General features: G+C 43.3%; 1 protein-coding gene across 1 annotated transcript; it reads left to right on the top strand.

The window, feature by feature from the left end:
- The first annotated feature begins 22,281 nt into the window (after positions 1-22,281).
- LOC137373207 (putative nuclease HARBI1) lies at positions 22,282-34,144 on the top strand. The gene is made up of 2 exons (XM_068038064.1): positions 22,282-22,385; positions 33,340-34,144. Exons 1-2 carry the CDS (start codon positions 22,282-22,284, stop codon positions 34,142-34,144), a joined length of 909 nt encoding a protein of 302 aa, XP_067894165.1.
- Positions 34,145-60,948: the final 26,804 nt, after the last annotated feature.

Genomic DNA, 60,948 nt, shown 5'->3' with positions numbered 1-60,948 from the left:
TACTCTCTATTGACTCTGTCTCAGCCAGTTATGATTTTGAACACTTCTATCAAATCTCCTTTTAACCTTCTCTTCTCTAAGAAGAACAACCCCAGCTTCTCCAATCTATCCACGTAACTGAAGTCCCTCAACCCCAGAACCATTCTCATAAATCTTTTCTGCACCCTCTCTAAAGCCTTCACATCCTTCCCAACGTGCAGTGCCCAGAATCGGACAAAATACTCCAGTTCAGGCTGAACCTGTATTTTATAAAATTTCATCATAATTGCCTTACTTTTGTACCAAAGAACAAAGAACAAAGAAAATTACAGCACGGGAACAGGCCCTTCGGCCCTCCAAGCCTACGCCGATCCAAATCCTCTATCTAAACCTGTCGCCTATTTTCTGTATCTCTTTACTTCCTGCCCATTCATGTATCTGTCTAGATACATCTTAAAAGACGCTATCGTTCCCGCGTCTACCACCTCCGCTGGTAATGCGTTCCATGCACCCACCACCCTCTGCGTAAAGAACTTTCCACGCATATCCCCCCTAAACTTTTCCCCTTTCACTTTGAACTCGTGTCCCCTTGTAATTGAATCCCCCACTCTGGGAAAAAGCTTCTTGCTATCCACCCTGTCTATGCCTCTCATGATTTTGTACACCTCAATCAGATCCCCCCTCAACCTCCGTCTTTCTAATGAAAATAATCCTAATCTGCTCAACCTCTCTTCATAGCTAGCGCCCTCCATACCAGGCAACATCCTGGTGAACCTCCTCTGCACCCTCTCCAAAGCATCCACATCCTTTTGGTAATGTGGCGACCAGAACTGCACGCAGTATTCCAAATGTGGCCGAACCAAAGTCTTATACAACTGTAACATGACCTGCCAACTCTTGTACTCAATACCCCGTCCGATGAAGGAAAGCATGCCGTATGCCTTCTTGACCACTCTATTGACCTGCGTTGCCACCTTCAGGGAACAATGGACCTGAACACCCAAATCTCTCTGGACATCAATTTTCCCCAGGACTTTTCCATTTACTGTATAATTCACTCTTGAATTGGATCTTCCAAAATGCATCACCTCGCATTTGCCCTGATTGAACTCCATCTGCCATTTCTCTGCCCAACTCTCCAGTCTATCTATATTCTGCTGTATTCTCTGACAGTCCCCTTCACTATCTGCTACTCCACCAATCTTAGTGTCGTCTGCAAACTTGCTAATCAGACCACCTAACTTTCCTCCAAATCATTTATGTATATCACAAACAACAGTGGTCCCAGCACGGATCCCTGTGGAACACCACTGGTCACACGTCTCCATTTTGAGAAACTCTCTTCCACTGCTACTCTCTGTCTCCTGTTGCCCAGCCAGTTCTTTATCCATCTAGCTAGTACACCTTGGACCCCATGCGCCTTCACTTTCTCCATCAGCCTACCATGGGGAACCTTATCAAACGCCTTACTGAAGTCCATGTATATGACATCTACAGCCCTTTCCTCATCAATCAACTTTGTCACTTCCTCAAAGAATTCTATTAAGTTGGTAAGACATGACCTTCCCTGCACAAAACCATGTTGCCTATCACTGATAAGCCCATTTTCTTCCAGATGGGAATAGATCCTATCCCTCAGTATCTTCTCCAGCAGCTTCCCTACCACTGACGTCAGGCTCACCGGTCTATAATTACCTGGATTTTCCCTGCTACCCTTCTTAAGCAAGGGGACAACATTAGCAATTCTCCAGTCCTCCGGGACCTCACCCGTGTTTAAGGATGTTGCAAAGATATCTGTTAAGGCCCCCACTATTTCCTCTCTCGCTTCCCACAGTAACCTGGGATAGATCCCATCCGGACCTGGGGACTTGTCCACCTTAATGCCTTTTAGAATACCCAACACTTCCTCCCTCCTTATGCCGACTTGACCTAGAGTAATCAAACATCTGTTCCTAACCTCAACATCTGTCATGTCCCTCTCCTCGGTGAATACCGATGCAAAGTACTCGTTTAGAATCTCACCCATTTTCTCTGACTCCACGCATAACTTTCCTCCTTTGTCCTTGAGTGGGCCAATACTTTCTCTAGTTACCCTCTTGCTCCTTATATATGAATAAAAGGCTTTGGGATTTTCCTTAACCCTGTTTGCTAAAGATATTTCATGACCCCTTTTAGCCCTCTTAATTCCTCGTTTCAGATTGCGCCTACAATCCCGATATTCTTTCAAAGCTTCGTCTTTCTTCAGCCGCCTAGACCTTATGTGTGCTTCCTTTTTCCTCTTAGCTAGTCTCACAATTTCGCCTGTCATCCATGGTTCCCTAATCTTGCCATTTCTACCCCTCATTTTCACAGGAACATGTCTCTCCTACACGCTAATCAACCTCTCTTTAAAAGCCTCCCACATATCAAAAGTGGATTTACCTTCAAACAGCTGCTCCCAATCTACATTCCCCAGCTCCTGCCGAATTTTGGTATAGTTGGCCTTCCCCCAATTTAGCACTCTTCCTTTAGGACCACTCTCGTCTTTGTCCATGAGTATTCTAAAACTTACGGAATTGTGATCACTATTCCCAAAGTAGTCCCCTACTGAAACGTCAACCATCTGGCCCGGCTCATTTCCCAACACCAGGTCCAGTATGGCCCCTTCCCGAGTTGGACTATTTACATACTGCTCTAGAAAACCCTCCTGGATGCTCCTTACAAATTCTGCTCCATCTAGACCTCTAACATTAAGTGTTTTCACTTAATTAAGTGTTTTCACTTAACATTACCCTACCCCTCAATTTATAAAGCCCAGGATCCCGTCTATCACCCCTGTGCTCATGGACCTACTTTCTCAACCTGCTCTGCCACATTCATTGATTTGTGCATAGATATCCCCAGGCCCCTCTGTTCCTGCACTCCCTTTAGAATTGTATCCTTTGTTTTATGTTGCCTCTCCACATTCTACCTGCCAAAATGCACCACTTCACACTTCTCTGCATTAAATTTCATCTGCCATGTGTCCACCAGCTTTTCTATGTCCTCTTGAAGTCTATCACTATCCTCCTTACAGTTCACAAGTTTGGTGTTCAGTTTTTACATGTATGCCGACAACACTCAGCTTTGCCTCACCACCACTTCTCTTGAGTCCTTCACTGTTGCTAAATTATCAGACTGCTTATCCGACATCCAGTACTGGATGAGCAGAAATTTCCTCCAATTAAATATTGGGAAGACTGAAGCCATCGTTTTCGGTCCCTACTCCAAATTCCATTCCCTAGCTACCAACTCCATTCCTCTCCCTGGCAACAGACTGAGATTAAGCCAGTCTGTTCGCAAACTTAGTGTCACATTCCGACCTCATATTCATGCCATCACTAAGACCGCCTATTTCCACCTCCGTAACATCGTCCAACTTCGCCCCATCTCAGTTCATCTGCTGCTGAAACATTGATCCATGTCTTTGTTACCTCTGGACTTGACTATTGCAACGCACTGCTGGCTGGTCTCCCACATTCTACTCTCCATAAACTTGAGGTCATCCAAAACTCTGCTGCCTGTGTCTTAACTTGCACCAAGTCCTGTTCCCCTATCACCCCTGTGCTCACTGACCTACATTGGCTCTGGTGAAGCAACGTCTTGATTTTAAAATTCTCATCATTATTTTCAAATCCCTGCAAGTCCTTACCCCTCCCTATCTCTGTAATCTCCTCCAGTCCCACAACTCTCCAACATATCCGCATTCCTCTAATTCTGGCCACTCGTGCATCCCTGATTTTACTTGCTCCACCATTGGTGGCTGCGCCTTCAGTTGCCTAGGCCCAAAGCTCTGGGATACCCTCCCTACACCTCTCTGCCTCTCCACCTCACTTTCTGCCTTTAATACACTTCTTAAAACCTACCTCTTTTATCAAGCTTTTAGTCATCCGACCTAATATTTCCTTTTGTAGCTCGATGTCATACTTTGTTTTATAATGCTCCAGTAAAGCATGTTGGGATGTTTTATTACGTTAAAGGTGCCAGATAAATATAGTTTGTTGTTGTCATCTGCAAATTTTCAAATTATGCCCTGTACACCCAAGTCTATGTCTTTAATATATATCAAGAAAAACTGTGGTCCTAGTACTGACCACTCAGGAATACCACTGTATAACTTGCTCCAAACCGAAAATCAATCATTCACCACCACTCTCTTTTCTGTCACTCAGTCAACTCTGTAGCCATGCCTCCACTGTCGCATTTATTCCCTGGGGTTCAACTTTGCTGGCAAACCTGTTGTGTGGCACTTTATCAAATGCCTTTTGGAAGTTTATGTACGCCACATCAATGTCATTAACCTCTCTCCTACCTCATCCAAAAATTCAATCAAGTTGGTTAACCATGATTTGCCTTTAACGGATCCATGCTGGCTTTCCTTAATTAATCCATACTTGTCCGAGCAACTCTTAATTTTGTCCCAGGTTATCATTTCTAAAAGCTTTCCCACCAACAGGGTTAAACTGATTAGCCTGTTGTTGCTGGGTTTGTCCTTACACCCTTTTTTGAACAAAGGTGTTACATTTGCAATTCTCCAGTTCTTTGGCACCACCCTGTATCCAAGGAGGATTCGAAGATTATGGCCAGCGCCTCCGCAATTTCCTCTCTTACTTCCCTCAATATCCAGGAATGTATCCCATTTGGTCCTGGTGACTTATTAACTTTAAGTACAGCCAGCCATTCTAATAGCTCCTCCTCATCAATTTTTAACCCATCCAGTATCTCTTTCACTATGACATCGGCAGCATCTTCTTCCTCATTAAAGACAGATGTAAATTACTCATTTAGTACCTCAGCCATGCTCTTTGTCTCTATGTGAAGATCTTCTTTTTGGTTCCTACTTTTCTCCACCCCATCTTTTACTACCTTTTTACTCTTTATATGACTATAGAAGATATTTGGATTCCCTTTTACCTTAGCCGCCAGTCTCTTCTCACTCCACTGAAATTGGCTCTCCTCCAATTAAGTATTTTTATTCTAGATTGCTCCTTGTCCTTTTCCGTAGCTAACCTAAACCGTATGATATTATGCTCACTAAATATTCCTCTACTGACATTTGATCCACTTGACCCACCTCATTCCCCAAAACCATACACAGCAATGTCATTGGGCCGCAAACATACTGATCAAGAAAATTCTCCTGAACACACTTCAAAACCTCTTCCCACTCTTTAGCCCTTTATACTATTACTATTCCAGTTTATAATAGGATAATTGAAGTCTCCTTGTCCTTTTCCGTAGCTAACCTAAACCGTATGATATTATGCTCACTAAATATTCCTCTACTGACATTTGATCCACTTGACCCACCTCATTCCCCAAAACCATACACAGCAATGTCATTGGGCCGCAAACATACTGATCAAGAAAATTCTCCTGAACACACTTCAAAACCTCTTCCCACTCTTTAGCCCTTTATACTATTACTATTCCAGTTTATAATAGGATAATTGAAGTCCCCCATTATCACTATTCCATAGTTTTTGCACTTCTCTGTAATTTCTCTGCAAATTTGTTCCTCTAATCTGTCCCACCAGTTGGTGGTCTATAGAATATGCCCAGTAGTGTAATGATACCGCTATTGTTTCTTAACTCCAACCAAATAGATTCTGTCCTTGACCCTTCTGAGACATCCTCTCTCTCCCACACATATTCTCCTTAATCAATACTGCCATCCCTTCTTCTTTATTCCTTTCCTATTGTTCCTGAACACCTGTATTCAGGGATATTTAGTACACAGTACTGCTGTTTTTTGAGCCAGGTCTCCGTTATCACCACAACATCTGATTCCCAAGTGGTTATCTGTGCCTGCAGCTCACCAACCTTTATCATACTTTGTGCATTCACATACTTGCACTGTAAACCTAATTTAGACCTTATTGCATTCCCTCTTACTCTGACACCACCTAATACCTTACTATTTCTTACTCTAGTGCTATCTGTCTATCCCAATCCTTTGTGCACCTTGTTTGTCCTTTCTGATGCTACATCTTGGTTCCCATCCCCCTGCCAGGTTAGTTTAAACCCTCCCAACAGCAATAGCAAACCATCCCATGAGGACATTTGTCCTTGTTCTATTTAGGTTCGGCTTGTAGGTCCCACCTCCCCCAAAACCAGACCCGATGTCCCAGGAATCTCAAGCCCTCCATCCTACACCATCTGTCCAGCCACACATTCATCTGCTCTATCCTCCTATTTCAATACTCAATAACACGTGGCACTGGGAATAATCTGGAGATTACTACCTTTGAGGTCCTGCTTGCTAGACTCTTTCCTGATTCCATAAAATCTGCCTGCAGGACCTCATCCCTCTGTCTACCCATGTCATTGGTACCGATACAGACCAAGACCTCTGGCTGTTCACCCTCCCCCTTCAAAGTGCTCTGCAGCTACTCAGTGATATCCTTGACCCTGACACCAGGGAGGCAACATACTATCCTGAAGTCAGGTCTGCGGCTGAAGAAACGCCTATCTGTTCGCCTAACTGTAGAATCCCCTATTACTATTGCTTTCCCAATCTTCCTCCTGCCGCCCCTGTACAGCTGAGCCACTCGTGGTGCTGTGGACTTGGCTAATGAATGGTAGAGAGAATTTAATATAGATGGATGTAAAGTTATCCATATTAAGACAGTAAACATAAATTATGAACATGATGAAGGGATGTTCAACTACAAAGATAGAATAGTAAAAGGATTTTGACATGATTATTGACCATTAGTTGAATGAAGCTGGTCAATATGAAGCTGTTATCAACGAGGCTAATTGAGCACTGGGATGGAGCTCAAGGGCATTTGATTATAAGTCACAACAAATTATTCTAACCTGATATTGGTCATTGATGTAATAACATTTGGAATATTACATGTAGTTTTGGACACCTTTCTTATTGATGTGTTGGAGAGGATTTGTGGAAGGGAGGCAAATAGAACGCTAAGTTATGAAAAGTGGTGCCTCTCAGAAATGAGCTTGTTTTCATTAGTGAAGAACAGCTTGAGAGGTTATTTGGACACTGAGAAACACTGATGATATCGGCACAAGCTCCATACACTGTGATTACAGAGCTAGAGGAAATGAATACAAAATTAACAAGCCTCAAACAACTCTAAAGATTAGAAAATGCATTTATTTTTTTCTCCACAAAGGACTGAGTCTATGGAAAAAGGACTTCGCACTGTACCAATTAACTTCTATATATAAAAGAAAGTACGATCAGTGTCTGGTTAAAAATGAAATTGAAAGGCACTCCTTAGTATGCAGAAGCTGCTGGCTTGTTGAGGCAATTGGTCTTTTATCACTTACTGTGTAAATGCAATACCTCATGCAGTACTGAGATTCATAGATCAGTAAGATCCCAGTTTAACACTTGGTCTGTACTGAGTTAACTGACCTCAACTGAGGTCACTACAACTGGTCTTGTATTTTGGGCTAGAGATTGGGAAGGAAATCAACCAGAATTCCCATTCTTGACTGCTATCCAATGACCCCTGCTGGAAAATATGCAGGTGACAATGTTAGATGAAGACAGCATTGGGCGCCCTGCGATGCCTGCCAGGTTGAATAGCCTTATGACACTTACATGCCTAGGCTCAGATATGAAGAATATGATGTACCAGCAGTTGGCGTAGACCTGCGGAACCATATGTCAATGCAAGCAACACTTTTAACGGTGTGGGGTTAGTGGTGGTGAGGGATTGGAGGAAATTAAAGAAAAGTAGAGATGAGAAGCTCCTTCTGTTCATCTGTGACCTTTTTTCAAGTGATTTTAAGAACAGTAACTTTCTCTTCGTGTTTGTTTCATCAAACAAAAAGAAAAGTCAACCTAACATGTGTAATTGTTCACTGAACAGTGCATGTGGTATAAATGGTTATTAATGATTTTAAAATATTTCACCCTTGGCAGGACATCACTTCTGTTGCCCTTTTCTCGGAAATACTATAGAGAAATTTGTTACTTTGGCCAGAAATTCCCCCAATGGAGGGTGAAAATCTGCACAAGGCCACAATGTGGAAAATTCATTGGCAGCATTAAAGACAGCATAAAGAAAACAGTGAAAATGGCAGATCCGTAGCACATGTTGCCACTGAGTGTTGCTTAAATTTTCAGCCAGTTACATTCACCATTTAACACCCATGTTAAGAGTGACCTCCAGTAATGTCAGAGGCAACCCTTCAGCGTGAAGGATGCACTAGTGGAAGGCTGGCCGTTCATTACATTTTTCTCTCCAATCTGTTTAAATTTCTTGGTAACACTTCATTTGAGCAATGCTAAACAGATCTAGTTAACAAAGTATGTGCAGCTGGCATCTTGAAAACAGGTTTTGTAAGCAAGGTTTTAGACTTTTAGCACAATACATTATGGCTTTGTGTGGTATGTGATAACATAAGAGATAGGTTGATGAAAAAACTCATTCCTATAAGTTGAAGTTAGATAAAGTGCAGATTAGGTCATTATTTTTAGATAAATCTTACAATAATTTATATATATTTTACAATTGCTAAACTGCCCATTCTAGCATAAAAGGCAATAGTTGAGTTAATGATTTATTCTTATTTTGAACAAATGATTATATTTGCTGCAACAACAAGGAGACAAGATTCATGCCACATTAGTTTCAAATAATGACCTTCCCAAACAAGAGAAGACAAAACCAACTTTGTTGACCTTTAGCAGCAGAACCATTGTCAAGTTCGTCCAATATCAACTACTTAGGGGTCACCATTAAAGCCTGGCTACCCAACCCGAACCCAACCAAACCCGGCTACATGTGTCAGGTTTGGGTCGGGTCGGGTCTGTATTGGGCGTCCAGCATTTGGGCTGGGGTCGGGTCGGGCTGGACTGTACTGTTTTGTTTTGTATTGTTTTTATTTTGTATTGTTTTTGTTTTAGTCTATGAGCTTTTTCTGTTTAAAAAATATGTTTGTTATTTTTGGGTCGGGTCGGGCATTTAAAAAAATTAAAGGACTCGGGCCTGGGTCGGGTTTCGGGTTGGCTGTTGTCGGGTCAGGCTTGGGTCGGGTTTTAGTTTTATACCCTGATCCAGGCTTTAGTCACCATTGACCAGACGTCGAACTGAACTAGCCATATTAACACCATGGCAAGGTTGAGACTGTGTACTCCATGATGAATGACACACCTCCTGATCCCTAAAAGTCTCTTCACCATCTACAAGGCTCCACCCAGAAGTGTGATGAAAGTTACTACTGGCCTGGATGTTGCAGCTGCAATCACAATCAGGATGCTTGGCATCATTTGGGACGGAACAGTTTGCATGATCAGTATTCTGTTACTGGATTCAACATCCACCTGTTAACAAGCAGAGCACTATAGCTGGGGTATGTACAAACTACAGGATGCACTGCAGCAACTGACCAAGGTTACTTCAACAGCACCTCTCTTTCCCAGCAACCTTTACCATGGAATTGGATAACTGCAGCAATGTAGTATGCCATCACCTTCAAGTCCACACCATCCTGATTTGGACATGCATTATTGTTCCTTCTTTTTGACTGGACCAGGATCTGGAATTCCCTATCTAATGTAATTTTTATTTTATTTTATTTAGAGATACAGCACTGAAACAGGCCCTTCGGCCTACCAAGTCTGCGCCGACCAAGAACCACCCATTTATACTAACCCTACAGTAATCCCATATTCCCTACCACCTACCTACACTAGGGGCAATTTACAATGGCCAATTTACCTATCACCTGCAAGTCTTTGGCGGTGGGAGGAAACCGGAGCACCCGGCGAAAACCCACGTGGTCACAGGGAGAACTTGCAAACTCCACACAGGCAGTACCCAGAATCGAACCCGGGTCCCTGGAGCTGTGAGGCTGCGGTGCTAGCCACTGCGCCACTGTGCCGCCCAATTGTGGGAATGCCAAGGACTGCAGCAGTTTAAGTAGAAGGCCACGGCCACATTTTCAGGACAGCTAGGGATGGGCAATGAGAACGGCCTCGCCTTGTCATCCACATCCCGAGAACAAAAAAAAAGAGTTGATTTCATTTTGTACATTCTTTTTATTCTTCTTCTTTAGTCTGTTCTTATCCCTTCCTTCACCTTCATCATGCTTTTTGCTCTTATCACTACTTCTAGAGCAGGTGGAGGACCCAGGCTGTTGTACAAGTTTGTTGAGGATCATATGTCTGGACTCACATTTCTGGTGGCTTGGCGACATGCATTGTTGGGTCCCCAATGAGTCCTGCATTTCTGACTGTGCTTCTGGTTTTACAGTGATTATTTTGGGAGGTTGTATTGCTGAGACCTTCCTGATTTCACAGGTTCCACGCAACTTGTTTCTGCCATGAAAATAACATGAACTCAATACACAGTAAACCTCCCTCTTGATTGCTCTTTGAACCATTGATTAAGATACTCGACAGCTTCCAGTGCCATAGATCACAGCTTCAGGAGGGATAGAGCAAGTGAACAAAATTAGCACATAATATATTTGCTGTTAAATTTACTGAAATAAGCTGCATGCTGCAATGGTCACAAGGCTGATCACCTTACATTGATGGTTGCCTACAGTCCGTAGCTCCCTACAGCTTGGCTATGTTAATAATACACTCACCTCTGAATTAGAAGGCTGTGGATTCAAGCTTCACTATGACTTTGTACACAATCTAGGTTTACACTCCAGTGAGGTGCTGCAGGAGTACTGTGTTATCAAACATGTTGTATTTTGGATGAGATATTAAACTAAGATTCCACCTGCCTACTGAGGTAGATGTTAAAAATAAGCATGGCATTATCTGAAGGTGAGGGTGATGTTCTTTGAAGTAGAATACTGCCAACGTTCTGGGAAACATTCAATCCTCAAAACTACACAAAGCAGATGATCTGATCATTCGTTCATTTTCCGCTTTTGGAAACTTGCTATGCACAAATTAGTTGCTGCCTTTACCTACATAGCAACAGCACTTTAAAAGTAATTAGTTCTAAAGTTTGAGATGTCCTGAGGATGTAAAAATGTAGGTTCTTCTGCAAAAAATCTTACTTAACCATGTCTCCCATTATCCTGTTTCCCCTAATGGCACTCAACTCACACTGGGATGAGGATACATTGGTGCTGTTAGCCCACTAGCAACTTCCCCAAGTAATGACTCATAATGTGCAGGTCTAGGCAGTGAATGCCAGAATATTATTTGACCACTGGAGCATCACTGCTGAGCCTGTTACTGTTTCAACGAATGTCCACAAATGCACATTGTCCTGCTGCAGTGACAGGATATAGAACATAAAGAACAATTTCTCTCCCTCTTCACTCAAGAGATACCAAGACCAATTGTATCACTCCCACTGCTGCCTTGGCTAAAATCCACTAAAACAGCTTACACTGGAAATGACACCCTGCTGCTGTATAAGGCTTGGTTCCACATTCTGCATCCTCTCTTTGGGTGTTTTGCAAACAGCAGATCTGCCTATTATTTATGTGGTACTGATAAGTAGGAATTGTTTGAGTGATAGCACATCTGTTGCTGTAGGATTGTTCCTCACATGATTAAAATTTGAACCATTTGCCATATTGAACTATTTGCCTGGATCAGCTTTGTCAATACTTTTTCATGTTCTGGGCTTGAAGTCACCGAAGTTCCAGAGAAAATAGACCCAAGTTTCTTTGGCTTTCCTCATAACATAAATCTGTGAAATCCAGAGTCAGCTGTGGACCATCTCAAGTGTAGTAGTTCCCTCTCGATAAACTGAGCCACACAGTTCAGAATAGTTCCAATTTCAATCCCTGGTTTGTGTTCAACTTTCAAACTCTAACTGCTTAGACTTTGGCCCTCCATTCACCACAATATCTCTGCAGTCATTGATTTGTTCAACCACTCTCACCTCCACCTTTGATGCTCTTGTGCATGACGAAATCTTCATTGTCCCCCATTCTGGTCATTATCCAGTAAATCCCCCACCCTCCTTTTAGCTCTTTCGTGTTCAAGGGGTGCAACCTTGAGCATACCTGGTGGACAAATGGCTTACTCATCCATCACCAGATCTGAATTGATCACATTAAGCTCTAAGGGTCCCTCAATCCTTTGCCAAAATGACCCACTACTTATCCTGGAGAGTAAAGATAGCCCCAGGCTCCTTACCTTTACTCCTGTCCCCTCTACCCTTATGTCTGACAGTGTACAAGGAGCTCATGGATTTGTCACCAAGTTAGAGACCATCTGTTCAGCTTTCTCTTCTCCTTTTCCCTTGTGCATTAAGCCAAACCTTCTTCCAACCCTCCTAGCTCTGAAACCCTGCCTGAACTATTTTTCCTCACACCTCTGCAGAGCACCTTGGGACCATTTTCCTCATTGAAGGTGCTATATAAGTGCACTTTGTTGTTGGATTAGCTGATTGCAGACAGGGAAGCAGTTTGGGCATTACAATTAGCCTCAGTGCCACTGAGCTATGGAGGGTTAAACTCAGCCAGGATTCCCGTTCTGTGATTCGAGGTCATCCCCATATTAGTTTAGTTTAGTTTAGAGATACAGCACTGAAACAGGCCTTTCGGCCCATCGAGTCTGTGCCGACCATCGACCACACATTTATACTAATCCTACACTAATCCCATATCCCTACCACATCCCCACCCTGTCCCTATATTTCCCTACCACCTACCTATACTAGGGGCAATTTATAATGGCCAATTAACCTATCAACCTGCAAGTCTTTGGCATATGGGAGGAAACCGGAGCACCCGGAGGAAACCCACGCAGACACAGGGAGAACTTGCAAACTCCACACAGGCAGTACCCAGAATTGAACCCAGGTCGCTGGAGCTGTGGGGCTGCGGTGCTATAACTGCGCCACTGTGCAGATCAGCTGACTCAAACATTGTTGGAGGACCAAACTTTCTGGTATTGGCCAGTCACACCCAGTGAGACAATTGCTCCCTGAGACACAGGAATCTTGAAAATGAATTTTTAAAAAAACACTACTGGCTCTAAAAGCATTTGCTGAAGCATGGAAATGATGGTATGTGTTACTGACATGATTACTTTTGAAGATTGCTAAAAAGTTGATCCTGTGAAAGGCTATGTTTTTATTGAATCATTTCAGTTACTAACAGAGTTATTAGTTCTTAAACTATTGCTAGTTTCCAGTAGTAATGCTGGAATATTGAAAACCTCCACTTTTTACAAATCATTTAGCACTGTTTATTATTTCCTGCACTGACTCTCTTGTTCCCTTTTTCCCTCATCTCCACGCTTCACATTTTCTCCTTTTTTAAGGACTGAGAGGAATCTTATGATGCAGTTACTGTTGCCAGGCGACAGGCACTCTGTGTGAAGGCATGCAGGTCCATACGTCTTATACCTCAGGCTGTCATGGCCCATGGTGCCTTGCTTCCCTAGTGCTTGCTGTCGGCAATGCAGACCTTTTGCGTTGAGCATTTATCAAAGCACAGCATAGTAATGACCACTCACCAGAGGGGAAATTGAGATGACCCACAGGCCAAAGCTGTTAGGGAGACTGGTGGGAAGGGTAAAGGGGTCATGGCACCCCTGTCCCACCCACTTAGTGGCCAGTTAGCATCAGAACAGCAGTGCTCTGTTCTCCATTGTCTCTTAAGGCTTGATATCAAACAACAAACATTTACTTGACAACTACAGTAGAACAAAGAAAAGGATAGAACAAAACTTTAACTAACTCTATGGAGACTTTAGAATTCTTTTTGTAATTATTGCTCTTTATTAATTGCAAGGAATATTTCAGTCTCCTATATGCTGTTTGTTGGAAAGAAAGGAAACACGTAGCTCTCTGGAGAAGCTGCCATGTATCTTCCTATGTAAGTTGTCTTCCATCGTGCCTCTTTGCTTCTGGCACCAGATTATTTAGTGTGATTTATGAGGCAGTGGGAAGCAGAGACACAGGTCTTTTAATTCTCAGTTGCCCCTCTACAACAAAGTCTTTGATAACAGTGAGAATGTTTGGGAGTGTCTAACCTGGTCAATTGGTGACATAACCTCATTTCTTAAAGAAAACGGCACAGAGTGATAAACAAACACTTCGATGTAAACCTTTCTTTTATTCATTTGTAATCTTTACAATTGTTTTGTTCTATACTTGAATCATTCAGGTGCTTACTTCCCCAGCCCCCCAAAAAGTGAAAGTCTATCAAAGAAAAAGTAGCAATAAACTCATTTGTTTCGGTTAAGGCGATTCCCTTGAAATATTTCAAATAAAATCTGAACTTTAAACTTGATCAAGATTCACCATGCTGACATGATGTCGTGACAGAGAGCTCTATGGGGAGACATTATTTTGACTTTGGCAGTTCTTTAACATTAGAGCAAAAATTAGGACAGTAATTCAGAATGCACCATCCCAGTCAGATTCTCAGCTCCTTCAGTTTTCAGTTATACTATTTACAGACTAACCTGAAACCTGTACATCAGAGCATTTCATTTAGCAATGTTCCACCAAGATCAGATTAAGAACATAAGAATATAGTAGACCATTCAGCCCCTCAAGAATGTTTTGCCATTCAGTATGATCCTGGCTGACCATCTTGCTCAACTTCACTTTCCTACCTGCTCCCCATATCCCTTAATTCCCAGAGAGATCAAAAATTTATCAATCTCAGTCTTGAATATACTCAACAATGAAGCATCCACAACTCACTGAGTGAAGAAATTGCTCCTCATCTCAGTCCTAAATGATCGATCCCTTATCCTGAGGCTGTGCCTCCGTGTTCTAGAATCCCGAGCCAGGGGAAACAACCTCTCAGTGTCTACCCATATTTTAATACAAATATAACTTTAATTTGCTGTAAAACATATTTGCTTGAGAACTGAGATACCACTTGAAGAACAAGTAAGGGCTAATTGAGCTAAGATATCCAAGGTAATCCTGCAACTCGTCCTACCCAGAAAAAAAAATTACATAGTATTACACATGAATTGCAGCATGGAAACAGGCCGTTTGGTCAAACTGGTGTTTGCTTATGCTCCACAAGTGCCTTCTCCCTCCTACTTCCTCTAACCCCACAAGCATAACATTCTATTCCTTTCTCCCTCATGTACTATAGCTTCCCCTTAAGCATCTATGCTATTTATCTCAACTATTGCAGTGGTAACGAGTTCCACATTCTAACCATTCTCTGAGTAAAGACGTTTCTCCTGAATTCCTTATTGGATTTATTCGCAACTATCTTACATTTATGACCACAAGTTTAGAAGCCAGTTAATTGCTTTAATTAGGTTCAGCTAACCTAAGGTGAACTGTACGAAGTGGAATTGGGCAGGTGAGCTGTTACTCCAGCATTAACCATTGGACCCAGTCACTAGATGGTGGTGGAGGTGGTGGGCATTAAGCCCAGTGGCTGGGGCTCCAATCAAGCAGACTGCTCTGTCCCAAATGGTGTCCATCTTCTTGAGTATTGTTGCAACTAGACCCATCCAGCGTACGGTAACCTGAACCATACAACCTTCCTTATCTTATTCCATCCCACTGAAAAGATGGAGAAAAACAGAGAAGGAAAAATCATCCAGCCTCAACTATATCTTGTTCATGATCCCATTCTTGTTTCCACTTGAGAGTTGAACCTATGTTCCTAATTGCTTCATTTAGGAGAAGACTGAAAATGACATTAGGACAGCAAAGTTGGATGCTCTGCTTGGATCTAAGAAGAAATACGACAGTGTGTAATTACCACAGCTGAGAGCTTCTGCACCATTAAAGGTTCATCCAATAAAAGAGAGGGCAAGACCTTTGGAGTTCAAAAAGTAGTTAAGTCCATTCAGTTCAGTCAATATCCTTCCCTCTATCCATTTTGAGAGGTAGCACACCTGTGACAGTGCCAAGATCCTGTGCCAAGTGAGCTAGGTTAATAAACCTTACAGTATTATCCAAAAGAAACCTATTAGCAATAAAAGCCACCTGATCAGGATGTCCTTAGAAACAACAATCATAGAATGGTTGCAGCACTGAAGGAGGCCATTTGTCTTTCGAGCCCATACTGGTTCTCTGCAAGAGCAGTATAGCTAGTCCCACTCCTCTGCCCTTTCCCCGTAGCCTTGCAAATTTTTTCCAGTCAGGTGCTTATCCAATTCCCTATTGAAAGCCACGATTGAATCGGCCTTCTCCACCCTTTCAGACAATGCATTCCAGATCATAACCACTTCCTGCATGAAAAAGGTTTTCCTCATGTTGCCTTAGGTTCTTTTGCTAATCACTTTAAATCTGTGGTTTTTGACCCTTGTGCTATCTACTCTGTCTAGACATCTCAGTTGGAATTTTGTGTTGCCCCCTGAGGTGGGGTTGGAGACGGGGGCCATGGATTATTGCAACGGGGGGTGGGGGGTGCTGGGAGGAAAGGAAGGGTGCTGTTGTCTCCCCGTCATCAAGCGATGTTCCCGGGGGCCAGAGAGGACGATGCAGCGTTCCTGCCCAGAGGCCAATTGAGGCCCTTAAGTGGCTTATTGGCAGCCAATTAAGAGATTAAGGGTCTCTTCCTGCTGCTGCTGGGATCTTACCAGTGGAGGGAAGGGGTCGGGGTGGGGGGGTGGGGGGATGGCCTCCACCATGCTGGGAGGTTGCCTTGTAAAATGCGTTTTGTGTTATCTACAAATTTTGAAATTGTACCCTGTACACCCAGGTCCAAGTCATTAATATATATCAGGAAAAATAGTGGTTCCTAGTACTGACCCCTGGGGAAACCCACTACATACCTTCCTCCAGTCTGAAAAACAGTCACCACTATGCTCTGTTTCCTGTCACTTAGCCAGTTTCATATCTATGCTGCTACTGTCTCTTTTATTCCATGGGCCTCAACTTTGCTGGCAAGACTACTATGTGGCACTTTCTCAATCCTTGATCATTCTTGCTGTGAAGATCTTTGCAAAATCCCTAGCAGCCATGTTTAGATGCTTAATCTTCTTGTCGGTGGCACACTGCACAGGACCCCCATCCATCTTTTGCGTAATGGCTGTCCAAGTGACTTCCCTTTTTACTGTTGAGAGTTCAAGGTGAAGGGCCAAGGCTTATAGTACAGGCACCACCAAACTTAAGAATAATATAAGAGGATAAGATGAATCAGGCAGTATCATTAAATGATGTAACCTTGAGTTTTGAAAGACTATAAACTGTAGAATAAAGGGAATACTGCAGGAGGTATGGAGTTCTACAAATTCTTGAGGTCCTGTTGAAGTATAAATTTGTGGCAGGAGATTGTGCACTGATTAAAAATTGGGAAAGAAGAGTGTGTAGGATAATATATTTGGGGCTTCGGGGAAACAAGTCAGAAAAGTTTAGAGGAGACCATAGTAGAATGAAGTGAGATAAAAAAGGTTGTGATGGTTTAGATCACCAGTTGCTGAAGATCAACTGTTGTGCTGGTATCTTACCGTAACCGAGGGAAAGAGTAACCTGAAATGGTTTCATTACTCAAGAAGCTGTCCAAAGCCTGGATCAATTTTATACAAGATGTTTTGATTTTGGTAATGTCCAACTGTATATAAATCTCACTTGACAGCAGGCATTTCTGTGTCGTCTGCAGCAGAAAAGACATGACCATTTCACAGGAGACATTCTGAGATTCTGCCTCTTACTGGCCACTTAACTTGCATATTTTCCATAGACAAGAAGCCATTTTGGCTTAACATTAACACATAATGTGTGTGAATTCACCCAACTAATGACACTTTATATTTTGGCAAGCATCACATTGGCAGTCCGACAATACTTTGGCTTCTCACACCAGCAGCAGTATAGTTGCAATTGGTCAAAAGAAAGTTTAACAATGATTTACTAAATCTCATTTTAACCTGAATGACGTGGCATCTCTTAATGTCGTTAAAATTTAACTGGAACCTGGATGCTGGTGAACTGAGCTCTGAATATGCATGCTTGCATGCACAAAGCTACTTTCCTTGATGAGGGAATGACCAGAGGCAACAATATCTATGATCTGCTGATCATTGCATCAGTGTCAGCAAGTACCATTCTCACACTGACACCTGTAGGACAACAACACCCATATAATGTGTCCCGAGAACCACTGAAGGGTTGCAGATTGCTGGCCCACAACTTCTTTTCTGGATTATTGACCTGTCAACAAAGGGACCACACTTTTAATTTTTTTTAACTACCAATGGCTCGCATACATCTGCTGCTGAGGAGACTGGTGCAGCCTGCACTGAAGACCCCTACCACTGCCTTCTTTTGCCAGTTGCTTGAAGGTGTACAGTGAACTGTAACCCAGTAATGACAACCTTGGAACAGCAACAGGGCACTCAGAAGGAGAATGGCTGAACAGTAATGATATCAGTTTTGGCAAGATTACATTACACATTCGTAAGAGGAGTATGATTTAACCTTTCAATGGTGTGTTTGACACAATCTGCTTCACTATGTCAGTGGTTTGTTAAACATCAAGAAAAAGTGCTTGCTGGACACTGTTCTTTTGTAAAGAAAATGCCTCTTTAACAGGTTTGGTAGAAGAAAAAGCCTGGATGGTCTGTTGGTAAACGCACCGCATGGTGTGTTACTCAACTATTTGGACTAGGAAGGTCCCAGTGTCAATCCCTGATCTTTACTGATCTTAACTGGCCTCAGTACCCTAGCTGCTGAAAGAATGTGTAACAAAGCCTTAACATAAACATTTGACCATTCAGTATGAAATGTAGCATCAGTTAAACAATGGTACAGAAAGTACTTTATATTTGTGCACAATCTCAGAACATAAACTCAACAGTCTGAGTTATTCCTTACTGCAGGAGTTTTTAAAAGGACTGTTTCTAACATCGGGCTTACTGCATGGACTGTCGCACAGAGAATTTATGTACCATTTAAAACATCTATGGAAATTTGCTTTTCAAAATAACACTGCAATCTGTTGTTTGCATAAACTGTGTTTATTCAAAGTGACCAGTTATCCAAACAAAAGGGCTCTGTAATAACAATGTGTGAGGGGGTGTTCAATTATGCACAGTCTTCAGTTCAAAATCAACTAGTTTGAAAATCAGCATTATGCATTCATCCAGTATTACATTATTATTTTCAATTCCACATTGTTCAGCAATTGCTAATACCTTAGTTCCCGTTATATTTGAATATCAATATCCGCATTTGCAGTGAAGCTTATTCAAAAATGCTTAATGGATAAAAGGACACCACCCATGGTAGAATGGAGCCATGTACCAGGGAGATTCCAGATTCAAATTCTGTCAGGCTTGAGTTAGCAGATATTTGGGATGCTATAATTGGCTATAGTGCCCACTGGGTTGGTGTTTGTAAGACTCAGCCTAGGTTCCTGTTACTGATCACCATTGCCATCCTGCATGTGGCTCATTGTCAGAGAAGGATAGGATAGGGCTTTTCATGGGCAAGTAATGTACAAATACTCATTATCCAAGCTAACACATGAATGACAACTTGAGGTATCAAAGAATGGTGTGAACTTTGGAAATAATCACTTCCTTCAGGAGCAGAGGAGAGACAATGATCATGGTGGAGAAAACACTGAACATATTCTTCATTTTCAGTTTCTGTTTTTATTGTTTTAAAAGAATTGCATCTTATGAAAGTCATGAAAATTAATGTTGCTCTTTGTGTATGAAACGGGGGGAGGAGGAAAGGAATTCAACATTACAAGAAAACTCATTCACCAATTAAATTTAGGAACAATTTTCCAATATGGGCATGGAGATGGCTGGGTCACTGCTATATAAGTGTTACACTGGGCCAAGTTGTGCAAAGATTGCACCAATGAATCTTCTGGAGTCAGGTGTTGCTGCACATTCACAGTGAACTCCCAGAGTGTAATCCAGCATTCAAAGTCTAGCAGCAGCTGTCTAAAGAGAAGTGCATGTTTGGTGCCAAGTTGCTTTGCCGCACTAGCTCAAGGCTGCAAATATGAGAATGGAACAGGAGGGAAGTCCAGCGTGCCTGAGAGGAGGTAGTGCTCTGTGTCAATGCTATGTTTACCATTCAGAGGGCCTGCTCCAAATGCAGAAAAAGCTTGTAGACCTTGCTTACCTATAATAAGGTCTTGCTTACCTATCCAAGCACCTGAACCTTTGGTTAACATACTGATGGTATCTTCGGCCATAATATTGGTAGTCACATATGTAACCATTATATCACTGTTCCGTTCTTAACTATCTGAATGGCATCATGGGCCAGCACCGAAGAGAACATAATTGGCCCTGGGGACCTAGGCATTCAATATTCCTTTGCCTTCAACTAATAATAGCATTATAGACGACCATCTAATAAAGGCATCATGACTTCTATCAAGGTCGTAGACGTGCAGAAAAGGCCAGCAGCATTTAAATGGAGTGGAATCCCTTTTTGTTCATGAAGGCTGTGTAATTGCCTGCCATCCATAATGACCTGCACTGCAGTGAGACTGGCCACAAGGAAACTGTGCTCTGCTCTTTTATTCTGCTGTCTGCTTTCTGTGGAGAAATGGATGAAGAAGTTAGCTCTGGTGAACAAACCATCTGTCACTTGCTTGATGTATCAGTGCACTGCTTGTTGTGTAATTTAGCATATATCTCCTGCTGTTGCTTGAAAGGATCCAATAGTATGGATTTTCAAGTCTCTGATCACCTTGACAGCCACCGGTAGAGCTGTCTCCATTGTGGAACTGGTCCGAAGCTCTGGCTCGAGGAGATGGCATATTCTGTGACTGCCTCCAAAATAAAACAGATCTCATCCAACATGTTTGGGAAGGTATCCCTCACTCTGTAGGCGTGGATCTTTGGGTAACACTGCCCCAGGTTTAAGCATACCTCGCTCACATTTGTCCCCTTTCTTCTCCTCCTCAAAAATAGAGAGGGACACAGTGAACAGAATGTTGATCTTCAGAATTATTTGTGGCAACTTAAATTGCATCTGCTCACAAGGGGAAAAATAGAAGGCTGGAAATAAATGTAAACATCACAACAACCAGGCTACAACCAAATCCTGCAGCAAATGCAATGAAAAATTGCAAAAAGGTGTGCTGCAGTAAAACAAAGTTATGTAGCTAATAATGTTACTTTCTTTAGGAATGCAATGTTCTGAGCAACCAAGCCTAGTGATTTTCAAGTCAGCTATCTGAGTACCAATACTTTATGCTGTCATTTGATAATGTGCATTGCACTCTGCAATATCTGGCCACAACTTTGGAAGAACCTATTAGCCACCTGCTTGCAGTTGTGCATGATCACTGAACATGGCTGCTGTCCATTATGGAGCATGTGCCAACAGCAGTGACATCTGCAGCGGAGCCCTTAGTAGTGGGAGTCCTAAGCCTGTTGAAGTATCTCTCATGAATGCTCACACTATTGCTGTAGAGTCCTTGGCTCTAATCTACAACAAACTTTCAACATGCTAGAAAGTTGGAATTGGACAACTATTATATATCATTGCCCTGAGGTCTATTCCCATACAGATCAATGGGTGTATTGAAGAAGTGCCCAGCAGCTGAGATGAGGCTGGAGGGGGCACAGATGAGGGTGTTGCCTGTTAAGGCAAAATCACACCTGTCCCATCCAGCCGCTCCCCCCCATCCCCCCACCTCTGGAAGTATGCAGAGTAGGCTGATTGTGGCCTCTGTCAGAGTGCAATGCTGATTTGATGCAATGCTGCCATTTTTGACCTTGCCCCACCAGCTAATGCCCTTTCTTAAATACGGGCAGCTGAACATGCTAGGTTATTTGTTGCTTAATTTCCAATACCTTTGTCTGAGTTTGTAGAAGTGCTCGATGGTTTACAGAGTTTGGTTTTAAAGTTGGTGAAGTCGACAGGAAGTGATGCTGCATCTGGAGCTGGCTTTAGTTGTGACTTCAGCTGTTCTGGTCAAGCCATTTGTTCCCAGTCATGGGTGCAATAGTTACCATCCCCTTGGGCTGCAACATGACAGGGAGATGGAGCAGAGGCAGCAAAGAAGAAGACAAGCTGCTTGCATGGGGAGGAGGAGGGAGGTCTTATTCACCTAGGGTCCTCCAGAAGCATTTCTCTTACCTCCATCTAAGCCAGGAGCAGTGTGTTTGTTGTCTGCGCTTTATGGAGGAGGTCTTCACAGAACTCTGCCACATCTTACAACCAGAATTGAAGCTTCAGAGCAGGGAAAGGATGATTTTGTCAGTGGCTGTGAACGTGACCATGGCCCTGAATTTATTCATGTTGGAATCCTTCCAGGCTGGAGGAGCTGACATATTTAACACCTCCCAGCTCACCCTCCACTGCTGTATCAGAGAGGTGGCAGACACGGAATGGCAGAGTTCATTGTGTTCTCTCTGACCAGAGACAAGCAGGCAGAGCATGCGTGTGGCTTTGCCAGGATAGTGGCTGTGCCATGGTGCAGATTGCCATCGACTGCACATATGTGACTCTGCAGGCACTGCATCTAAATGCTGAGATGTACTGCAACCACAAAGGTTACCACTCACTGAATGTGCAGTTAGTGTGCAACCATGCTCAACACCATCGTGCTGGTGAATGTCCACTATCCTGGCAGCACTCAAGATGCTTTCATTTTGTACCAGTATTTGAGCCACCACATCAAACCGCGGGGTGGCTACTGGACAACTAAAGTTATCTGCTTAAAACCTGGCTCATGACTCTGCTCCACAACCCAACCGCATATGGCCAGCATGCGTACAATGAGATCCATGCTGCTACATGAAACATCATAAGAGCAGACCATTGGGGTGTTGAAGCTATGGATCCGCTGCCTGGATCTCTCTGGAGGAGCCGTGCAATACTCACCAGATCATATGTCCTGATTCATTGTGGTCTGCTGTATCCTCCACAACCTGGCCATCAGGATACAGTGAGCAGCTCAGGAGAAGGAGAAGGAGGAGGAAGTGGAGGAGCTGGGATGCCCGTGATCACCTCATTTGACTACAATTCCTCTGAACACCACACTAAATCCCTATTATACAGCAGTCACACACCCTACCATCCCTCTGTTATGGACCATCACCGCGTGGCTGGTGGCTACGAGTGTGAGGTTGAGTGACCATGTTTCATCTTCGTCACTCTCTTGTTCCTCTTGCACTTCACACTCCTGCACTAGTGCTTGACCAGGTGCCAGTTCTTGGATATCTGAAAAGCTAAAGGCACAAGGGTATGGTTGGAGTGGGGGAATGATGTGGGGGGCAGTGGGGGGGGGGGGGGGTGGAGAATGCCTGCTGACACCATCTGCGACTTGTAAATCAGAAGAGATTGTGGGATGGAGGGAAGTGGGATGTGAGAAGGTGGATTATGTAAGAACATACCGTCATCCTGTATGATTTCAGCCCCACCACTGGCCACGTCTTCAGTCATGGCAGCTGCAATGATGGTGAGCACTGTCTCCTTCATGAGGGTGGGGGGATGTATCCATGCATGTCCTTCCCAAGTTATTTCCTGTTGCCTGCAGTTGTGCGCCACCCTATCCTACAAGAGAGAGGGAAAAGTGTCATTGAGTGTGCTGCAATGTGTTTGGGTGATGTATCTGCCACAGCTGAATAACTGGAAGTGTGTGCAAGCTCTGAGCTGTTGGTGTGAGACTTGCAGCAGTGCTAAGTGTGTGACGGTGTGGTGAGGCTATGAATATGAAGTATGAGTAGTACTTGATAGCAACTGTTGGTAGGTGAGTGAAGGGGGTATGGTGAATGGAGTAGTGTGTGAGGCTAGTGGGGCAGTTGTAAGGATGTGGCATTTGCAGATGCATTCACTGACCTTGACCACTCATGTGAGGTCATTGAATTTTTTGCGGCATTGCATCCAGGTCCTCGGAGCTAGATTCCTGACATTGATCTTGATGACTATCTGTTCCCACTGCCTTCGTAATGTCTGTCTGGAGGGCCTCCTGGCTTCCTGAGGGAATAGGACCTCTCTGCTCCTGTCCATCTCCTGCATCAAGGCCTCCAGTTCTGTATCAGAGAACCTTGGGACATGTTCCCTGTCCTGTTGTACCATTTCCACTCCTTAGAAACTCTTCTCGAACCAGTTCCAGCACCTGCTGCAGCCAGAAAGCACTTCACTTTTAAAGGATGCGGTCTGGTTGGCTCTAAGTACTGCAAGTTAGCTTTAAGTGATGTTAACCTCGCATGAACTTGGGCCCCCTGCTGAGGCATGCAGCCACTCAGCAGTGCACTTCGTGCTGGGCTGTGCGCCACTATCATTTAAATTTGCACAAAGTTTGTGTACTGCCTGCATCACTATAAACAGGTGTGGGTTCGATGCGCATTGTGATCCCCGTGCCCATTTTCTGGTCTTATCCAAGTTTTCTCCCCAGTCTTTATAGCTGCCCTGATGCTTGGTAAGGTGAAGGCTTGTACTGTGGGATCCACTTTACAGAACCTTTCTTTTTTTAAGATCGACATGATTTCTTTATTGTTCAAGCAGAAATAGGAGACAGTATCATGGGGAATGAGGAAATGGCAGAAGCATTGAACAAATATTTTGTGTCTTGTCTTCACAGTAGAAGACACAAGCTCCATACCAGAAATAGACAGTAACCAAGGGGCTAAAGAGAGTGAGGAAATTAAGGAAATTCATATCAGCAGAGAAAAAGTATTGGAGAAACTTAAGGAACAAATCTCCAGGACCTGATGGCCTACATCCTTGGGTTCTAAAAGAGATAGCTGCAGAGATAGTGGATGCGCTAGCTATGATTTTCCTAAATTCCCCAGATTCGGGAACGGTCCCATCAGATTGGAAGTTGGCAAATGTTACACCATTTTACAAGAAAGGAGGGAGAGAGAAAACAATGAACTACAGGCCAGTTAGCTTAACATCAGTCATTGGGAAAATGCTTGAATCTTTTATTAAAGAAGTCTTATCAATGCACTTAGAAAAGCACAGAACGATTAGAAAAAGTCAACATGGTTTTACTAAAGGGAAACACTGACAAATTTATTAAAGTTTTTGAGGACATAACTAGTAGGGTAGATAAAAGGGGAACTAGTAGATGCAGTATACCTGGATTTCCAAAAGGCATTCGATAAGATGCCACACAAAAGGTAAATTGGAAAGATAAGGGCTTAAAAGACAGGAAGCAACGAGTGGGCATAAATGGAGCATTTTCAAGTTGGCAGGCAATAAATAGTGAAGTGTTGCAAGGATCAGTGCTGGGGCCTCAGCTATTTATAATCTATATCGATGACTTAGATGAAGAGACAGAGAGTAATCTATCTAAGTTTGCTGATGATACAAAGGTAGGTGGGAAGATAGGACACTGAGAGGCTGCAAAGAGATATAGAAAGGTTATGTGAGTGGGCACCAAGATGGTAGATGGTGTATAATGTAGGGAAGTGTGAAATTATGCACTTTGGTCATAAGAATAGGAAAGCAGAATATATTTTAAAAGGTGTGCAACTTGTAAGTATCAAAGAGACTTGGGTGTGCTTGTACAAGGAATGCAGAAAGTTAGTATGCAGGTACAACAGGCAATTTGGAAGGGAAATGGCATGTTGGCCTTTATTGCAAGGGAATTGGAGTACGGGAATGAGGAAGTATTGCTACAATTGTACAGAATTTTGGTGAGACCACATCTGGAATACTGTGTGCAGTTTTGGTCTCCACATTTAAGAAAGGATATACTTGCATTGGAGGCAGTGCAGCGAAGATTTACTAAATTGGTCCCTGGGATGAGGAGGTTGTCCTATGATGAGAGACTAAGTAAATTGGGCGTATATTCTCTGGAGTTCAGAAGAATGAGAGGTGATCTCATTGAAACGTATAAGATTTTAAAGGGGCTGGATAGGATAGACACTGAGAGATTATTTCCGCTGGTCGGGGAATCTAAAACACAGGGGCACAGTCTCAGGATAAGGGGCCGATCATTTAGGACTGAGATGAGGAGAAATTACTTCACTCAAAAGCATTGTGGATCTTTGGAATTCTCTATCCCAGAGGGTTGTGGTTGCTCCATCGTTGAATACATTTAAGGTTGGGATAGATAGATTTTCGTTCTTTCAGGGAATTAAGGGATATGGCGAGCGGGCGGGAAAGTAGAGTTGAATCCTAAGATCAGCCACGATCGTTTTGAATGGCAGAGCAGGCTCAGTGGGCCATATGGTCTACTCCTGCTCCTAGTTCTTGTGTTCTTGTGGTCTTGTATTCATTTCTCTGTGATTTTGGAAATAAGCTAATTGTCCAGTAACAGAAACAACTCCTCTAGTTGCAACCCAAAAATTAGTCAAAGTCCAACTGAGAAAACATAACTTTAAAAAATATTTAACAGCTGCTTTCCTCACACAGCTTCCATTTAACACACAATGGTCAGGGATTAGATTCAGGCACTAAAATCCCTCTTTAACATGCAGCATGTGAGTATAAGAATTTTCCTAATTGGAAAATCACAGTGTGGGGATTTTCCAGGCGGGCCCAGGTGATGCCCAACTTCCAGCACATATGAAGCTTGCTAATGGGGCTCAGTTCCAAATCATAAATATTGGCCAGGATTTTACGGCTCCGAAGCGGACGGTATTGGAGGCGGGGAGGGGGGCTTAAAATAGCGTGGGATGGTGTCGGGACAGATCTCCAATGTCATTACGTCGGGTTTGCATTTTACCAGCAGCAGGTGGCAAGTTGAGAAAGAATGGCATGTGCCTTTTCAAAATCAGCAATTGAGAACATGTTAAGATTGTTGAAGACCCAATTGAACAGCATTTTACACGTGCATTTGAATTTTACGAGGCGAGCACTGGGACCACGGGGAGTTGGAACCCTGGTAGGTATTTAAAGGCTACAATGGGGTAGCAGCTGAGGTCATTGCTGCAATTGGCAGCTTTGGGGTCAGGGAGTTCACCTTCACAGGAAGGCTGGTGCAACATGGCCAAACCGTTTAGTATGGAGGAGGGGGAGTTGAGGAGCCAGGGATCTGGGGTTGAGTCTCCATCAGTGCCATCAAGCTCCTGGCATGGGGGTCAATCAAGAGGGGGTTGAGAGGGGTGGGGTGGACAGTATTGAGGAAGCAACTGACAGAGTGGCCCTTCAGATCAGCAGTGCCCAAGTGCCATGGGCATCATCCATTCAGGAGGCAGGTCCTCCAGCGAGGAGGAGAACCTGAGAGGGAGGGAGGTGTGGGCACACAGATCCAGTCAGCAGCAACCTCGTCGCCACCTGTAAGGGCAAACTCGGGATGGGGAAGCGGTAGACGGCCGCATCAGTGACCTCTTCGCCCTCTCGCAATGACAGGTCTACACTGCTGGCTGGATGTCTTCTGAGGCTGCTGCACAGTCAGTCACAGGCTGCTGGGCAGGATGGTCTGAGGTAGCGTTCCAGTGCTGGCGGCCCTTTAAAGATGGTGCCAGCACATTCAACCGTGTCAGCTGATGACACGGCCGTCGCCTCAGTCCCCCAACTCCGGCCGGTTAATGCTCGTCCACTCCGCCTGCCAGTTATTAGATGGTCTGCTGGCGCGAAATTGCTACGAGAATGGGTATTGGAGCGGGAGCACCAGTGCCACCCGCTTCCAGTCCAGCCTTCCCCTTCCCGCTGGCTCGTCTAAAACCCGGCCATCCTCTCTTTTGCCTCTTCCTGACTTGTTTTTATACACTTTTTCTAGTTTTAAATTATTACTTTATTGATTTCCTCAATTTTTTGCCCTCCTTTCCTGAAGGTTTTAACTTACTCTAGGATATAGTTCTAGGGTACTGACCACACTGATTGATTTTACTGTGCCCACTGCCCCACCCATTTCCAGTTGCCTTGAGCCCAATTGTAGCTTCCATCTCATTTCCCTGGCTGAGATTGCCTAACCCAGCACAGATCAAAGGTTGAACTTGTATGTTTTCTTGTTGTGTAACTCTGTGCCACACTGAATAGTGCAGTCACTCACACCAGGGGAGCTGGTTTATAATGGCTTTTACAATTATTTGTAGATTATTTAAATACACTAATGGAGACAAGCTAAGAGCTAGGACTGGTCACCATACCAGATGTCTCTCAATGGGTATGCAGAGTGGCAAACAGCTAAATCTCATGAAAGTAAAAGCGCATGATCACAGAAAGTCAAGTGAATTGGCAAGAATGTTGGCTTTGCAGATGAAAATCATCAAAAAAGATTAAACACAGGCTATTGTGATTGCATCAGATTGTATCTGGTCCATCTCTAATCGTGGTAGAAGAAACCTTGTTTCTAACAGCAGAATATCTCCACCGTGATCATTTCACTCCTTCCAGACCTGAATAAATGGCGCTACCATTTATTCATTTTTAATTGGGGAATGATTTGTAACCATAACAACGAGGTCTGCTGCAGCACCAGTTCTAACGGAAACAGTTGTCTTGCACTGATGTGATATTTTCTAGCATCACCTTGTAAACTTGAATCTCACTTTCACTTCTAATCTAATCACAAAGTAGACAAGTGGGATCTTGCTGCCTGCTCCACTCTGCCACATCACCCCCATTGGTAACAACATTTCTTTTAAAACATTGAAGTTGGTAAATAGAAAGTAGAAAAGGTAAGAAATTGCTGAGTTTCTGAATATTACCAAGAATAATACACTCTGGATATTGCTGCCAGCCATTAGCAAGTTTCAATCTCAGAGTTTTACAAAGCAGTAATTTGCTGTAATCTGTGTGATGTGTTCTATGTAATGCACAGAGTATTGCAATTACTAAATACAGTATTATATAATGTATACTGTAGTGTTGCATATTATGTAAAGCAACCTATTATAATACATAAAGGAATGTTATATAATGCATAAAGTGTGCTATTTACCAATAATCTATGACAGATTAAAGACTAGTGATTTTAGAATGATTGGAGCACAGATGTAATCTTTCCATGAATTGTCATCAAGCATCAATTGAGAGTCTAGCCCATTGGCAATGCATGCCAAAAAATGCTTATGCACAGAAAAAAATATATAATTTAATTTTTATGTATAAAAATCTATGGCTGTATATAATAATATATTTTTAACAAATAACAGACTAGATTGGTCACACTGAAAGTAATTCTATCCCTGGAGTTCTGGTGACAATAAACCTCTCAAGGTTTAGTCATTGGAATCACTAAATGAGACTATTTTCTCCAAATCATTCCCAACCCACCTATTATTCTCTGTTGATGACCCCAATAAACAATCTCAGGTCTGCCTCAGAGAACCTGCTTTTTTATCCTTTAAACTTTTAACACCTTTATGTTGAACAGACAATGATTGTAAAAGAATGTTTCCCGCTTCACTTGCTGAAAGTGCTTGTCTCGACAGCAAATTTCTTTCAGGTTATTAATAAAATCTTAATTAATCATTTGTTTCGTCAGCTTTCCATCCAAAAATTTTTACCTTCATGGCTCTTTGCTTGAAGACTCATAATGGGGTCCAGTTCCATAGGTGCTGATAGTTTTGTGCTAAATCATGCAAATGCTATGCTTCATATGTTAACCTGAGCAATAAGTGTTGTTAGTTATTTGATTATGGGAGGGAGAAAGATCACAAACAACTGAGCCCTATCTAGTCCACACCAGATGTTTGAACATGCAATCTTTCAAGTAGGGATCACTGGATAGTGATAGAGAGAGGGAAATGTGGATGATTATTTTCATTCCCTAACCCACAAATTTTTATTCTCTCTCTATCCCAATGATGCTGATCCAAATGATAGTGCCCCAAATGCAAGCTCAGATGAGATCGATCACATTAGCAGCCTCGGGGAATCAGATTCTGAGACCTTCCTATTTTGTATGACTCACTTCTGAGCTATTGAGGAGATCATTCAAAAACAATCTTAAACGGAAATAACAAACCACAAAGACCAAGAGAAAAGAATTACAAACTCAAATGTGTCTCTGGAAAAAAATTTGCAACGTATTTGATTTACAAAAACCGCTTATTTGAGCAGTTGCTGCAGGCTATGACAATACAATTGTTAGAACTTAATAAATAATATACAAGATGAAAAGATGATAGAATGTAGTAGACATGAGTCAGATTATAAAAATGCTCATTTTTTCCTCTGAAAGTGCTCTTTGTTGCAACAAAAAACAACATTTTTGTGTGTTTGCTCTTTTACATTACATCCCATCATTCCAAGGATGTGGCTAATTAGGATTTGAATGATTCCTATTATTCCTGTGTCCTCCTTGTAAAATGCCAGATACAATCCAGAGATGGCCACAAACACGCCTCAGTGTTAAGTAAAAAGAAGGCTATGGGACACGTCTGTTTAAAGGGTTAATGTCATTCACACCCACTCAAGGTTGATTCATTGGACAATGGACCTTCTGTTGTCTATTCTGGGCAGCTGTGTTGAATTGTATAAGTTTGAATCCTTTGTAGGAAGGAGTAGAAAAAGTCAGTCTTTGTAAATCTTTTTTACAGAATATTCTACAAAACGCCCATATGTAACTGTTAGGACATTGGAGTTTCAATTGGGCTGAAGAAAGTTTGTTCAAGCCCAAGACATTGCTTTCAAGTTTTGTGTCTACAAACATCTGGATCATAGACAGTAAAGAAGATACAAGAAACAAAGTCAACCCTTTAATTAATAGTCTAAGCCACCTTAACTCTGTACTTTGATATTAGGCAGTTTTTCCCACACCACTTTGATATTTTTCTAAGTTTGAAACCACCTTGCTCATATACATTTGGTCCATGTAGCAGTTCCCCTTACAGTTCAGGAGGCAAAAGTACCATAAACACTAGAAGAAACTTGAGTTCTTGTCCAAACTACATTGGGTCAGCTGCTCTCATGTGAGGCAGTTGTGAGATGCTATATTGTACACAGTTTCCCTAAGCTAAGAAAAAAAGGTTAAAAAAATTAGCTGCTCATGATCAGAACTCATTGGAATGTGTGTATGTGTATGGATGAGAACAGCATCATTAGGCTGCTGATGCTCCCTGTCCAGGCTCACTTGCGAAGAATGACTGCTTGGGCTGTCAGCAATAGTGGAGCCCGTCAATAGTTCTCAGCAATAATTTGCCTCTTGGGGCCCCTTGCTGGGCACCAAATAAGGAAGAGTCTGCCAAAGTGTCCTGGTCCAGACCATTTGCATGGCACAGACCCACTCCCACGCAAAGGGTTCACAATACAGGATCCATTGCATCAAGGTGCACCAGAATGGATACAAGACATATAACTGTTGCTGTTACTCATGTCCTCAATGCCATCATCACTGAGTATTAGTGCAGGGAGCCCTCTGCAGGCACCAGTCAGAGGGCGTGCTGCCAACAGCTACCTGTTAAGCAAAAGCAAAAGTAGCACTTGCAGCAGCCTACCTCATGCCCTGAAACAGTTCCCAGTTGAAAGGGGGTTTCCTCACTCTCTGCTTGTTGCAGCTCCTCTGAGCACTTAGCACAGGCAGGATAGGGTGGACAAGGAGAATCCTTCTGCTTCCCTGCATCTGTTTTCTCTAAGAAAGACTCAAGTAGATAATATTAATCTTTTATATTTTTCCTAACACTTAGTTGGACTAACTAAAATTATAATAAAAATTTTGGAAAAACAGTGATAGTTGCAGATTTTTAAAAATTGCTCTCATACTTAGCCTATTTTTTGTAAACTTCAGGTAAATTTATATTTTATAATTTCAACATTTTTTTTAGACTATGTGCAGGTCATTCAACTTCAATTTCTCTCAATTTTTTTTTCAGTGTAGTACCAATGGAGTTTCACTGGAGTCTCAGAGGTGTGTCTTTTGGTTGAAGCATTAACTGAGTCTGTGAATGCCTATACAGGTAACTGTAAAAGATTCCATGGTACTATTCAAAGATGAGCAGGGGAGTTCTTCTGATGTCCTGGCTAACAATTTCCCCCCAAACCAACACTACCAAAAACAGATTAACTGGTTGTTAATCTCATTGCTGTTTGTGGCACCTTGCTAAACTCAAAATAGGCTGCCGTGTTGTCTATGTAAAAACAGTTACTGCAGGTCAAAAGTAATTCATTGGCTGTGAAGTTCTTTTGGATGGCCTAAGGATGTGAAACATGCTATATAAATGGATTTCTTTCTTTCTCCTTTAGCCTTTAGTTTTTCTGGAGGGTACACACCTGAAATGACATAGCCTGCCATTTCTCTTTACAGATGTATATTCCAGCATTTTCTGCTGTATTAAAGGGGCACTGTATTCATTTGTGTTGGAAAACCTTTTTCTCCTTTGATAGATTTATCTTGTTCCAAACACATAATGCAACAATCTATCACTACATCACTTAAATGTCACACCATTGTGATGAAAATGACACAGGGTTTATAGAGATAGAATATACATTTAGGATACTACTGAGATTAAGACTGAAATCTAATCGAAGGGTTCTGATAGTCTATGGGCTGGATTTTACCAAGCCCCCGAAGCCTTGCTGCATGGCGGGGGGGGGGGGGGGGTAGCCAGAAGATGGGTATGGCAGAGGCCCATCACGGGGGCCGATGCTGGGCGTGCCGGGACCGATCTTCCTGGCGGTGGTGAGGCTTTGTGGCGCCCCCCCGCCCCTCCCCCCCATCCCCTGCTGCTCAGCGACGGGACCCAGATTTGAATATGTAAATAGCTGCTTACCATAGATTACTATGCATGTTGCTGCTATTCAGTCATCAGTTCACAATCTTCAGCTGGATGTGCGGCACTCACGTGCATTCACTTTCACATCCGAGAAAAGCCGGCGCCACCGAGGCGTCAGTCCTCGGAGCCTGTGAAGGTTGATGGGTGTGTGTTGTGACGGGGTCTCAATGCTGCATTCATGAAGAGAGGAACCCCGTACCCTTGTTCCGTAAAGGGTGCCATTCTATGCCCATGAACGTTTGTGGGGGGTGAAGGGGGCTGACCCTGCAGTCAGCCAACGATGTTCGGGGGAGGTGGGGAATAATGGCAGTCCATGATGCTTCATGTTGGGTGGGGGCCACAAAAAGGTTTAAGGTCATGTCACTGGTGGTCCAATCCAGACAACTGCAATATGACTGTGGTCATGCTGTCCTGCTCTTATTTAAAGCTAAGACAGGCAATGTCATGCCATACCATATAGGTGATGCTGGAATGCAGCTGAAGCATCAATTCACATCACCCTGACAGGTGACATTGACCTACTGAAGGAACTGAGTTCACCTTCAGCATACAGATGAGGCTGGTCCACCCTGTCTTTCTGGATCCACGTGCCGTGAGGAGTCATATCCGTCGGAGGCAGAACCAAGAGGCAGGCGCAGCCCATGTGGAAGTTCCTAGATGCGAGCAACAGCAGCCACCAAGGTGCAGTCAAGGCTAGAGAGGCCAGCAGGTCTAGAGGCCCCACATGACATACCTTTAGATGTCGGAGTGCCAGTGTCAGAGGTGACTGTGGATGTGTCCAGAAAGGCAGTGACATATCTCTGTGCACTGCTGAATGATGGCCTGCTGCCGATGGGCTATGGTGGACACCCATGCCTGTGGCCCTCAAAGTGACCGTGGCTCTAAACTTCTACTCCTCCGCATCATTGCAGGGATCCACCAGCGACATGTGTGGCATTTCAGCAGTCAGCAGTACACTGCTGTATCAGGGAGGTCACTGAAGCCTTGTACAGGAGGGCCAGTGACTACGTTCACTTCTGGACGGACCCTGAGAGTCAGGCCCAGAGAGCCTTCGGATTTGGGGATATTGCGGGATTCCCATGGGTGCAAGGAGTCATCAACTGCATGCATGTGGCCATCAAGGCTCCAGCCAGAAAACCAGTCACATTCCTGAATAGAAACGGCTTCTACTCGCTCAACGTGCAGCTAGTCTGTGACCACAGGAAGCGCGTCATGCAAGTGTATGTCTGCTTTCCAGGCAGCTGCCATGACTCATTCATCCCGTGCCAGTCCCAGGTGCCGCTGCTCTTCACTGCAGTGGCTCAGATCCAGGGGTGGATTCTTGGGGACAAGGGCGACACCTTGCAGACATGGCTTCTGACGCCAGTGAGGAACCTCACCAGCAATGCAGAAGGGTGCTACAATGCCTGCCATGGCTCGACACGAGCTACCATCGAGCAGGCGATTGGCATGCTGGAGAAGCGTTTCTGCTTCCTGGATAGATCAGGTGGGACCCTACAATACTCACCAGAAAGGGTTGCGCGTTTCATTGCTGTATGCTGTGCTCTGCACAAGTTTGTAATTCAGAGCGGGGAGATCTTGCAGGATGATGAGAGATGGGAGCAGGAGACATCCTCGGATGCTGAGGACACAAAGGGCTTGCAGCACATACATGGTGAGCAGCGAGCAACGGATGCTCGGCTACACTTTATTGCTGAGCATTTCCACAATCCCTGAAGTGCACCATAAGCTCCCCACATCACACATCACCGTCCTTCATCTGGTAGGCAGTCTTTTGCATCTGTGACATCTGTGTCTCCACCATTACTGGCAGAAGATGACTGAGACATTGCCTATGTGACTGCATCCGTGCAGTGCCACATCCTGCACACTGGCGTGGCAATGATGTTATTCCTTACATTGTCAGCTCTGTCAGGTCAATGATATAAAGGGAGGAGACAAAATCGGTACATGCTGAAATACGTCATTCACACAATAAAAAGAAGGCACGTGTCAGAAAAGCACATTTAGTGAGAAGGAGTTAATGCATAGGTGTGTCACCCGTGAAAACCCATATGTGTCATGGTATCATTTTGAAACATTTGCGGGTGCTCCTTCGCGGTGTTACTTCTGCGCTAGCAGCTTGATTGGAGGCAGGCTGTTGAGCAGGATGCCCTTTGGCTTTGGATGACTTGGGCAGTCGTCTTCTGGGTGCCTGAAGCCTGGAGGCCCTGGCTGCCTAAGGGCCTTCTGAACCAGTGCAGGGCTGTCCTCAGATGTCGTGGCTGCTGGACTGGACTCACTGGCAGAGGGGCTGATGAGCCGGTGTCCACATTGGAATCATCCTGAGGGGAGACCCCAGATGTGGAGATGTGGAGTGCTGGCTCGCCTCCTCCCTCTCCAGGCTCGTAGGAATGTTGCTGCTCTCCTGAGAAGGACCAGTAGCAGAGACACTCTCCAGGCCCCTGGTCCCTCTCTCGCTGAGCAACTGCTGCGTCCAGCTCATTGGCGAGGCAAGGGTTTGCAGGTCTGCGCGCATCTGTGAAATGTGGCTGTCCATGAGGGTCACCAACCTCTTGATGGAGGAAGCCATGTGCTCATATGCCTGGGACATGCAGCTGTCATGGCCTGGATGAAACATAGAAACATAGAAAATAGGAGCAGGGGTAGGCCATTCAGCCCTTCAAGCCTGCATCGCCATTCAATACGATCATGGCTGATCTTCCAAACTCAGTACCCTCTTCCTGCTTTCTCTCCATATCCCTTTAGCCCTAAGAACTATATCTAACTCTTTCTTGAACTCCCCCATTGTCCGCTCATGGCTGCGCACGGCCTGTGACATCTCCGCCAGATGTTGCCTTGACTCTTCCAGCAGCTCCAGCATGCCCTGTGCTGTTGACACCAGAGGATCAACATCAGCCTGGGGCTCAGCATGGGCCTGGCCACCCACAGTCCTCCGACTGACAGAGACATTGCCTTTCTCAGCCTCAGCGATCTGTTTGGGCGTGTGTATGGTGCTCTCACCAGCTTGTGACCCAGACTTTAAAGCTGAATGGATTCCCACCAAAGTGAATGTATCTGCGCTGGTGGAAGGTGCTGGAGTGTCATGGGATGCTACATCCTCTGAGGCTGTCTCTTCCTCACAGGTGCTGGAAGTCTCCAGGGCCTCCAATGCCGACTCAGAGTGTTGCCCTGCAAGATACAATGTGAAGAGCATAGTTTTAGGTTTAATGGTACATATGTCATGAGTATGACGGCATTGTGTCCAAAAATGAAATGTTTTGAGTAATCATTGTGTTTGTCAAAGAGCTGTATGTTCATCTGGGACCCCAAACTCCATGTTCGAAACAGCATGTCCTCCCAGGCTGCCAGCTAGCTCCACTGCCTCCTCCTCAGCCTGTGTTACTGGTCTAATTTCTGCCATTCTCCTCTGGTCCTGGAGGACTCCCTCACATTGTGGGCCATCTTTGCCTGGAAGAGCAAGGGTGCAGATATTGAACATTGCCAAACAACAACATGACGCATGTCACAACAGGGGTGCTAAAACAAAAGGTAGGGGAAGCTCAGTCTGTAATACGGTCGCAGCCTGTCATGTAGGTGTCATGCTCTGAGATGCAAATGAGGGTGAGTTCTTCCACACCTGCAGCCACTCATGTGGCATCAATCCTCCTTGCCTGACCTCCCTGTCTTTGACATGGCAGTGGCACCCATGTGCCACTCTGTGTGGGCACACCCAGATCAAACGGAGCCGTAGAACAAAATTCCACTTACCTTTGCCCAGCGCATGAGATCGTTCATCCTTTTGTGGCACTGGACCCAGTCTTGGCAGGTGACCCCATGGCAGCTTATCTCCTCTGCAATCACCCTCCAGGCTTACTTCCTACCATCACTGGGGAAAAGAACCTCCCGCCTTTCTCTTGCAGCCTGGAGGAGTGTGTGTAGGGAGGCATCGCTGAACCGTGGGGCCTTCCTCGTACCTCTGCCATCTCCACTGCCTTGCAGGGGTAGTTCCTTGGCACCTGGGGCTCTTCAGACTTCATTGCTGACTGCTCAGCTCCAGCAGCAAAGGTTTCAATGTGAAAGACGTTGGATGCAGGGCTGGCTGCCATTTAAATATGGCGCCAGCACCTGCTGACTTGTCAGCTGATGCCATTCACGGCATCATACAGCCCGCCCCCTCCACGTGATTGGGGGGGTGAGGGTGGGCCAACCCAGGCATGCTAATGAGCCACCACGCAGGAGATCGCGGCAGCTCTATGGCGTGTGAGCCGCCATTTTTTGAGCTCACCGCCAAGACCGGCAGCGGGCTCTTAAAGTCCAGCCCTATATGTACAATAATGGACATCAAAGAATGATTACAAGCTGGAATCTAATCAAGGAGTGGGTGGTTCATATACATAATAACGGATACATGGCTTAGAGTAGTGACACCAGCCAGTCAGCTATAGTGTGATATTTAATCTAAGGACTCAGGTAGTTTATATATATGTTTATATATAATGGGTACCAGAATAAAGTCACAAACTGCCATCTATAGCTTTAGAATTAAAGATAATTCTTCACCCAAACTCTGGTATACGATTAACCAACAAAATGGGGGGATATTTATTATAAACTAAATTGAAATGGTAAGTTTTACATTTACAACGATAGATGAAAGATGGACTATTATTATTCCTCAATCTGATCTTCATGCACTTATGTGACATTTCTATTCTCCACATGAGCCATCCTTATGCCTGCCTGAATGAGACTCTCAAATAAGTACCAAAGCAGTTGGACTTTTGTGCTGTGGGTTCATGCCACTAGATACTAGATTGAGATGGTCCAAACCTCTGCAGAGATCTGGGAAATCACCCATTCCTCCTAGCTGGTGTGTTGTTTCTTTTACTGATTCTCAGAATGTGGGCATTGCTAACCAACATTTATTAGCTATTCCCAGTTGTCCTGAATGGATTGCTGGTCACTTCCCTGAAGGCCATTAATGTACCAATTGTTTTTTTTATGCGACATTCCAACAGCTTCATGGTCACTTTTACTGACAACAACTTTTTATTTCCAGCTTCTTCCAATTCAAATTCTCAAACTGTCATGGTGGAATTTGAACTCACATTGTCTGGATTATTAGTTCAGGTCTCCGGGTTGTAAGTCTTTATGACATTATCTTACCATAACCATGTCCTAGAAATCCAAGAGGACCACTGAGGAAATAGCCCCCCTTCCCAAAAAAAGAATCATTGAGAAGAAACGTTACATTTATCAGGGATATTCATTTGCCTGTTTTTCACACAGGCAATAGGTTCAGTGGCTGAGCTTTAGTCAGTTTTACTGTAACATTTTAGAGGATAATGTTATTGCATGTGCATTCTGTTGCTACTGGATCATGCTAGATATCTTTACTTGCTTTTATGGCTGGGGTCATATTGAGTGTATCACAGAATCACAGAATTATAACAGTACAGAAGGAGGCCAATCAACCCATTGTGCCTGCACCAGCTATCCGTATGAGCAATTCCCCTGCCTTCTCCCCGTAACCCTGCACATTCTCCCTTTTCAGGTAACAGTCTAATTCCCTTTTGAATGCCTCGATTGAATCTGCCTGCACCATGATCTCAGGACTGTAAACTGATGATTTCAAACTGCTTTTGATGTATGCCCAATGTGAACAAGATGTGTAATCAGAAGCAGCGTCACCTAATATTCATAATTTTTTTTTGAATAATTTTCCACTCCAATTTTTCCCTCCATTTCTGCATGTGTTCACTCATGTTGCTTTATAGATTTCAGGACCCAGCTGCTCTCCAGCATTGAATGTGACTGGCCATTCCCGGTATGAGTCTGGATAACGAGTGGCAGCAGGCTATTCCGTCATGTGGAATATCGGTATTAAGACCGATTCAGTCCTCACCAGGTGTCCACACATACACACATGCACTTACACGCACACCCTCCATCATGCATCAATGGGATAGTGATCAGAGGTGGAAACCTTGATCTTCCTTTCATATCACAAGTGCATCTACCAGTGTTGGCAACCCAACCAGTGCCTGTTGATGGCAGCAGCCAACTCACAAAAGGCTATTTTTTTTAACCTACTTCATTGATGAGGAAGTCGACATTCAAGCTGACTTCCCCACGGATTTGACTGTGGGCGTTGAAGACCATTCGTTGTGTAGCCAATACAGTTACTATAACACGTCTGACGTTGGAGATGAAAAATAAAAAGGCATAAAGGTGGAGTGACAAAGTAGTCAGATGCTAGAGGGGCAATTTTAACTCTGCCGGGCAGATGTGGGTAATTAAAATCGGCTGATCGACTTACCCATCAATATCCCACATGAATCCTGCTATTTTATCCTGCTGTCTAAGCATGTGGCAAAGGAATCGGCTGTGGAATCGTACCCCAGGATGGCTCAGTGCCTCTGAGAGAAAGAGGAAATAAAATAGCAGGGGGAGGAATAAATGCTTAAATTTGTTTTTCTAAAATGTTCCATTTGATAAAACTTTCAGTGCAGAAGAAAGACATTTTAAATCTACAAGTAAACCATAAAGTTTTACAAGCACGAATGGTCCATGATTACTAATGAAGGTTTCAACTCTGTGCTGCATCTAAATATGTCAAGACTAATGGTGCTGTTGATCTTGATGTGTTGTAAGTATTTGAAGATCTATAAACAAATTAGTTAATGGGTAAGCAACACTACATCTTGCCGCTGCAGATGTTTTTGTGCCGAGTGTCAGATGCATTTCAAAGAGATTTCATGATCTGAAATGTTGTTGTCATTAAGGGTTTGGTGCTCTCCACTGGGAGAGGCAATAGGCAGCAAACAGAGCAAAGCATGCTGTGTAAAGGAATGATTAGAAAATGGGTTTGTTACTGGTAATAAGAGAATTAGATTATGTAAACTGTAATTAGCCTCACACTAAACAGCCAGAGTCTCACAGTACATGACAGTAGTTTTTAATATACTGCAGCTATTTTTTTGTTCAGCATTTAACAAATGTAATTGCTCATTTTCTCAAGCGGGAAGCCCCCAGATGAGACCAAAATTATGGGATTTCATTGTGTAAGTGGAGGAAAGTATTTGGAGTGACACATAGGGCGGAAATCCCGCGCTGAACCTCATCATTGCACCACTTGCACATTACACCATTGTGGTAACAATAACAAATAGCTCTTCTTTCCCTTAAGAAAATGTTTGGCCATTTTTTTCACGAAGACAGTGGCACTTCAAGCAGGTTATTTGTCTATTCTTTGTAACTCAAAGTTTGATAACAAATAATATATCTTATTAGGTTAATCAAATGGGTTTAAATGTAAACAGGTCAATTCATTTTCTACAGTCTCTTGGAACTGCTTTAATTTTTAATTTCTGTAGTAGTTGAGGTTTGTTCAGTACCACACAATTTGAAACACTCAATGCTTACAGGCAACTGAAATCATTGAGAATTGTAGGAAGTGTTACCTGGAGAAAGAAATGACCATTAAGGGGTTAAAGACCAAGCAGAGTACAAATGGCGAGGCATGCACTTGATGGACACTAGCTCACAGATCCCTGATGTCTCAAAATATTAGGTTTCTCTTCCAATAATGTTGGAAATATTGCTTACTGTCACGACTAATTTTCACAGCAGTGTGGGTTGATTGTGGGTGACACAGTCACAGCACAGTGCCTGTGTTAGTTTCCACACGCCGTCAAGTCTACTACACATGTCGGGTGAAGGGAAAAAGAACTGTGATACCAAACTTTGTGGCGACTAATAGATTGTGACAAGAGAGAAGGAAACCTTTGTTTTAATTTGAAAAACAAGAAAAACCAAATAGCAAAACTTCAGTACGTGCCTAACTTTGTGGAGTCAAGTGAAAAACATTTAGCACCCCTCCCCTCTAGCAATTCTTGGCTGGGATCAAGGGAAAGAGAAGATATTTGCAGATGTGGAGGAAGACATGAAAAACATTTTTTGAATAAAAGGCCTGAATTATTTCTCTTGAGTTCACTAAGTTTCACAGGCATTTATACACGCCCATTGTCCCACCATAGGAACAAACCCCTCTTTCTTCAAGGGCCGATAAACAAGCCAGCATTTCTCATAATCAAATCTATACATTTTGGCCAGTCCATTTATGACTGGGAAATTCTTTTGTGCTGGCTATCCAACAATAGCAACATTGATTTTAGAATTGAAGAATTTTGGTGCGTTGAACAAACTGGGGGGGAAACAAGGAAAATTGTCTGTGCTACAGGGACAACAGTGTGCTTACACAAACTTGCCTTTTCTCACCACTTTTGCATGGTGACAGATTGACTTGACTCATTCAAACAACGTTATTAAATGCAATCCATCAACCAGTTACTTTATAGAATGCTCATTGCCGACAAAAGTTATGTCATCTTCCGTTCAGTAAAATCTGGCGGAGATAATTCCCTCTGTTGTGTCTCCACAATCAAGGCCTTGTTTATGAAGTCGCATTTATGAAGTGAAAGTATTTTTTGAGACTGATAGGACATTGATGTTCGGCTTGCCAAAGGCAGTGATCATCATGAAAAGTCACGACCTCCCCCATTTTGCCACATAGCAACTAATTGAAACGATACAAATTACTGCAATTCTTTGTATGCCAATTTAGCTGCTGGTTGTGGTCAAAGGTCAAATGGTTCCTATTCATGAGATAGTGTTTGAAGTGGCTAGTGCCACAGTGAGCAGCTCAGAGTGGACCCTCTGACTCCTCTGGACACTACCCCATACTGGGGAAAGGAGTACAGTAAATGACAGTAGCACAATGGACCAGCAGACAACCCCTTATCATGCACATCAAAAGCTCCCTTCTTGTCAGTTTGTGCTTGTCGCCAGAACAGGACATGGTTTTCCAGATGGAGGGTAAATGTTTAATTTAGCGGAACTCTTTAGGATACGAAGTAAAAAAATTGCCAGCAGTTTGACTTTTCTCAAGTTCTGCACCAACCAGAAGCTATTAAAGAACTTGCACTCAAAAAAAATCTACAACCCATTTTTTCTTGCATTATTTGGTTTTAGCTTTGTTTCGCCTCTAATATTTCTCTTTTTCTCCTGAACTCATTCACTTATGTTAAGTACAGTTCAACGGACTTGCACATTGTACCCTCCTGTACCTTGACCAAATAGCCATTCTTCACAAGTGGAGAGCTGCACAGGCCAGCTTGATTCCATTCACACCTAACATCAGAACATACACAATAATAATTACTAAGTAGCATTCAGTTGGGGGAACCCTAGCAGATTTTCCTTCTCCCTAAGCTGAGGCACTGAGACTAACAGTAACAACCTTACTACTGTCTCTTTCTGGAATCAGCTATATCAGGGACTGAATCTGGCCCGAATGACTCAGTGTCTCACTAAATAGTATTTTATCCATGTTTAACTCACTAGATGAGCTATCTGCAATCTGTTTACTCCAGGTACCTAAGGAGCAATTTTAGTCCTTCCTACCTGGTAGGAATGGGGCAGGTAGGTAGTTAAAATTGCTGTATACTTAGTGTTCCATTCCTGCCAGCTGCCATTTTAATCACTCAGTTTAGTCAGCCGAAGTGTCTGCCAGAGGCAGGTGTGGGCCTTAAAAATACATGCAAATCTAAATTCTATGATGTAATTAGGACCTCAACACCATTCCAATGCACAATTTTCACCCAGCACCCAACTTGCCAGAAAAATCTCGTGGGATTGGTCTCTCAGAGCAACTGAAGCTGTATTTAAAGGGGCACTCACTCTTAGCATCAGTCTGTCACAATGCTGTTTGGATTTCCAGAGTTTCCAGCTTCCAGTTTACATCTTTCTGATATTTATTACCTTAATTACTCACAGTAAGCTCTATCTGCTCATCATGGGCGTTATTATTACTAGGTTCATTTGGATGTAGGAAAAGGTGGAGCAGGAGAAGCAGCAGCAGCCTCAGAAACTTGTCAGTAAGAAGTCAACCAGTGGGGAGGGGGTGCTGCTCATAGGAGCCCATACCCAGCACACAACATGTACAGGCCAGGAGTCAATTTTTCAGATCTATCTGAAGAGCAAAGTACCAGGGGCCCTGCAGCCTCATGCAACGGGACCTGTTGCCTGATGATTACATTTTGGCAGTGATTGCCAAAGTCACTACAGCTCTTTGGCTTTGGCACCTTCCAGTCTGCTACAGTGGACATCTCCCAGATATCAGCCTGCAGTACACAGCAGCATTAAGCAGGCCACCAACTTCCTGTTTGTTGGAGCTAACTAGTACATCACTTTCCTCAGTCAACAGGAGAGAGCCTGGGTATTTACAACAGTGGTTGACTTGCCGCACGCCCAAGGGCCTTGCTGTCTGCATACATGCTGCCATCAGGGCACCAAAACCCCGGCCAGGATTCTTGTGAATAGGAAGGGCTATAAGTCTATGAGTGTGCAGCTCCAGCTCCGATCACAGAAACAGGATAATGTAAGTTCACACAGGATAGTAGCCAGTCCTGCAACACTCAACCACCTCCCCAATATTTGACCCTTCCGCAAATGTGACAGGACTGCTGCTGGGGAGCAAGGGATACCTGTTACTTATGTGGATTAGGATACCCCTCGGAAACCTCACAAAATCTAGATTTTAGAATGATCCTCACAGATTGGAAGATAACAAATGTAAGCCCGCTATTCAAGAAAGGAGGGAGAGAGAAGACGAGAAGCTATAGAGGCAACTTTATGTTCTCCCCGTGTCGAGTTTGGAGGTGGGAAGAACATATAATAGGGTGGGATGGTGGTTGGGGGAGTGCCCACCTCCACCCAAATTAAGTCAGAGACAGGAAAGCCTGTGAATGGCCTTCCCGACACTAGTTCAGGCCCTTAAGTGGGCAATTAAGTGGGTGGGGGGGGGCGGTCGTCTTTATTTAAAAGGTGCTTAGTGTTTAAACGAGGGACCTGGCATCGGAAAGCGGGGTGCCTGCTACCCTCTATCCTTGCTAGCGACTCCCCTACACCCCCTCTCCCACGACCTCCACCCCACAAAATCCCTCCCACTGTGAATTACCTGTGATCTAGTTCCAGGGCCTGGGGTGAGTGCTCTACTGGCAGCAGCCACCACCTTCGCATTGACGCTGCTCAGTTAAAGAGCTGTTGGCCTCTGATTGGCCGGCAGCTCTCAGCAGGCGGGACTTCTGTCGCCAGTGTCCTTGATCCCGTGGAAGGCCTGGTGCTGTCTACTTAAGTGTCTAATTGGCACTTGATTTGGCAGGCCTTCCCCAGAGGAGGTCACACAGGGCTCTCACCGGTACTTTTGCCGGCATTCAAAACCAAGACAAATTCCCAGCCTATAGGCCAGTTAGCCTGACATCGGTAGTAAGGAAAATGCTAGAATCTATTATTAGCGACATGGTAACAGGGCACTTAGAAAATCATAATATGATTGGACAGAGTCAACACACATTTGTGAAAGGGAAAGCGTGTTTGACAAATCCGTTAGAGTTTTTTGTAAATAGCAGGATAGATAAAGGGCAACCAGAAGATGTAGTGTATTTGCTTTTCAAAAAGCATTCAATAAGGTGCCACACAAGAGGTTATTACACAAAATTAGAGCTCATGTGATTGGGGGTAAGAGATTAGCATGGAATGGGATTTGGTTAACAGACAGAAAACAGAGAGTAGGAATAAACAGGTCATTTTTTGGTTGGCAGGCTATAACCAACATTCCCTCTAATTTTTTTGAGTGTGCGGGTGATTCATTTAAGTGCGTAGCCCTTTTAAATTCATTTTTCACAGCAGTGCACACATGATAACTTAAAGCAGCTGACTTGTGCGCGGCATGAGCGGAGGCTTTCAGGTTGCTGCGTGGCTGCACAGCCACGCAGCCTACAGGGAACATCGACTGTAACCAACGTTCCTTCTAATTTTTTTTTGTTGTGCGTGGCCTAGTCATTTAAGTGTGTGGGCGCTTTAAATATTTTTCATGCCTGCGCATGTGCTGCAGTTTAAAGGGGCCAACATGTGCTCAGCCTGCACAGAAACTTCAGGGTTTGTGCAATTTAGGGGAAAATTGGCAGTAACTAGTAGGATAAGTGCTTGGGCCTCTTCCAACGTTCCCTCTAAACTGCATGGGTGCACAGCCATGCAGCAATCGGGAATGTACTGCACAGGGGACAAACAGGCCACACACAATCAGCGTTCCCTTTAAGATAGCCATACGTGCAGCAATCTTAAACGGACCGCGCATTGCAACAAACAGGCTGTGCATAGCAACAGGAAATTAGAGGGAACATTGGCCTCAGTTATTTAAAATCCATAATTCGTGACCTAAGGGGACCGTGTGTAGCATATCCATGTTTGCTGATTACACAAAGCTTGGTGGCAAGGTAATCTGTGAGGAGGATGCAAAGACTGCATAGAAACATAGAAAATAGGAGCAGGAGTAGGCCATTCGTCCCTTCGAGCCTGCTCCGCCATTCATTATGATCATGGCTGATCATCCAACTCAGTAACCTGTTCCCGCTTTCTCCCCATACCCTTTGATCCCTTTAGACCCTCTAACTCCTTCTTGAAAACATAAAATGTTTTGGCCTGAACTGCTTTCTGTGGTAGCGAATTCCACAGGCTCACCACTCTCTGGGTGAAAAAATTTCCCCTCATCTCAGTCCTGAAAGGTTTACCCCGTATCCTTAGACTATGACCCCTGGTTCTGGGCTCCCCCACCATCGGGAACAGCCTTCCTGCATCTACCCTGTCAAGTCCTGTTAGAATTTTATAGGTTTCTATGAGATCCCCCCTCACTCTTCTGAACTCCAGCGAATATAATCCTAACCGACTCAATCTCTCCTCATACGTCAGTCCCGCAATCCCAGGAATCAGTCTGGTAAATCTTTGCTGCACTCCCTCTATAGCAAGAACATTCTTCCTCAGATATGGAGACCAAAACTGCACACAATATTCCAGGTGTGGCCTCACCAAGGCCCGTATAATTGCAGCAAGACATCCCTGCTCCTGTACTCGAATCCTCTTGCTATGAAGGCCAACATACCATTTGCCTTTTTTACCGCCTGTTGCACCTGCATGCTTACCTTCAGCGACTGGTGTACGTGAACACCCAGGTCTCGCTGCATATTCCCCTCTCTCAGTTTATAGCCATTCAGATAATAATCTGCCTTCCTGTTTTTGCTACCAAAGTGGATAACCTCACATTTATCCACATTATACTGCACCTGCCATGCATTAGCCCACTCACTCAACTTGTCCAAATCGCCCTGAAACCTCTCTGCATCCTCCTCACAACACACCCTCCCACCCAGTTTTGTGTCATCTGCAAATTTGGAGATATTACATTTAGTTCCCTCATCTAAATCATTAATGTATATTGTGAATAGCTGGGGTCCTAGCACCGATCCCTGCGGCACCCCACTAGTCACTGCCTGCCATTCGGAAAAAGACCCATTTATCCCTACTCTTTGTTTCCTGTCTGCCAACCAATTTTCTATCCATCGCAATACACTACCCCCAACCCCATGTGCTTTAATTTTACATGCTAATCTCTTATGTGGGACTTTGTCGAAAGCTTTCTGAAAGTCCAAATAAACCACATCCACTGGCTCCCCCTCATCAACTCTCAAAGAATGCTAGTAGATTTGTCAAGCATGATTTCCCTTTTGTAAATCCATGCTGACTCTGCCCAATTCTACCACTGTTCTCTAAGTACTCTGCTATAAAATCTTTGATAATGGACTCTAGAATTTGCCCCACTACCGACGTCAGGCTGACTGGTCTATAATTCCCTGTTTTCTCTCTACCTCCCTTTTTAAATAGTGGGATTACATTAGCTACCCTCCAATCTGTAGGAACTGTTCCAGAGTCCATAGAATCTTGGAAGATGACCACCAATGCATCCACTATTTCTAGGGCCACTTCCTTAAGTACTCTGGGATGCATACCATCAGGCCCTGGGGATTTATCAGCCTTCAATCCCATCAATTTCCCCAACACCATTTCTCTACTAATACTGATTTCCTTCAGTTCCTCCCTCTCGCTAAGCCCTGTGTTCCCCAACATTTCTGGTATGATATTTGTGTCCTCCTTTGTGAAGACAGAACCAAAGTAAGTATTTAGTTGGTCAGCCATTTCTTTGTCCCCCATAATAAATTCCCCTTTTTCTGACTGTAAGGAACCTACATTTGTCTTCACCAATCTTTTTCTCTTCACATACCTATAGAAACTTTTACAGTCAGTTTTTATGTTCCCCACAAGCTTGCTCTCATATTCTATTTTCCCCTTCTTAAACAATCCCTTGGTCCTCCTTTGCTGAATTCTAATCTGCTCCCAATCTTCAGGTCTGTTGTTGTTTCTGGCAGATTTATATGCCTCTTCCTTAGATCTAATGCTATCTCTGATTTCCCTTGTAAGCCATGGTTTGGCTACCTTTCCTGTTTTACTTTTGTGCCAGACAGGGATAACCAATTGTTGCAGTTCATCCACGCGCTCTTTAAATGTTTGCCATTGCCTATCCACTGTCATCCCTTTAAGTAACGTTGCCCAATCCATCAAAGCCAACTTGCACCTCATACCTTCGTAGTTTCCTTTATTAAGATTCAACTACGTCACTCTCCATCTTGATGAAGAATTCTATCATATTATGGTCGCTCATCCCCAAGAGGTCTCGCACCACTAGATTGTCAATTATTCCTCTCTCATTACACAATACCCAGTCTAGGATGGCCTGTTCTCTCGTTGGTTCCTCAACATATTGGTCCAGAAAACCATCCCGTATACACTCCAAGAATTCCTCCTCTACGGTATTGTGATTAATTTGATTTGTCCAATCTATATGCAGATTAAAGTCACCCATAATTACAGATGTTCCTTTATCGCATGCGTCTCTAATTTCCTGTTTAATGCCATTCCCAACATCACCATTACAGTTTGAGGGTCTATATACAATCCCCACTAACGCTTTTTGCCACTTAGTGTTTCTCAGCTCTACCAATACAGATTCCACATCGTCAGAGCAAATATCTTTCCTCACTATTGTGTTAATTTCCTCTTTAATTAGCAATGCAACTCCACCGCCTTTTGCCTTTTGTCTGTCCTTCCTAAATACTGAATATTCCTGGATGTTCATTTCCTATCCCTGGTCACCTTGCAGCCATGTCTCCATAATCCTGACTATATCATTACCCGTTGACATCTATTTGCACGATTAATTCATCCACTTTATTGCGAATGCTCTGCGCGTTAAGGCACAACGCCTTAAGGCTTGTCTTTTTAACATTACTTGTCCCCTTCCCACTATTTTTCACTGTGGCCCTGCAAAGGGATGTAAACAGGTTAAGTGAGTAGGCAAGAACGTGGCAGTTGCAATAAACTGTGGAGAAATATGAAGTTATCCACCTTGATAGGAAAAATAGAAACACAGATTTTTTTTTTAAAATGGAAGTCTGGGAAATGCTCGCATTCAGAGAGACCTGAGTATCCTTGTACATGAATCGCAGAAAGTTAACATGCAGGTGCAGCACATAATTAGGAAAGCACGTGGTATGTTAGCCTTTATTAAAAAGGGATTAAAGTATAAGAGTAAGGAAGTCTTACTGCAATTATATAGGGCCTTGGTAAGATCACACCGGGAGAACTGTGTACAGGTTTCGTTTCCTTACCTGAGGAAGAATATACTGGCCTTTGAGGTAGAGCAATGGACTGATTCCTGGGATGAGAGGATTGTCCTATGGGGAGAGATTGATTAGACTTGGCCTATATTCCCTAGAATTTAGAAGAATGAGAGGTAATCTAATTGAAATATATAAAATTCTTCAGTGGTTTGACAGAGGAGATTTTGGGAGAATGTTTCCCCTGGCTGGGGAGTCTAGAACCAGGAGTCATAGAATAAAGATCGCCCATTTATGGCTCAGATGAGGAGAAATTTCTTCATTCAAAGGGTTGTGAATCTTTGGAATTCTCTATCCCAGAAGGCTGTGGCTGCTCAGTCCTTGAATATGTTCAAGACTGAGATTGATAGATTACTAGTTACTGAGGGAATTGAGGGATATGGGGATAGTGCAGGAAGATGGAGTTGAGGGCAAAGATCAGCCAAGATCTTATTGAATGGTGGAGCAGGCTTGAAGGGACAAATAGCTGATTCCTATTTCTTATGTTAAACCTGAGCAACACAGACATAATCAAAGCCACGGGACCACCGGGATGATAACTGAGCATATCATAGGGCTGCTCAAACTAGAAGTTCAGGTCTGGATAGGTGTGGGGGGCTGCCTACAATATACCTCGCAAAGTATCTCCCATATCACAAAGCGGTACTGCATCCTGTACAAGGTTACCATCATGAGAGGCCACATTTGGAGGGGCCACAGCAATAGCAATCCTCATCAGATCAGTGAGGAAACAACAGAAGAAGGAGTGCCAGCTCAATACCCCGCAGCAAGAAATGTGAGAGATTAGCTAATTACACAACAATTCCGGCGACCTGCTCATTCCCCTGTTCGGAAAATGTACACAAAGCCCCTCTGCAGTAACAATCCTTGTTACATCCTTCATTGCTTGCTTAATCCTGCATTAAAGAACATTGAAACCATCCAGCCAGTTTCTATATCAATGATATAACTGACAATGCAGACACAGAAGATGATAATAAGCCACACTGCAGACCAAAGTGCCACATATGATTAAGATGATGTATTTAATACCAAGCACAATAATTGCCTTGAATTCATTTCTCATCCAAGTGTCAACCTCTGGTGATTTCTTGTAAGAAGGTTTGCTAACTTTACTACTCCTACGAGATACTCTTCTAGTGTCCACAGCAAAACTAATGGAAGGCTGCTGTTGTTCATTTGGAACCCTTAGTATGTATGTGGCTAGTGACATGCGGGTGAACAGGCCTGTGAGGGCCCAGCTGCAGACTGCGGATATTGGTTGAGGAGGTGGCGGAGGAGCACATGTACGGACATTGTGAGAGAGGGCAACTTGCACTTCCCCCATAGTGTCACTGGCACTCTTGAGGGGTGGGGCTCAGCACTTCAAATGATCTGTGGGAGAGCAGACTGCAGAAGACTCCTTGAAAGCCCTGACCAATCTGTCTAATGTGGCACCTTTCTCTCCATGGTGGAGGCCAATACCTGCTGCCGCTCACTGGTGCTGGGTGTTTTGCCACATGCGGATCCCTCTAAATCATTGTCTAACTTACACACAGTGCCAGTCTCTGTGCTAGTCCTTGGGAATGATGAAGCGTCTGATGGAGTGCAGGAATATTCCAAGATGCATTCTTCAGGAAATTCCTGCTGCTGAGAAGGGCCGAGAGAAAAGAGAAAAGGAACATTAGCAGGTAGTCTTCAGAATGCAGCTTGAAGTTCGAAAGCTTGTTGAATATTTGCTGAAGTAAATGAAGAATTACAAATAATAGGCAGACACTCTGCTCAGATAAGCCATAAATCTCATCTTTCAAAATGGCTTTTCCTGAGCCACTAATCTCCAAGGCTTCATGTTCTGTCTTAGGAGAGCAATAATGCTCGGTATTCCTCCCTTGATGTTGCTTTTCTGTCTTGCCTATGGGCTGTTTGGGCCTGAAGAAAGAAAGAGTGTTAGTGACTAGCTGTTGAGAGGGAAAGAGGAGATGTGTGGGGCTTGTGCACATGTGCTTGTGCTAAGAGCTGCAGAAGATCCAAGATGAAATGAGGATAGAGAGGTGAAGCTACATGTGTGGAATGTGGAGTCCTGGAAGCCATTGCTTGTTCTGCAAGTGTTAGGATATGAGAGTTAATACTGTTAGTGTGTGGTGAGAAGAGAGCAAAGGAAGAGGTGAATGTGTTTGGGATGAGAAAGAGAGCTATTGCAGTGTGCCCTTGTGCTTGTGTTAATGATATGATGAAGGGAAGAGAATTGTTGTGAATGGTCAGGGTGAAAGGAATGTTGGAAGATGTTGTTGGAAGAAATAAAGACTGTACTCACCCTTTCTGCACTTGCGAGCTCATTGAACCTTTTCTTCGTTGAACCCAGTTCCCACGGGTGATGCTGTTGGCATGTATGGGTCTACTGAGCCACTGGGAAACCTTTCTGCAGAGGGAAGACAGGAACATCCTCACAAGGAGAGGGAATAATATTGAAACAGAAGTTACAAGGAGTAACTTTCCTGCATCTGTCAACCGTGAATCACAGAGTAATACCTGTAGGATCTAGAGAGCATGTCATACTCCAACTGATTTTTTTTCTAAAAGATCAAGTTAAAACCATGACATGAATTTTTGCATGTTTTAAAATAAGCCTACTGGAGATCTAAGAGACGGATATTGGAACTTTCTAAAGGGAAGTTTCAATGATCTAAATGGCATCAAATGGAGTAAGAATCCATTTTCCTTCCTTATCCTTGGTAGCTGAGGCCAATAAAATGGGTGTCCAAGGCCCAGCCAGCAAACCAGAGCCATGAGCTCCCATTAAACGGCGTGAACCCCTCTGCCAGTTATATTCCACTTCAGTGCTTTTGTGTGTAAATTTCTTCTGGCTACTGTGGCTGCAAGAATAGGTCAGAGGCTGAGAATTTTGCGGCAAGTAACTCACCTGCTGACTTCCCAAAGCCTGTCCACCATCTACAAGACTCAAGTCAGGAGTGTGATGGAATACTCTCCACTTGCCTGGATGGGTGCAGCTCCAATAACACACAGGAAGCTCAACACCATCCAGGACAAAACAGCCTGCTTGATTGGCACCCCAACCACCACCTTCAACATTTACTCCCTCCTCCACTGACGCACAGTGGCAGCAGTGTGTACCATATTAAGATGCACTGCAGCAAGTCACCAAGGCTCAACAAGACCTTCCAAACCTGCGACCTCTACAAACTAGAAGGACAAGGGCAGCAGATGTGTGGGAACCCCACCACCTGCAAGTTCCCCTCCAAGTTACACACCATCCTGACTTGGACCTATATCGCGTCCCTCTACTATCGCTAGGTCATAATCCTGGAATTCCCTTCCTAACAGCGCTGTGGGTATACCTGCACAACGTGGACTGCAGCGGTTCAAGAAGGCAGCTCACCACCACCTTCTCAAGGGCATTTAGGGATGGACAATAAATGCTGGCCTAGCCAGCGACACCCACAACCCATGAAAGAATTTTTAAAAATGCTGCCTTTATTGCTCAGTTCTGGATTTTTCTGACCTGTTAATCTGTGCTGACTTAGTGACTCCATATGCCAGGATTGGACAGATGTTAAGTTTATATACTCTGAGGAAAATACTGAGCTGGCTCCATGCTTCTTTCCACAGAGCACTTGTAATTGATCAAGCCTGGCCAATGCCCTGGTGATGATGTCTTCGATGTGCTGTGTTCAAACCTTATTCCGCTGGAGAGTTATGCCGAGGATTGGTTTTGATGGGAGATCAGTCTTCAAATCCCGGTCCTTGTACTTGCTTCTTTTGAAGATGCTGATTGGCAGCCATGAGATAAAGCATCACCAACTGTTGTCCCAACTGAGGTCAGATGACTCAGCACAGCGTGGGGCTAAAACAGTGCATCTAGCAAATGAGTCATTAGGAGAGATAAAATGCTTGATGATTTAATTGCACTGATCAATTGATCCAAAAATGAAGTAGGGCAAGATGTAAGCCACAATAGCTAGAGAACCCTCGGGGTATGGTTATAAAGTGTACTCTACCCATTCTGTTGCAGTGAAGGGAAGTTAAAGCATAACAACGCTGGAAAGAGGTAGCAAGTTTAAAGTTTTGCATGGGACGTTTCATCAGAATTCAGGCAAATGGTCACAAAAGGGACAATTCCGATGGGGCAGGATGAAAAATCTCTGAAAATCTTGACAAAAAGGACAAAACTTCTTCAGGGATGGCTTGTTTGGAAGAAAAATGGCAGTAAATCAAATGATTGCAATTTAAAAACTACAAATACTAGAAATTAGAAACAAATAGAAAATGCTGGAAATATATAGCAGGTCAGTCCGCACCTGATAAAGATAGGTTAATATGTACTCTTCATCTGAATTTGCTGACTAACCTGCTATGTATATCCAAAATTTTATGTTTTTTATTTGAGAGTTATAGCATTTACATTTGTTTTATGTTTACAGTAATGGGAATTTGCGTTTTTTTCCCAATTTCTCACCCATTCTCTTGAAAGTGCTGACCTTTTGCTGGGGTATGGTTTCCATGGTCACTGGCTGACATCTTTTTAACACCCCTCTCTCCCCAAAATTGCAATCTTCATATGTGAACTTAGATAGCAAATGCCATCAGTCTATTCAACCACATAGGGCATCACAACCAAGCTTCAGTCAGTTCTTGCCTAATGCACATGGCATGACATGCACTTTCCAGCAGAGGTCAGTGGGCTAGGGAGGGTAAAAAATTAACCCCCGGATTTCTTTGCTCCTCCCAAGCCTTGAGGCACTGAGATCAATTGTGGGGTGCACATTGTGGCTGAAATCAGCAAACTCAGTATACCCTTCTGGTTATTACTGACTGGTACAAGCATAGGGGCAAACATATTGGGGCAGCAGAGGGATACTGATTATTAACAGAGACACAGAAAATATTCAGGCATTTCAAAAACTAAATTCACTTCATTGACTTTTTTTCCCTCTTGTAAGACAGACATACGATAATACCTAACGGGAACAGCATCTATATTAATTAGGATTATTCTTTCTGTGTCTGCTCAAATGTTCCATGTGGCAAAATTTTGATGAAATTATCATTTTCTTTTGGTCCTTACAAGCTCATAAATTAGTTCCGAAAGTAGTCAATTAATGGATTATTATTTCATTATGTACTAAAAATGGAGACTAAAAAGTAATTATTCAAAAAGATCAGTTTGAATACATTTTAAATAATCCTTTCTTGGTTGAGAACGGTGGGAAATAATGAACTTTAAATAGACATTTTAATTACTGAAAAAGCACGGACGTCTTTTTTTTGAAAATGTTATGGCATTTTGAAACAGATTAATAGTTCAATGTGAGCGCAGTCGCCCTGCAGTGCAATGACTGGAGTATCCTGGTAATCTCAGACACAGGAGCCCTGCACCTGACTGTAGAATATAATTATTCCAATGATTCCTCCCATACTCACAACAAGATGCCTCCAGGAAGTAAGTGTATGTGTTCTTTGTACCCAACAGCACTCCACTAAAGATAGGGTGCTCCATCATTGCACTGATACAATACCCAACTCCCTTGAACAACTAAATATCACGGTTGAAACATTTAGATATATGCAATATGCAAATTTTGCAATTGCCATTACCTCTATTTATTTGTGAATATTTCTGTTTATTAAGGTGAACAATTCAGATTGGCACCATTCTCCCTCTCCTCCCTCCATTCACAGCAACACTTTCCTCCTCCTCCCATTAAATACTAACACTCTTGCCACTTTTCTCCCTCTAATCAAGTTGGAATTCTTCCTCAGCCCTCCCCTCAGTTCATGCTAGCTCTTTCACCCCTCCATCAGTTCCTACAGACAGCCTCCTTTTCTCCCTCTCCTGCTACTTGATTCAATTCATCTTCTCTTCTACAGTATTCAACTTTGGTGGTGTATTCCATTACAAGCCTTAGTCCTTCACCTAGGCACCTTAATAAAAAAGCAGTGACTCACCCTCCTAGCCAGGTAATCGTTACCAGGTATGAATATTGCAATGGAGATGAACTCTTAAGTATCAAAATCCTGTCAGAACCGGGACTTTCGCTGAAGTACTGTTAATAACAGTCTTGTATTGCTAAAAGCTAGATTGCAGTAAATAAAAGAATAATGCTGATTCAGTCATAAATCACATTAATAGGATTTACACCATCAAGTGGAGAAAGGCGGTGTCGTGGTAGGTAATGTCCTTTTAAAATATTTAACAAATCACCTCTGTTCTCTTGATTTTTTTTCTGATCGCCTTTGGATTCCCAAAACGACACATCTTCATTATAGAATTCCAATTTTTGTTCTAACTAACAATCATACCATTCGTGCGCTTTGTGTATTTTGCCTGACAGAACTATAATCACTATATCTGAAATGACCAGTGTCAGAGCTAAAGGTACTTGTAACACTCCAATGATTTGTTGTAAATTCTGGTGTCTAGATTACACCTTCAGGCACATTTTATAACCTGAGGATACAAGTTATAACACAATTTATGCAATTTTATCATGGGTGGCATAAAAAAATGATTTATTCATCACAGGTACAAAATAAATCTCCTTCTTCTACTCTCGACCCTCTCTTGTCCTCAGACCAAGATGGGGATTTTAACTGGGAGCGGATTTTGGACTAGCAGGTGGACAGCTGGGGTGAGCAGCAAGGACCCCCCACCCCACTTCTCCACCCACTCTCCCCGCCACCCCCTCAGAGTCATCAATTTGAGGCCCAGGCTGTTTAGCACCCTGGCCTCATTTGTATCAGCACATCTGAAATAGATGTAAAGAGGCAGGTAGTCGGTTGCAGGCAGGCAAAGAATGAGTAATTCGCTGACACTCAGGTAAGTCCCGGGAAGTAGGTTTCAGCAGCATTTCATGGGTGGGAAGCAGGGCAGCCCAGGATCTCCAAAGACCCAAACTTTTCTTATGGGGCCCAGAGCATCACTTCTGCTCTTAATTACCTCACTTGCCAGTCAGGGCCTCCACCTTTTCCCTCATGTGTTTTACTGAGCAGGGCAGTCGCAGTGGGCTCCCTGCTCAGTTGGCAGTTAAATTGCCATCAGGATCCTAATGGCATCTTGGATGCTGATTTGCACATATTAATGAGGTTCCTGCTTGAGTCAAGTGTGCTCCTTTGGCTGTCTAAATAAAGGGCCCAGTTAAAATGGTGGTGGATGAGAATGGAGCAAGAACAGGCTGGGGAAGAAAGGTGAAGAGCAAAGAGTAGGAGTTCTGATGCTTGCTTTGCTGACGAGAAAATGATCTGAAAATTCTAATGATCATGCTGGTAGACTAATGTTTGTTTTAAAGTCAGACACTTGGTGGGATAATTTGTAACTTCATGACTGGAGTATAAAACCAGCATTGTGTGTCAGCACCCCATTATAGAAACCACCCAACTTTCCTTTCCACTGAAATCATTTTCTATAATGGTGTCCGACCTGCATCACTGGCTTTACTCTTTGACAGTAAGTAGAAAATGACCCCCTTGGTACTCAGTTCACATTTTAGGTAGCCAATCTGTTCAAAAAATGGAATCTCTTGTCCACACCAGACAGGGACCAACCTATCTGGGACACCAAAAATGGAGATAGATTGGAAATTAAAATAATAGTCTAAACATAAGTGTTTCTGTTGGTGATCAATTTAGAGAAATATTATATCAAACAAACACCTAATAAAGCAAAATTACTATTATATGGGTCAGGATTATCACATTGTATGAGAAATGATACATTCCGCTCCCGAAACACTCATGAAGTGGTTTGGTGTAGTACTGAAATCCAGATTGCTATACCTAAATTATTGACACTGTAGAATGAATGCATCCTCCTGGTCCTATGCTTCATACTGTTGTATGGTGGAAACTCCTACCTTAAAAATGCTGATAGTTTACAGAAATATATATAAAATTGAAATGATTGCACAGACTGTGCTGTTCTGTGAATAGAACCATGGAACCTTAGAAATGTTACGGCAGAAAGAGACCATTCAGCCCATCGTGTCTGCACCAGCTGAAAAACTAGCCGGCCAATCTAATCCCACCTTCCAGCACCTGGTCTGTAGCCTTGCAGGTTACAGCACTTCAGGTGCAGGTCCAGGTACCTTTCAAATGAGTTGAGGGTTTCTGCCTCCACCACCGATCTAGGCAGTGAATTCCAGACAACCACGACCCTCTGGGTGAGAAAATGTTTCCTCATGTCCCCTCTAATCCTTCTGCCAATCACCTTAAATCTGTGCTCCCTAGTAATTGACCTCTCCACTAGGGGAAACAGGTCCTTCCTGTCTACTCTATCTAGGCCCCTCATAATTTTGTACACCTCAATAAAGTCACCCCTTTGGCTCCTCTGTTCTAAGGAAAAAACTCTAGCTGATTCAATCATTCCTCATAGCTGCAATTTTCAAGCCCTGGCAACATTCTTGTAAATCTCCTCTGTACTCACTCCAGAGCAATTATGTCCTTCCTGTAATGTGGCGACCAGAACTGGACGCAATATTCCAGCTGTGGCCTAACCAGTGTTTTATACAGTTCCAGCATTACATCACTGTTTTTCTATCCATACCTCGACCGATAAAAGAAAGCATTCCATATGCCTTCTTCACCACTTTATCTACCCGTCCTGCCACCTTCAGGGACCTGTGGACAGACGAACATATAAATTAGGGGCAGAAGTAGGCCATTCGCCCCCTCGAGCCTGCTCCACCATTCAATAAGATCACGGCTGACATGCACTCCAAGGTCTCTCACTTCCTCTACCCCTCTCAATATCTTCCTGTTTATTGTGTATTCCCTTGCTTTGTTTGCCCTCCCCAAATGCATTACCTCACACTTCTCGGATTGAATTCATTTGTTACTTTTTCACCCACTCAACCAAACCATTGATATCATTCTGGAGTCTACACCTATCGTCTTCACTCTCAACTACAAGGCCAATTTTTGTGTCATCTGCAAATTTCCCAATCATGCCTCCCACATTTAAGTCCAAATCATTAATATATCCCACAAACAGCAAGTGACCCAAACTGAGCCCTGTGGAACGCCACCAGAAACTGCCTTCCATTCGCAAAAACATCTATCAACCATTACCCTTTGTTTCCTGTCACTGAGCCAATTTTGGATCCAACTCGCCACATTCCCCTGTATCCCATAGCCACATTATAGAGATTGATGATATCCCCTTACTTCAGAGGATCACTTACTGCTCCTTTTCCTGAGGATCTATTGCAAAATCCCAATTTAAAAACCCTATTGAAGGTCACAGGTTCAATCTCTAGTCTGTCCTGAATAAGCTGAACTCAGCCAGGGTGGCATTTTGGGCACTATTATTGCCCTCACAGTCCCTTCGCCTTGTGAGAGCAAAATATCAGCCAATGTTACCATTCCTTTTTTGTAGTCCAGTACTTCCTGATGGAGGGTATATGTGTGCATGAATGTTGTGGAGGGGAACACCATGTTCGGCTGTCATCCCAATCATCTCCCTATGTTCACGCATGACAAAACCTACATCTCGGTTGACAAATAATTGCCATTTGGCCAAAATACCCGAGGGCAGCCATCACTTGTGGCACCACAATGCACCTGGAGCTGACCTCTTGGTGGAAGGGAGAAAAGGGAAGAAAAACAGTGGACAAGAAATGAAAAGAAAGGTCTTTTCACACCAATAAGCAGAAATTATATTCTTGCTGTTTGGAGGACACTTGTTATTAGTGTCTGAATCAATATGACCATTTTATGGTTCTGAAAATATTTTTCTACGCCATACCTGTGAAACAAAAGCTTAGCCTCACTGTTGCAATTTGATAAATATCCTTCTGGAAATACATAGGTGGCGTTCAGACTAATAGATTAAAATTCAGTCCCCGTGTGGAGCTCAGCTGGCCCTTTCTTCTTTTTTTCCCCTTTCCCTTTTTTGTGTACAATATATCTTCGATTTGGGTTCCATGGGGTCTTTGCGTGTTCTGTCATCCTCCCCCCAACCTTGTCGGTGTCAACTGGGTACAAAAGGCTCCAATGCTGTGGGCATTGTGAAGCTGATTACTGTGAGTGACAAACTAGAGCAGTGAGTCCACTCAGCCTTCATAATAAATCTATCAAAAGGAAATAGAATTCCATCAATCCAGCACCGTCCCCCAGGGTCACTGTGCTGGGATGAAGAGCGAGTTCCGTTGGGATTGTACAACTGTTATTATTCAATTACGATCTTTCCTTCTTGTTAAAGACCGTGATATCATTATCACTTAATGAATACATATAATTGGATCTGGACTATCCGTTCGGCTGATGAATGCCATTCACTATTCATTCAGGCTCAGCTCATCTTCAAGTCATTTATTATACACATTTAGTGGAAATCATGATGATGACGGGGGAATTCTGAATTAGCCTTGCATTCATTCAATGCTCAGTTAAACACAGAGGCTAATGGAAGCTAAAAAAAAATTTTTTTTTTGTTGCAACTTAAAAGCAGACTGCTGACCTCTTGCAGTCTGCGAGTTGCATCTGACAATTGGCACCCAAAAGGAAACCGGTACCTCCTATACTCATTGTTGCTAGTAAACGCCTTGTGATCACTGGTGAACAGATCGCCTCATTAATCCTACTTAGGATCTGCTGTTGGGTACGGAGAGAGAGACCCAGTCCAGCTGCTACCCCGGTGCTCTTGCGAGCAGAAGGGAACACACACTACCACCCGAAGCCTTTTCATACATCACTTCAAATTAAATTTACATCAAGCACTACTCCATCAGAGATACAGATCCTGACATCTTTTTGTACAACGCAGCTGATAATCCATTAAACCCTGCTACATACATGTCCCTTAATCTTACCTGAGCCTATGCATACCAAGTAGAAAGTTTATGTTAAAAATTAAAGACCGTTTTACAAGAACAAAGGACTTTATGATATGTTGACTTTGGGTGGGTTTTGTAACAGTATTGCTTCAGTCCGTCAAACCAGACAGAGATCTTTTGTCTCAATAGGGTTTTGGGGGAGGTTGGGTGAAGTTAATGATTTATTTGGGGGACCATCTTATTGTTTCTCCTAATGGTGTGTCTGTTTTATTTCAAATTCTTGGTATTCTCTGGGAGCCTTGCACCAGTCTTCATCTTAATCTAATGTTATGAAAGGAACAGTAGGGCACATATTGTCTCCTTAGCAATTAAGAAAATATTTGCAGGCAGAATCTAGAAGCAGTAACAGTAAAGATGTGTTGTAAAATCATTACAATGAAAGAACTCAGGGTTTAATTACCTCATTACCACATATGTTAATCCTTTTACATTTTCACAGTCCTCACTTACAGCTAGCCTTAATTTGCTCAACTCTCAGTTTATCTCCTAGGATTTATTCACCTTTTCCCCCTCTGACTCGGAGGTACTTGTTGAATTTTCCTGTTACTTTTTCTGTTACTCCTTTTCCTTCTGGGTACGTCAGATCTGAATTTTAAAATAACAATAAATTTGTGAGTAAGATGTACATTTTAACCAGTTGGTTATTGAAAATTCTTCTCACATTACAAAATACATTGCTCTTTCTTAATGAACGAGATGCCAATGTTTTAATTACTTAATTTTATTCCCTACCCTTTGCTCCCAGCATTGTATGAGGAGGACTTTGGGGCATACTGAGAGATGTGGTAAAAAGCTACTTTTTTTCCTTTCTTTCCTGAAGGCACTGACTTGTGCTGGGATATAGTTCCATGGATGCCAGCAGCCTCACCCGAATAGCCTTTTTTTTGTGCACGCTTAGAGAATTTCAACAGGCTATTTTACCATGGGGGGCATTACAGTGGAGCCCAATCCTGTCCTTGACTGATATCCACAAATGTACTTTAAGGAGGAATCACTGGCTGGCAATCAGAAGTGAAAATTGTGGCTGATTCCCCCTTCCCCCTACCCACCTCCCCATTCCCCCCAACATAGATGGAATGAAGCCATATGCAGACCATCCCAAACTCATTTCACGATGGACCTTTACAGCCAGCAGTCACAGAAGTGTTTCATCCCATCAGTCTGGGCCGGATTTGAACTATGGTGGGAAAAGACCAATATGCTAATACAATTCACCAACCAGGTCACAGTTTCTATTGCTAATTCTTTTTAGTTTGTTATCCTCTCTAGATTTCCTGTCATCATGTGCTGGTGTGTGGACAATCAACAGATACTTCTACAGATTTCCATCTACAGGTAGTCTGTTACTTATTGACTATCCAGAGATACTGTGAATTAGCCCCCATCTTCTCTCTCTACAGAAATGTGTGCAATTCTAGTCACATAACCATTGGGAGAATATTACTTCCTTTGAGGGGATACAAAGGTAAGCAAACAGGATGATTCAGCTTTTCAATTCATTCAATTTTAGTTATGAAGAACGTTGAGGAAATTGGTCCTGTTACCTTTGGAAAAGATTGGAAGTGAGAAGTAAGAAGGAAAATGAAGGTAAACTTTTTCTTCCAAACAAGTTACCAGGGAAAGAAATTGAAATGAAGAGTGTAAACGAGTTCAAGCAACAACTGGATATATTTTCAGAGAGGAAGAATGAACTGAAGGTTATGGAGAGAACGCATGTTGGGTTGTCTCCAAAAAGGGTTTGAATTGTTGGACTTAATTTTCCTAAAATGTTTATTTCATCAGTAGATGTAGCTTAGTTTAGATATTCAGTAATAGGAGCATGCATTTTCATAACTGTGTCCCATGAGATGTGATAACATTTAAGTGATACAGTAGAATTACTGAAAATAACAATAAATGATAATTCTGCAAGCAAGCTACAACCACTTTATGGAAGTATCTTGACTACTCCTGCACATTGTTTTTGTAAATTACCCAACATTTTGTTTTCTCTCCAATTTTCTAATCTTGCCATTCACTCCTGAAGACAAGGTGGCAAAAATTCATTTTGGATGGTTATGCTTAACAGTTCCACTGACGTTAA

The sequence above is a fragment of the Heterodontus francisci genome, chromosome 8 (genome assembly GCF_036365525.1).
Source record: "Heterodontus francisci isolate sHetFra1 chromosome 8, sHetFra1.hap1, whole genome shotgun sequence".
NCBI classification, from domain to species: Eukaryota; Metazoa; Chordata; class Chondrichthyes; order Heterodontiformes; family Heterodontidae; genus Heterodontus; species Heterodontus francisci.
The sequence above is the reverse complement of the archived record's forward strand: the minus strand, read 5'-3'. Positions and strand labels throughout refer to the sequence as shown.

What these genes read in the sequence shown, in the direction of transcription:
- LOC137373207 (XM_068038064.1), top strand. Translation starts at nt 22,282, where the DNA reads ATGGTGCAGATTGCCATCGACTGCACATATGTGACTCTGCAGGCACTG. An exon ending in TACCACTCACTGAATGTGCA is followed by an intron (nt 22,386 to 33,339) that starts GTTAGTGTGCAA and finishes GCATCATTGCAG; the next exon opens with GGATCCACCAGCGACATGTG.